Source organism: Phragmites australis, chromosome 5 (genome assembly GCF_958298935.1).
Source record: "Phragmites australis chromosome 5, lpPhrAust1.1, whole genome shotgun sequence".
NCBI lineage: Eukaryota > Viridiplantae > Streptophyta > Magnoliopsida > Poales > Poaceae > Phragmites > Phragmites australis.
In genome coordinates, this window is record NC_084925.1 from 37272074 (window position 1) to 37341917 (window position 69844).

Here is a 69844-nt window from a genome sequence, read left to right on the forward strand (position 1 = left end):
TCCAAGCAGAGCACGCCGAAATAACTCATCCTCTGTGTATGGCCTCCAATAGACACAATTCACCGTCAGCTCATCAAATTGGTGAACAAAGTCCAGGTACGTGCGGTGTGTCTGCACGTTGGACCAACTTAGCTGTGCAACCAAAGCAAGTTAGAGAAACTAAAAAGGAAGTAGTGAACATATATGTACACAAATATTATAACACTCACCCTACGTCTGCACCACAACGACCCTATGGTGCGGTCATCAATGCCATCTGCAGGGAAATGGTACACGCTATGATCAACAATGGGTCTTTCGATGGCGATGCGCTCGCACGACCACATCTGAAGCAGCAGGGGTCACCTGGTGAGGATCGTGTTGTTGTCTATCTTTGTGCAAGAGTCACACATGCAACAGAACATCGTAGCCAGCATAGCTGAAGCCCAACTATATTACAGAACCTCCTCTGGGTCAGCGTCTGCAACCTGTCTAGCGTAGGGGATCATGCTCCTCGAGACCGTGTTGCTATAGGTCTCGGTGAACATGACCCACCCGAACAACCACAGGAGATACGCCTCCAGGTGGTGGGTGACGTCTTTGTCGCTTGCCAGTGGGTGGATGTTGTCCGTTTATCAAAAAAGAAACAAGTACAATTATATTCATCCATTAATAACTTAAACAAGATGATAAAATAGTACAAGACATACGTGCCACAAACTGAACGAGAAAGGCCTTCGTCGGGCTATGCTTCTTGGTCCCTAGAAAAGCCCTGAATGGAGCTACGCCCTCCCTCCGTTCAACAATGGAGAAGCGGTCTAGCATCTCGTCATGCCAACCCACACTCACGTCCCTAGCCCCAACAGCGGCACTCGCGCAAGTCAAACCCATTAGGAGGGAGACGTCCTCGAGCATGGGCGTCATCTCGCTGCACAGGCGGTGGAACGTGTGCATCTCGGGACGTCACCTATCGACCAGGGCTGCAAAAAGGGACCTATCGTAGCTAAACCGCATCACCACATCCGAGGCCCCCACCAACGCGTCCACCTCCACCATCCAACACAGTGGAAGTAGGCCAACAACATGCAACCTGCAAACATAGTACATTTAGCGATGAATACCAAGAAAAATCCTAATGAAACATCAAATTCAAATTGGACAAACCTCAGGATCTAGCGCTCGTCAATCCTTATGAGCTCATCTGGCACAAGAGGTCGTAGTACCAAGAGCTCCTCAGCTTGCACCGCGATGCGGTACGAACAGTGCCTAATATCGAGCTGAGGGTCAAGCAGATCCATCTGCTTCATACCTGCATGTTCACAAGTTATTTATATTCTTATATGCAAAATAAACACAAAGTAAGAAGTGTCGTCCAATCTAGATCTGGTCTAAACTAGTCTAGACTGGTCCTTATTTGTGGGAAATGAACAAGTAAGCTTCCAACATATAACATGACATAATAGATTGTTCAAATCATTCATAAATATGTGAACAAGTCACAACCTAACACGTTACAACTTCACACATAATGACAGTCTAGGTACTAAAACAGTAAAGTACAATGTTGTGCACATGAATATCAATCACATGATGAATTACACCATTAATCGATCTCAATAAGCTATCAAAGCCGATGATCGATGACAATGAGGACATTTGCCATCTGCACCAAACCCAGAAGGACCTGCTTCTGCGGGGTTCACATTTGGGACACTAATGGTGCATTTCTTCAAAGTGTTCTATTCCATTGCACTTGCTGCATCATTTCACATGACGCCCAGCTTCTAATTCATCTATATCATTATGGAGCCTCGTAGTCCTACGTCATCCCTTATTATGCTTCATCTTGTCAGGATTAGGGATGAACAAACAATCAGGCCTAGGTTCCTTCGTGAAAGAACCATAAATCTCGAAACCATAGACCTTATAGTTCCAGGTGTCGAACAAAGCTTCCTTCTTGAAGTAGTCGGAGACGTACCTCTGGGTCCTCATCCCCGTCACAGCACACACGGTAATCACATGAGAGCATAGCTTCTACAGTAGAACCAGCTTGTAGCAGGTGCAAATGCACCTGCCGATGAAGATGGTGCACTCTTCGATAACTCTCTCATGTTTCCTCCCCCCCCCCCCCATTCATTTGTCCCTGCATAGAATTTTGCATATGTGCTGTGCAGTTTTCATGATATTCACCTGGTGCATCTTTGCCTTCACCTTCTTCTCTTTCATATACTTGGTCATCTTCATCATATAAATCAGACGAGCATCATTTATCACCGTGTGCGCCATTACATAGCGGTGCCTGAAATACTTTTAGGTCCCTTGAAGTAAGATAACCTCTACAATCCTCACCAGCGACCATCCCCTCACACCTTTTATCATGCAGTTGTACACATGTGCTAAATTTGTGGTCATAATGTCATACCTAGCCCCATTTTTGTCGTAGAGAAGAGCTCACTTCTCCTTCGGCTCATTCTCAATCCACTCACTAAATGACTTGGTAGATGACATGTTCCTCCCTGTGATGCCAGCTTCATTGTCCTTCGGCAGAGACTCAAGAGGTACTGGTTCATCCTCCGGTCCCTTCATGGGCCTCCCTGCACACTCATGTGTTTGCTTCTTTATAAGCTCATCTAGTGTCTTCCAAAGAGCATCAAACTTCCGCTACTGGTTCTGACCACATAACATCTTAAACATGTTTATGAGGTTCTTATTCTTGAATTGGTGGGAAAAGTTTGCACCCAAATGCCTCATGCACCACCTACTCTGCAGATCTAGCTACACAGGTCCAATCAAGCCATCGCTCATTCCATTTTGTAGATCCAGAATTGCCACGAGCATCCCAGCATGTTGGCCATGTATAAGGCACATGTTTGGTCAAGCACCAATAATTATCATCCTCACACGATACAGGAACCAATACCAGCTAGTGGTGTTCTCACTCTCAACAAATACAAAGGCTAACGGTAGAACTTGGTTGTTCCCATCAACCCCAATAGCAGTCAGGATCTATCATGTGTACTTGCCGGTAAGGAAAATGTTGTCAATGCATAGGATAGGCCGACGATGCTTGAAAGCTTTGATACATGCTCCTAATGTGAAGAAGCATCGCTTCAGGACATAGTTGCCATGTTTGGATAACAATGTCTACTTGCCAAAATCATAATACGTCCCTGGCTCCTTCAAGCGATAGTCTGCAGCAAGGTTCATATGACGCTTCGTAGGTCCCGAACTGTCACATCTCAAATCCATAAGCATGTCTTTAAGCATAATCATGCATCATGAGCATCATAAGCATTATGTTTATTGATGGGTGCTTGTTGATTATAATGGTGGTTTAAAAATTTCTTTGAGTTATGAAAATACCTGACGTTAGAGTTCTCATATAGTTTAAACCTCACCTAGGCTTTTGGGCGAACCTAGTTTAAATTGGGTTCATCTCGTTTTGTAATCGCGGCACAAAATTTCTAAGATTTTGAAGCACTAGAGCGCCTCAAGCGTGAGACCCACTAACCGTCCCCACACCTCACATTTTCCCTCTCCCTCCCCCTCCCCCCAGCAGCAGCTCCCCCTCCCACCTCACTCACTCACTCTCTCTTGCTCACTCCAACCTGTCAAAGAGCAAGAAAGGGCAGCAACTCCCTCTCCTCTCTTCCTCAAGCACTCTTCTCCATTCTCCACCCAAAATCTACCCTCCAGAACAAGATTCGAGGTATTTATGTTATACTACTGCATTCCCCATCTCTCTAGGCTCCCATCCATCCAATTCTTTCCTGCATGCATGAAGATTTGGATGTTTTGTCACGCATTCTTGTCACCCCTCTCTTCTCTGAAATTGCAGCACCTTGGTCTCTCTTCCACAAGCATTATCCCGCCGACTTCACCTTCGCCAACAGTCACAACCTTAGCAAAGAACTTTGGGTAAATCTCTAGGTTTCCATGGTAGCAATGCACGTTTTAGCTCAGTTTTGGATGGGTTTGTGAGTTGCAAATTGAAGAATAGTGAAGCATCATCGTGTTCTTGAGGCAATGGAGCTAGAAGGAATGTTTGGTTGAGTAGAGCTAGCGTTCGTGCTTTTGGAGTAGGTGAGTTAAGTTTAGAACCAATGCTTTAGTGCCTATATATGCTTATATGGGTTGGGTCGAGACATGGAAATTGAACCGACCTTGGTTCCTTCACGAAGTTAGGCAATCTGGAAGGATCGGAAGTTCTAATTTTGTATCGGAACTTCCGGTTAAACTCGAGTTAACCCAACCGAGAGCCTCATTTTTGTACAAGTCCAAAGTATCTGACCAACACCGGAAGTTCCGACCCTAATACCGGAACTTCCAATTTAAGTAGAATTTGCCAACCTAAGAACTCGTGTCCATAACAAAACCCAGAGAAGCTGACCAGATCTGAAGTTCTGATCTTTTATATACCAGAACTTTAGATTAAATAAACATTGCTAACCGAGAGCCCATATTTTCAAAGGTTCGGAAGGTCCGATCGATCAGAAGTTCTAACTTCTAGGCCAGAAGTTCCAATTTAAGTCCGAAGTTTTGACCTTTAGTCGGAAATTTCGATGTTACCCAGATCGTAAACTTCTTTGTTCTTTTGTGTGTTATTTACTCTTAGCTTATTGTATTGCATCCTCATTCTTTACGCATCATGTGGCATATCTCATTGCACCTCATTATTGCTCATTGCATTGCATGCGCTTTTCTTTAGAGAACGAAGGACCGGAGTGTGACGCGGGAGTGATCGAGGGCAATCCAGATTTTGTGACTGTTAATTGTGAAGCTAAGTAGCAAGGCAAGTATCTAAGCATACTCTACCTAGTACTTTGGGTCATGTGAAGTCTAATGTGATAAACTACGCTTTATGTATGTTTGCATGTAGTGAATCAATGTTGGGTTTTCTGGGTAGATCCTATTTGTTGCACTACCTTACCTTAGCGTTGTTTATCTCTTGATCCATTGTAACCTGGGTTGTTCTTTGTGTGATAGTCAACCGAAAAATGAACACGATGTGCTTAGTCATGCATAGGTCCTCGGTAGAAGTCGAGCGGTGGTTCAATCATCATTCACGAGCTTAGAGATTACTTATTATTCACTAAGATAATGATGATGGAGGAATGTGTAAGTTAGTGAGGATGAGGCAAAGTTCGAGTGGGCAATAGGGATGGCTCAAGAAGGGAGTCTCGGATGCTATAGGACCACTTGAATCGATTAAGCATCAACTGTTGGTACAGTTTGCTTTAGCATTTTCTTTACTTACCACATGTCGATATAATGGTAAGACAAACGGAATACCTTATATAGCTGTGATCTTTTGGTGTGCGAGTCTCAGGTGGTTTCTGCATAATAGGCTTGTAAGGGGTATCTAGTTTACTCGGGGAGTAGTTCTAGATGACCTTCGCAAGTCGAGGTGCATGTTTAAATGGTTGGACTTATTTGGAAAAGGTTGTCACGAGTACCCCTTGTGTGGACTTTAGCGGGTTGCACAAGCCGAATAGTCCTCATATCATGTGGGAAAAAGGGAGTACATCCTGCAGGTTGTAACATCAATTCAAATTATCATGCTCTCGGTTATGAGCATATTTTTGTCTATTTGCATCAATCGTAGAGTTTTGATATTGGGAAGTGGTGATGGTATGTTGGGAAATAGATGATGATATAGATGTTAAGTTGAGATGGTTCTAATGGCAGATATGATATGTTGATAATCTCATGATAGAAGGGTTTTGACTAGATCATAGAAGCCCATACTTGAGTCGAAATCACTTTTGCATTATAAATTTATTTGATCTTTATGGTTGATTCCTTGCAATGCATTCTCCTTGGAATTAGGTTATTATTATCAAGTACCCAATATGTATTAAGTCTTACAAGTATATTCGTACTCATGTTGCTTGTTTGATTTTCAGGTGATGAAGAAATAGTTTTTGGTTACTTCACGCCTGCTGATGTTGGCAGCGGGCAAGAGTAGCGTCATCTACTCGGGAGATGTCTTTTTGGGTGGTGCTTATGGGCACATAGCACTACCCATATTTTGTCATTCTTATGTTGTTTTTCCGCTATGTAGTGACTCTAACCCACTAGGAGATGAAACTAACTCCTATCCTCCTAGTGTTCGTTATGTAAATTATTGTGAAAATTGTAATCACTTAAAGACTTGTAATTTAAATTTATTACTCACTCTTTATTATGTCTTGTTATGGTGAAGCATGTTGTAAAGATATGTGTTCAGATCTTGGGCATAATACATATACCGGGACTACTAGGATGGTATTCTAGTTAATCGTTGTAGTCATGATTATGTAAATGATTGATTTAATGATTAAGTATAATACTATTTGGATAGTGACCCACACGAACCTCATCTGAATTGCCTTCATCTTCTTCCTCCAAGTCTTGTTGTAGCTCATAGTATACTTGTACTCCTTCTCAATTTGTCTGATTATGAACTCTAGTTCGTAGTTTAGATTGTTCACAATCGGGAAGTACATCACTTTCGTGACAAAGGCTGGGGTGATGTTCATGTGGTTGGGCTCAAGTTCTTCCATCGTACATGTGTGGACGATCACAATCAACACATCTCAATACTCAACCCACTTCCCTTTGAAGTCGTGCACCCGCCACGGGCAACCCTCCTTTACACACTTGGCATCATATTCCTTCTTGCTTGACTTGACAACATAAAACTGTCATCGATGTGATGTCACCCATTGAGTTACAGCATCCTTCATGGCTTCACTGGTAGGATACCTAGCACCCTGGGTCACCTCATTCTACGTATACTCTTAGGCCACCTAATTCCTCTCATTGACCACAAGATTGTTAAAGTTAGTATTGTTTCAGTTTGCAGGAACAGGAGCAGCGTCCTCATCATCTAATATGTCATACTCAGTAGATTCATCAACCTCAAGATCATCCCACTCCATCTGTTTAATTAGAGAAGGGATTCGTTCCCCCTAGTCTACCTCACTAGTTAGTTCAGTCAGATAATTCGATAAATGTGCACCATCTGAATCAACATCCTCATCATACTTTTCCTCACCACCCTCCTCCTCTGTGTACTCCCTACCCTGCATCTTCCCAATTGTCTTCTTATTTTTCTATTGCACAAGAAACATAGGAGATCAACCTCTGTGCACAACATCCTGTAGGTACCTCTTTCACACTTTATCTTTCCTGAGCGGGTACACCTCCCAGTACACACTATCTCTCACTTTGTTACCCACAATACTAATGGTCACCTCTTGAACCTCGAGATCTCTTTCGAAACCCTGCATCAACCAGGCGTACAAGTGTTCGACACTTTTGTGCATAGGTCTGGAGATACCCTTGTCCATTAACTGAAATACGGGTAATACTACCCCTTCTAGACCATAACTATTTCACTATCCCTATAAAAAAAATCATAAACTGTCATATATCCGACATACCTGCCAACCATCCAAAAAAAAAACCTAATATTATTATGATAGAACAAAATTAATTATATAAACTACATCTACAATAGAAAATTCATTACAAACATAGCCCAACATATAATCTATACTGCAACAAAATATTTCCTAGTCGCTACATTAGTCACCTCTAGATCCGGCATCTACCACATTAATTATGACTACACTATGTCTAGATCCTACATCTAATACCTAATATATGTCTAAATACTAAAAATATAGGTACAAACAGGATCTAGCTGCTAAACTAATTTAATCCTGATTCTAAAACTAGATCTACATTCTAACTACGTCTAATGACTATCCTACTAGGTTTGTAAAAGAATCCTATATCTAACATCTAAACTATGTCAAAATCTAGCACTAGTGACTATCCTACCAGATTTGTTACAAAATCAGAGAAAAAATGTATCTCTTTTCTCCTGCAGAGCTTCATCGTAAAATTTTCCCTCCCCCTCCTCTCTTCCCTCTCCTCTCCTCCCTCCCTCTCAGCTCAGCTAGAATCAAATGATGGCTGACATCGACAGGGCCAACACGGCCAAAATATATACCCAAGGATCTCACCTATTGAACAAGCAAGACATTTTGGGTGGACCCACCCGGCGTCGTGTCCACAAAGTTCTCGCACATTCAGCAAGCGAGATGAAGTTCTCACCCACTGAACGAACAAGACGTAGCTTTCTTCGGTTATTTAATGTGCTGACTGTTGGAGCCCACAAGGCTTCGCCTATTCGACGAGTGAGATCTTGTTCTCACCCATTAAACAGGCAACGATAACCTATGCCTGTTATTTTCTTAAAAAGGACATGTATTCTTAAAAATAATATATATATACACACACATAAATTCTCGGGAGTGCACAGCAGCAGCGAAGGAGAGTCCATCTTTTTGTGGGCTTCGGTCTCCTTCCGCTCGACCATGTTCTGCTTATTTGACGGCCCATTACTGTGGCATCGGGAGGAAATATTTTATTTTTACATTTTTTAAATCTAAAGATACAAGTATATGTGCTCCTTCCACGTCTGACGGCATATTTAAAAATAAAAAATATTACATTCTAATGATCTCAAAATTTAAAAACTATTAAAATATTTATAAAAAATTTTAAAAAAATCTATAACGTAGATGATACTAACATCCGGCTCTCGAAATATAAATAATAAAAAAGTTTTGCAGCTGGCACACAAGCTGCTGAGCCACTAGACGGGATCAACAGCCCATCGAAACAGAACATGGGCTTCGGTGGTGACAGATCAGCCCAGCCCAGTCCAGCACGTGCAAGGGCAGGAGCAGCACATCACTCAGCAGCCCATCTCGATGTTGCCTCTTAAACCCAATCCCTCTTCCCTCAGCCCATCGAAACAGAGCAGTGGCACGGTGGATGTGGAGGATCTCTTCTTGAATGCTTGGTTCCCCGGTGAACCCCTGGACTGCTTGCTGACCCCGCGTAGCTCGATGGAACGAAAAAATTTAAGACTCTTTACTGAAAAACCTTTACGATATTTTGTTTATGTCATCTTTAATCTAACGGTTGGTACGTGTAACTGAGAGAAAAGAATAGCACATATAACATATATAAGAGAGTATCTTTCTAGAAGACCGAATCTTGTAGAATTTCCTTACTATAGCAGCTTGAGTATCCAATAATGGCTGGCATCCCCTTGAGATCTGCCGGGATACGCTTCGCCAAAAAAGGGGTGGCTGCTTCTGCCTGATACAGGTGCCGTGCTACTGCTATGCTGGAAGATCTCCTTTTCAATGCTTGGTCCCCTAGGTAGTGAACCTCTGCACTGACTGATGTGGTTGCGGGAGGCAGCAGCGGGGGCAACGGAGAGTCAGAAACGTACATAATCACATAACTCCTGTTAGCAAGCTGCGAGTAAGTGCACCCTGGCTTGGCTTCAGTAATGACCGAATTCCCCTTGAGATCTGCTAGGATACGCATCGCCGAGCGTACGTACGTGCTAGCTGCGTCCGCCTGATCGCCCAGGCGGCAGCCCTCGCTCGGCTCGCAGCCATACCATACCCATATGCTAGAATCAGTCCGTGCAGATGCGGGGCAGGCATTAACCCAGGTTGCAGACGATGGCATGAGGCTACGTACACGAGAGCTGCCTGCAGCGACGCGATTCTTCCATGCATGCGATTCGCGACATGATGACATCGTGCGAGTGTTACGGCGGGTGGAGACATCGATCGAGTGGCCAAAGAGAGATGGAGTATCACAAGGGTCAAGGGCAACGTACGTACTGGGATATGCTAGCTACAGGCACGGAGACGAGCCACTTTTACGCAACGACTAGCTGGTCTATTACTTTACAGGCAGGGCCCAGGTGAATGAATATACACATATACTGTACATCCTGGTACACCCCGGGCCAACTTGTGTGCCCTCGCCTAACACAACCGGCCCAACACAGCTTAAGTGTGCCCACGCCAAAGGCTGCCACGTGCCCCACGCCTCGCCCGCCACATGTCATCATAGCGCTGTTCAGCAGTTGTTATTTACTAATTCTTTAGTAATTTTCTAATTTAAAAGTTTCAATAGTTATCAGTAGTTTTATTCAGTAATTATGTCAATAGTTGTTTAATAGTTTTAAATTATAGTAAATTTGTTCAGTTCTTTACGTTAATAGTGTTAGTAATTTGCTCAGTAGTATTAGTAGTTTTGTTCAGTAGCCTCGGTTGATACTACTAACAAAAATTACTATAACTTGAAACTATTGAACATTAATGAGTGAAAATTAATGACACTATTGAATAACTACTGAGCACTACTGAATAACTACTGGGCAACTACTGAGCAACACCTACTGGACAACTATCGATACCTACTAGGCGGGGCAGGCACGGCTGCAAGCAGGTGCAGGAGTGGGTGCGCCATCTGGTTGGTGCGGGCGGGCTGCTGTTGGCGCGGGTGGGTTGGGCTGGACGAGGTGCTAAATAGCTATTTGAGGATCTGTTTTGGTGAGTTATCTTAATATATACTCTCATCAGTTGTAAATACTTGTCGTTTGGAGTAGAATTTGGTCAAATTCTTAAAACTTTGATTGTAAATAGCTTCCAAAATATTTAATTTAGAAACATAAAAATCATATATATAGATCTATCTTGAAAAATACTTTCATAATATTATATTTTTATTAGATATTATAACTATATCTTAATAAAAAATAATTGTCAACGTTGCATATTAAAAACCTAAAAAATCAAAAGAGACAAGTATTTATGACCGAATGGAGCATATATATACATAAACACACACATACACATACAACATAATAAGGATTTGTTTGATAGCAGTTCTAAGAATTTTTGGAGCAAGATATCCGTAGCTCTAGAAATGTCATAAAGTGTACGATGAGGATGTTTTGGTAAGTCATCTTATTAACATTCTGGATTAAAAATATATACTTAAATCATTAGATATTTATTTATAAACACCAGATTAGATAAATCTAGGAGACAAAACTCTGACAAACAATGTCTAAACCTAGAAGAAGAGATCTCCCTCCAACCTCTTTTCTCATCCGAGCTTACTCTCGCAGCCTACGGTGCGTCAGCGTGTGCTTCTATGCAACTTTGCTTCTGCCGCTAGGGAAAGCGTATGCAGGAAGAGGGGAGGCAGGTCGGCAGGTAAAAAGAAGTGAGCACGGGTAGGATCGATGCTCGGTGCTCACTGCCCTTGCAGAGTTGCAGTTATCCGTTCGGGCTCCAAACTCTGTTCCTCACCGTCTTGTTCTTCTCCCTTCTCTGGAAATCATGCATGAATAGAAAGGGGGCGTTTGTTATCTTCTTTGTTATGTCCACTGTGTACATCGTCTGGTCAAAGGCTCAAAGGTGAAATTAATCACCAACAGAAAGAGAAAAGACCTCAAGGGCGAAGTTTTTAAATATGCAAAATACGCACATTGCACGTTCCAAAAAAAAAGGACTATTTCCGACTCGTCTAGTGTCATTTGCTATATTTATTTTACTTCGAGGATATGCACCCATCACTACAAGATCTATAAGATTATCCGAGTGTATTTTTATGAGTGACCCATGGTTATTATCTTTCTTTAAAGTTTTCCTCAAATCCTCAAATAGTTGTGGGTTTTCTAGTTAATTTGGACATTTTCCGATTGTCATCTACTAAATGGCCAACGGTGACCTTTTATTGAGAATTATTGATCGGTGAGTTTTTGTTGCAAAATAGTTTTCACCCTCGGAAAATATCCAAATTAGACTAAAAACTCTCTACCACTTAGAAAATTTCTACAGAAAGATAATAATCGTCTCACATTAGGGAAAAAAACACTTGAGAAATCTTGTAGTGCATGCATCACTTCGTTTCGGAAAGAGAGAGAGAGAGAGAACAAGGCGAAATTCTCTAGTGCCTACAGCCATGCATCCACTTCGATCTAATGTACTCCTTTTAGTATTGGACAAAGGCACAGATCGATCGGGCAGTCGGGCTTGTACACTTCTCCAAGGCTTGTGCAGCCAAAAACTGTGAAGGAAACGCCGCTTGCGACTTGTGAATTGTGATAGCTGTAACACTACTGCAACGAGAAAGCTAAGACAGAATCGAGTAAAAGACCCTGCATGCAGCATCCCGTTTATCCTTAACGGGACAGGACAAGATCCGTGTTCATCCTGTTTGCATTGCATGCACACAGCTGCCGTACCATTTATGACATTGCAAGTTTGCAACACGACTGGAATTTTGGTTTTGGTCCTTTTTATTTTCTTCTCCAGGTGGTAATATAAAAGCGGAGCCTTTAGTGCTGTCCGTGCGTTTCTTTTTTTTTTTTAGTTGCTACTGAACAATAATGGTCTTGTTTTTTCTTCAAGTGCTAGATTATGCTTAACCTGAAGCATATATATATAATCACCATGCATGTGTCAACTGCAATGTATATGTATAATCACGGCTGGTTCTGAGATTTCAGTTGTCCGGGGCGAAACTAAAAGTGAGGCCCATTGAATATAAATATTAAAATATTTATATATTAATTACAAAGATAATATTCTGGTAGAGTTCACAAGCATTTACGATAAGCTTAAACAACTTGGAATGCATCTGTTACGGTAAGCTGGAACAAAATTATAGTAAATGTTGAACAAAATTGTGAGGGATCAGAGTACATGCACGTATGCTTGCGTTAATACATACTAGCTAGGTAGAGATACTCATATGCATATGTACAATTTGCTGCGTGCAGCTCTAGTTACTCATCGGTACATACAGCAGTTAGCTTGCAACTATAGTAGCTTTGGAGCTATCTGCTCGCAGATACCAGCACCGCAGTACAAATGCTGGACCCATTGATCATCGGAGCAAGCGGGGACATTTCTATATTTCAACGTGCGATCTCAACAAGGGTCGGATCCATTTGAGGTGAAGTAGAAACTATAGAGCAGAAAAACCAGCGACGAAAACTCTTATGGCAATGGCTGATGCATGTCCTCGATCGAAGCTGCGGGCATGCGGGACGCCTTGGAGTCGTAGTCTCACGGAACGCAAGAAACTAGACTGTATGTACGGAAGAAAACATGAAACAAGCAAACAACCAAATAGACTAGACAGACAGGTCAGTTGAATTTTTATGGACCGGAGGAACCAGACTACTTACGTCATACCGTACGAACTACTAAGCCTAGCTACTACTTTAGACCTAGTTCTTTCTATTGTCGTACGGACTGTTAGGTATATATATTATACACAGATACATGAAGAGGGGCCGCTCGGTTTTTGGGCCCACGGCGGCCACCCCGCTCGACCCCCTCAGAGCCGGCCCTGAGTATAATGTATCTAGGGTGGATCTAGCTTAAAAAATTGAGCAGGAAAATAGGATATAACAGTGATTAGGCATTTATAACTTAAAAAAAATCTAAATTCACTAAAGTTCACTAAAAACAAGAATTTGAGCTAGCCTGTGCCGTATGCGCGTTTTCTGGGTTCTGCGGTACTCTGACCTAACTGAATCCTGCTAATGATGGCCATCTCTCGTGACGCGTGGGATCACTAGGCGGCTGCTGCGCTAACCCTGTAGTCTATAGTCTACTAGTCTAGACACGCCCAACGATATATAGACAACCCGACAGTCAGGCGGTCAGGCCCTGAAACAGACCACGAGGGGGAGGAGCGAAGCAGTGGAGATAGCTAGCAACGCAGTGAGGCGCGCGCGCGACCACGCCACGCCACGCCACCACGGGAGAGAGAGTTAGCTAGGGAAGAAGAGATTGAAGGCTTGCCGGTTGAGGGAGAGCGAGATGGCCGGTGGCGCCGCCGGCGGTGGGAGGAGCGGGGCGGCGACGAGGAGGTACAGCAGGTCCAAGGTGCCCAGGCTGAGGTGGACCAGCGAGCTCCACCACAGCTTCGTCCGAGCCGTCGACTGCCTCGGTGGGCAAGACAGTACGTTCCCTTCTCCCAGAGCTTCTTGGTCGCGCGCGTGTTCTTGACGTTCTTGTGGATGTGTTCACATCTTTGTTTCCTCGCTCTCATGCATGCGTGCTCGTGGTGATCGATGCTGGATGCAGAAGCTACTCCTAAGCTCATTCTCCAGCTCATGGACGTTAGAGGGCTCACCATTGCTCATGTCAAGAGCCACCTTCAGGTCAGTTTCTTCAGACCTTAACACGTATATATCATAGGGATATGCTTCATCAGCTGTCGTTATTATACATCTTCTCTTGAAGCTAAGAATTAATGTGCATGTACGTAACTCAAGCTATTTTTGCTCTTGGTAAACAGATGTACAGAAGTTCATGGCATGATACTGGAAAGAAAGGTGGGTGTGTCTGTGTGGGTGTGTGTGTGTGTGTGAGAGAGAGAGAGAGAGGGAGATTCCTTGTCCTTATCCATTCCTCTTACTCCCGATTCAATTTCTTATCAGGGCAATCTTCTTAGTTCTCCCCGACGCTGTAGCTTCTTTCTTGGGATTTGGATTAGATCAAGTTACAATATAATTCAATAATATTTACTCTATTGTCTGAAGGTCAGCGAGAGATATTCTGAAGCATGATCATGCCTAGCACAGAAAACACTGAACATTCCTAATACTAACAGCAATGGTCATTTGCAAGATTACACTGTCATGCATGCATGTGGTCTGCAGCAGTCGCTCACTTTATTAGGTTGGCACATGTCTGATGCTAACTAAAAGCCAAACCACCTTTTTACTGCCCTAATCCTGCACATGTATGCTGCTAATGGAAAGCCAAGCCACCTTTACTTTCTCTTATCTTTTTCATGTTACCATCAGAGATGATGCAGCCACAGCTAGTACATCTGAAGCACTCATTCACCGTTGATGAGGGAGGCCCCAAAGAGTTCATGTGCCCACCCATGAAAAGGTTTTTTCTTCCTCTGCTGCTTTTATTCCTACTATTCCAACACTGCTCGAATAAAAAAGATTTCCCTAATCTTTGGCATGCATTTTTGCCTCTTTGGATGAACAGGGCAAAGGTAGGGACAGAAGTCACAGAAGCTGCAGCCACACTCGAAAGCATGCAGGGGAACAGTGACATGGGGGCTCTTGGCACCGCGCACTGCGGCGATGATTACATGCAAGCAATGGCCATGGGTAGGAGGAGGATAAGCGAGGGCCTCGGATGGCAGAGGGATGCTGTTGCTTCTACCCTGCAAGAACTGGGATTCTGGGTGCGAGGATCTGAGCCTTTCAAGGTACACCAGGTAAAAAGAAAAGTTACTGAAAAGAAGTATTGTGAGAAAAAGAAAAGGCTTATCAAAAGAAGATCTCTCTCTCTCTCTCTCTCTCTCTCTCTCTCTCTCTTGTCTTAACTGCTTTCCCACCCTGATCTTTCTCTTCACATGTCTCGCTAGTCTCGTCTGCCTTCCTTTACTACTGCAACGTGGACATGATAAGCCATTGTGTTCACGACTTCACGTAGTTGAAAGGCTATGGTGTTGGGTGCAGTCCGGCAACAGGAGTCTTCTCGAACTCCTAGCCTTGTATTGCTTTCCTTCCATATTGTTCCCTCGTACTACTAGTTGTCAGGCTTTGCTTCTCCTTAGGTCGCGCTTATGTATTCGTATAATATCTTGAAGATGTAACCTGCTGCTCCAACTCGCTTTGGTGCGGTGGTGTGGTCGTCTGTAACTTCTTCTTCCTTTTAATGAAACAACATGCTCAGTGAGTTCTCGAAAAAAACGTAGTTGAAAGGCTTACACCCCTAGTTTTCATTAGTCTCTGCTGTGATTCTTGAGAAAATGATTTCTTTGCAGAATTCTCCTATATGCTAGCATCCTAGCATTATCTGGGGCTGCAGCAGGAAGCATTGCCGAGTATTCTCAACTCTTTGACTGACCTAACTATAGGATGTTCAAATCAGCTCTTCTCTTTGACTGGCATTCTGATCCGAGCCAGAAATGGCGGAAACCGGTGGCTGTTATAGTAGTAGTGGTACTGTTGCTAGTACCAGCAGAGTGCCAGAAATGACTCTTGAGAGCCATGAGGCAATCCTTCGGCTCATCGACAATGATATGTCAAAAGAAGTGGCTTTTGCAGTACTCGATCGGTTCCAACCCTGCAGCTGCACGCAGTAGTGCCATGATGGCGGCGATGGTGCAGTGCAGATGTTGAAAGAACAAGCCCATTAAAGCTTCTCTGGTTGCCTTGCTCTGGCTGAAGAGAAGGGGAGCAAAGACGACCAGTGTACCGTTTGCTTCTGAAGCACCTGAGTGCTGTAGGTTCTTGTCGTACCGCTGTTGATCCATGCAGTTCCACTGCAAAGAAATGATCTCAAGCAGGATCGATTCTTATAGAAACTAGTTGCACCTTATTGCAGTCAAAAATTGCCATCGTGTTGTATTTTCTAATAAATTTACCAACTTAACTTAGACGAAATAAATCTACCAACTTGATCCTTCTAACTGCTACATACATGGTTTCAACAGATTAGCAGGCCCATACCAGATCATCTCAGCCCTGTGATGAGGCAGCTATATTCCAAGGACATCAACTTTGAAAACAGACGCTTCCTGTTCAGCAGCGCAACTAGAGGTGAAGCAGCCAGTGTCTCCTCCTGGCCCAGTGAAGGCAGCTGCGTCCTCTCGTCGCCGTCGTCGATGAGCTTCAGTGGATGCTCGGGACCGTCAGGCGGCTGCTTTGCCGGACAGAGACTTAACCTGGACCTTTCCCTTTCAATATGTGGATCATGACTTAATCATTGTGCTGAGTATTGTAGATGAGTCTCATCCATGTTGCCTGTCGCTTGTATTTCATCCCCCCCCCCCCCCTAGAGATGTAGTTTCTTCTGGATACCACTAGCTAGTAACATGCCCCAAATTGAGCAGTAATTAGTTGTCTCGAACTAAGCGCCTTAACTAAGATCCTAGGAATGACAGTTTACAAGTTCCATTGTACCGAAGTGGTAAAGGCAACTTTCCGCTGTTTTGCAGAGCTTGAAAATTGACGAAGTCATCACATGTGTTTACCATTGGAAAAAAATATATCTTAGTAAGATAGTAAATCTAAGATTTAATCTTTAATGGGTAGGAGGTATATCCAGTTCACCACCCCCAAGCCAAGGTTGAGTCGTAAAAGAACAGCTGATATGCTTAATTTCAGGCCTGTATATACTAGCAATGTAATCAGGAGTCATGGCTATGCATTATGTTCCCCTCTTTCTCTCTCTGCTGGAAGAAAACACAGAATGATTAAAACATCAGTCAGCTCATGTGCGCGCGTGACTGCGTGTGTCGTCTCGTCCGTTTGAGTTGGCGTTTGTTAAAAGCCTAAAAGGCAAGCTTGTCAATACAGACCACCGATCTGCCGGCTGAAGGATCGACAAATCCCATCCTGCATCTGGTCCAAAAAATATACTCGTCAGTTTATGTGTTTGCCTTTGATGCTGCGAAAGGCATGGCATCAATCTCTTTGTCAAAATCAGACCATTTACCACTTCCCAAAAAGCTTGCAGCTGACAGCATCTCATCTCAAGTAAAAATTATTACCATGATGAGCACCACAGTACATTGCAGGGGAAAAGTACGGTGGCTGGAACAAAAGCCATTGCAGAGGCTGCTTCTTCAGCAACATGCATCATGATTTGTGGTTGAAGTGGACACAATTGACAAAGTTCAGAAAACAGTAGAACAGCATCATGTGCAGCGAACTCAGTTTTGACATTTCGGCACGCTAATAAAAACGACAAGAAGCATGCCTCCAAGAACTGGATGAACTCTGCTGCTACAAATTGACCTCCCCAAAGGCAGACAAACAAGTGTTGGTGGGGGCTAAGGATGATACAACGCGTAAGACATCATACAAGTGTCTTCTATGCTTGTTAAACTCGTCTTGACATTGGTCTAAAAAAAAGAAACTCATCTTGATCAAAGAAGGCGTAGGCTGAAGCTACTCTGATACAAATGGCCAGGTGAACAAATTGGACCGTATGCGTCACAGTTACTCTGGTTGGTATCAACAACGCAGGGGGTTCACTTCTTTGCTGCTTTTGCATCCGACACCAAAGACCTGACGCAAAGGCGAGGCTTAGTCGAGATGAGTTCGGCTGGGAGAACGGACACCCCAGCCACCGAAGATCCAAGGGGTACCCCAGAAAGGGGCAGCATCTCTACTAGTACTGCCACCTGGACATTGGGAACATGTCATTCACTTACAAAACCATATTAGTCATAACACACGAATTATTGAGAAATAGTGCAAACTAATGTTCAACTTGACACAGTCTACAAATTATCTCAAACCCCTAGATTTTCCCTATATCTAAAATAACATAAATTTAAAAGTCTAGTTTGGACCTACTTTTTCCTTCCATCTAAAAGAACACAAGAATTTAGTTGGAATTCAAGTGCAAAACAGAAAGATTGCATGAATGACTGTTTTTACTTTTGATGGAACACATGAAAAACACAGGCAGGTGAAAATTTTCATGTTGTTGGACCTCATGTTACATTTCCTCCAAAATTTCTATGGATCTAGGAATGCCATAAAATTTAAAGAGGCGCATTCCTTTGTTCTAAAGGGCCATATAGAAAAAGTTTCGATTGCATAGAACAGATAAATGAAATGTTAAAAGTCTAGTTTTCTGCTACATTTTAAAGCAAAAATAACGGACAAGGTATATGCAGAGAAATAAAAAAAAATTACAATAGATCATAAATTTTGTGGAGTTTCTTCAGGATGCTAACTTTGATGACCAACATTAGCTTAGTAGTGACTAGTGAAATCTGAAATGGTCTTCCGACACACCCTGCATCCAACAAGGAACATGCTGAAATTGCAGTATGTCAGATGTCAATACGTGACCAAACTTTCTCAGCTGTCATCATGATGGAATGGAAAATAGGACCTTAGTTACACTAGTCAGCATTTAAAGCTTCGTTGTTTTCCAATTTGGAGTCTTTGGATTATGGTGCTTTGAAGTTTGAATCCTCCAGTCAGCTGACAAGTAGCTTCGAAAAAGCAAAAGTGCTGTAAATTACTGGGAACGTTTGTGCAAGGTTTACCTCAGGAGATCTAAGATCCACCACTGAGTTCTCAGCGACTGATTTGACAGCAGCAGCAACGACCTTGAAACATTGTTCCCTGTCCATCAAAGCTTGTTGATTCAAACCTTCATTACTTTTCTTCGGCAGCTTCATCTCTGTCTCATCAATTCCTCTTCTATTATACGCAACTGCGAACTTTACCATATGTTAAATTTAATTCATTGAATAATACATTATGATGATGCGATCACTATATTTCCATGAGATACTGCTCAGAATGCTAAACATACTGACATTCCTCGAGATAAGTGCAGTTTTCAACGAAAAGATAATGCAGTAATGTGATGTTAAATAATTAATGATGGTGGAAATGTATAATATTCTAATAGGATAATTTTACTTGCTCGCTACATTAGAAAATTAAGCTGGATACAATTCTAGAAAATCACATGAATCGGTGTATGAGACCTGAAACATAAGGATATCTGCACTAGGGCTTGATAATAAAATTGTAACAGAAAGCTGAATGAATTTAAATCCATTGACTCAATAAAATTAATAGGAAAAAGAAAAGGATAAGTGGTGCAATGTCTACCTTGATAGGCTCATCGTGGTCCTTCTTGCTTCTTAAGAAGTCAAGGAATAACCTCGACACAGTGGCATGTAGTTCTGTTTCTGATAGAACACAAGTTTCCTGAATGGGAAATATGCGGTGACACCATCTGTCCATTCATAGTTTAATAAATTAGGCGACGTAATAATCTTACATTCTCAGCACAAACCTTGGCAGAACCTTAGCTTGATTCTGAAACAAACACTGAACTTCTATATTTCCACTAGAGCTTAAGAATTGGCTTTCGTTACTCCAAAATCTGAACCTCGATTTGCATTTCCAATACTCTGGTCTACACTATATACCATTCAACCTATTACCAGAAATAAGAAAGCAAAGAGCAACATGTTGTACAGAATGATTAAGAAGGAAAAATCAAGAATGTAAATTCAAAATTAAATCAAGGTTGACGATAATTTTTCAAGAAAATACTGTAGAAGAACTGTAATGGGCTAGCATCTTTTTACAGTTCAAGACAATATAGAAAATTCGGAGAACACGTGGTTGTTTCCAACACTTCCAAATGACATCCCCAGCTAATACCAGCAGCAGTTCAAAAGATGAGTTAGTCCAATGAAGTTGGAACCTTACTGTGGAGATTTAAGCTTCCCAGATCTGAGTGAATGAAGCACTTCTTTTAGCATCTGAACAACATGAAAGCCACCACTAGGGAATTTAAAGAAAAGCAAACCGCTTCTTGATAGCTTAACCAGTGAGAGCTTTGAAGTCTTGTCAACATTTTCATTTGTCTTGGACTGAGGTGAATTGGAATCCCCTATGCTGCCTATTATGGTGCCAGAAAATGCACAAGATCAGAAAATAACAGACAGGTAACTGAAACATCATCCAAGCACAACAGCATTGCTACATTTATTGTGCCTATAAAGAAATAAGATATAATTTATACTAACCAGTTGATTCTGGAGCATCATTCTTCCCATTTGTTGCTGATTCTTCTAAATCTTCCGATGTTTCAGAGCACAATTTTCTTCTCTTTGCTGCAATTTTCACATCACATGGTTCCGAGTTTTCTGACAAATGTGCACAACCAATGTACTGAAGGAAAAGACAATAAGAAAACTTTCATGTCAGCATATTTCAACATATAGTGCAAGGAAGTTGCAAAATTGTAAAAGGTCGCAACATATACTACAAGAAAGTAAATGTCACTTAAAAGTTGCACTAATGCATTTAAGTTAATCTGACAAGACTCTATAACTAGGCCAAGTTTCAAAAAGAAACAACCGGATGAAGATGCAAACACAACTCAAAAGTAGCATGAAAGCTTGAACTCTCAAACGAATATCAAGTGAAAAACATATGCACCGAAAGGATAGAACCATTAAGTACTATTAGGTGGGAAAGCATAAGGTCTAACTTCCTTCTTGTGTAGGTTTGAGGGCATGCATCAAATGATGAATGAAATGCCATATAATTTTTAATTTTTAATGCAGCGTTATGAAGATAAATGAAACTGAAAAGGCAAAGTTCTACAGGACAGAATTTCATGCACTAGAATCATCTACCGCCGAATAATAGTTAATATGGAGCAAGACTGATGAGTAATGACCTCTTCAAGAATGGAAATGGCTTCCTTGGTTGCACTTTTCTCACGTTCTGTAAGAAGATGACAATAGCATAAAGTGTGTAAGTATAAGTATATCTACCTACCATCAATATGGATTCTATCTAATTTTTGGCAGTTCAAATTTTCAAAATGGTTCTGCAAATGAATCAGCATTTTTTTTTTTTAAAAAAAATCATCTATCTTCATTGCATCCTTTTCTGTCACTACACGGCAACAACCAGCGGCATAGCACAATGCTCAACACACAAGTACGTAACAACTAATGGTGATCCACCAAGCATAAAAGAATTGAAAATATGTTAAATCCAATCCATTAGTAGTAACAAGGCAACTATATATTCATTCCTGAAATCATGAGAATACTAACTGGCCAATGTATGCTCACTACGCATGCTTAGCAATACGGGTGATACTAGTGCAATCTGGAAATTTCAATTCAAGATATGTCTAATTCGTTTAATTTCATAATAGGACCATTTCGTATGTTGTAATAATGCAGTTTTGCCTTAGAATCACTGCTCATTAGAACTCGAACACAAATGCTAGCATAATGGTAGCTACGTTTTCCCCCTAAAACAAGCTACTTTGGCGCCTCCAATATCCACAACTAACTCTAGTGCTTGGTAGTTGCGACCGCCGCGAGAATCCACGAACGAATCCATGACCGGAAAGTTTCTAATTCGAGCAGTTTACTCCTATATATCTTCAAAACAATCAAACTTGCTAAAATGGAGAAATAAACTCCAAAAGGGGACATGGCACGCACTGATGGGGCAGGTGATGAGGAAGCCTGAGCAGGAGCGGAGGAGGAGGGACCCGGACGCGCGGTAGTCGTAGCGCGGGAGGTTGATCACGGCGGCGTGCTGCTCCCATGGCTGCAGCGCATGGCCGCCGACAGCGGCAGGGGTATCGGCTTCTAGATCCAGAGGCGGCTCGCGGGATGGCGATGGGGCTACGGCTTCGGGATTGGGCTCCTGCTCCGGCGCCGCCATGGGTAAGCGGAGGGCACTGGGACTCTGGGAGAGTTCTGACTAGGAGGACGGGGAGAGTTCTTACTAGGAGGCGCACCCCAAGAAGAACGTAAATGGAACTTCAAAGGCGTACTTTTGTTATTCCGTCAAACAATATTGGAACGTAACCCAGGTCGAAGGCTTACTGTGGAGGTGTGCGGTTAAATTATACACGAGCATCATATCACACCTAGACGATCCAGGCCGTCCAATCTTCCTCCCAACACATCTGACGGTTCCTCCCGCTTACCCTGCCAGGGCCTGCCTCCGTCTCGCCGCGACCTGTGAAGGAATCGCCGTCGCCGCCGCCTCCTTCCGGTTGACGATTCACCAACCACCATTGCTTCACCTCTCCCAGACCGGTCTGGTCGTCTGCGCCATGGTCGCCACCCACAGCTCCTGGGCTTCCTGCGGAAGACGGCGCTGCCGTTGGCGCCTGCCCGGCCGGCCTCCCTCGCCGCTAGTCCCGGTGAGGTCTCCGTACTTCTGCCGCTGCAGCCGAGCTCCGTTGGCTCCGGCAACTTGATCCTAGCGTTCTTCACCAGAGTTTCATGTTGCTTTAAGGTACGATTGAACTTTTCATCCGTAGCTTCAGATTGCTCTTGTGCTCTTGCCTTCAGAACTAAAAAGTGATTATTTTCTTTTCATACAACTACACAAGCAGCTGCAAACTATAGATGGGGTAAAACTTAGAAGAGACGAGTAGCACACTTGCACATCTGTTTGAAGTTTGTCAGAAAAGTTATGTTACCTTAGACCACGTTGATGCTTACAATTTTAGACCTGCCATCAGGCCGTCTCCCCTGCACTTCAGCATGCTTGGTTAATCGCAGGAGACTGCAGGTCGCTGTGGTGGCTGCTGGCTACGTAAAGGAATGCCTCAGTTTGCCGCAAGCCCAAGAGGTTGGTTACAAAATCCTAGCTTCTTGTATCTAAATCCTTGGGTTCATGTTCTGTTATTTGTTTGGAAAACCCCAGCTTTCTTATATCTAAAAAATGGAACCAAATATAGGCTTTGTGACTCGGTTTCATTTAACAAATGGAGCCAGGCATCTTGTGATGTCATGTTAGTCTAAAAAAATCTATCTACATTCGAACTATAATATAGTCACCACTCACCAGTGCTGATTCAGGGCGCTTGCTTGTGTTAATGGTAGAGCTAGGACCTGGGCTGTGGCATTCCTGGGCCGCCCACAGCACGATGTTTTGGCATGGCCCAAAGCACGGCACGGCATGAACACGAGGGCCGTGCTATGCCTAGGATTTTGGTATGGTGGGCGTGCCGGCACGACACGATGGCTTGGGTCGTGCCCGTGCCAGCACGACACGAAAAGGGCACCACACAATCTGCATGATCATGTTCCTATGTTTATCCTCTAATCTCTTCAATACAAAGTGTGAGACACTAAGACCCTGTTTGTTTGGTGAGATATGGTAAGAGATAAATATGTAAGCATGAGAGACACAAGTGTGAGATGATAATAAATAGATATTTATAAGTATTGTCAGGCGATATGGAGTATGAGAGACACAAGTGTGAGATGGTAAGAGATAAATATGTAAATATTGTCAGGCAATATGGAGCAGGGTCGTACCTTGGCCGGCACGGCACGACGACGGCACGTCGTGCCAAGGGCCGTGCTTGGGCCTTTCTGGAGTTGACTCGTGCCTACATGGCACGGCATGATGGGCCAATTGTGCCTAGTGAGCATGGCTCGACGTGGCACGAGGCATGACAGGGCCAGGTGGCACAGCATGGCTCAAGTCCCATCTTTATTTAATGGCGTGCTATTGCTAAGTGAGCAAGTCTGCTTGGTTCGGCCATGGTGAGCGCCAAGAAGCTGCAGGAGAGGGTACCCCTCCGCCTCATGGCGTGGAAGTTGGCGTCCTCTCCCTTCTTCTCGCCCTCCTTGCCCACTGCTCCGCCTCGCTGCTGCGTGGCGCCCCGGTGCTGGCTCACATCGCTCGTCTACGAGACGTGGTTCGCGCTCTTGTGGCTACTCAACATGAACTACAAGTGGAACTCTGTCCAGTTCGAGACACACCCTCGCCTCCTCTTCAAAAGGTAGCAACGCAACGTGACGTGTGCCTATGTGTTGATGTGTCCGAAAACAATTTCCGCTTTTTTCTTCACGTGCTGATTGCTAGGCCCAACGAGCTCCCAGCAGTGGACATGTTCGTGACCACGGCGGAACCAGAGCTGGAGCCGCCAGTGGTGATGGTGAACACCGTGCTCTCGCTTCTCGTCATGGACTACCTGGCCGGCAAGCTGGCATGCTACATCTCCGACGATGGCTGCTCGCCGTTAACCTGCTATGCATTGCTTGAGGTCGCCACGTTCGCGAGGTTGTGGGTGTTGTTCTGCAGGAGGCATGGCGTCGGAGTCAAGGCCCCCTTCATCTACTTCTCCTCCGACCCAGAGCCCGGCATGGCTGATCAAGAGTTCTTGCGCGACTGGACCTTCATAAAGGTTAACTGCCAAGTTCTGGAGTCGTGCGCATAGCCACGTACACGACAGTGGCACTTATGCAGTGTCTGATCTTTGCTCATGCCCATTTTCTTGGTGTTGTTGTAGAGCGAGTATGAGAAGTTGATAAGCCAGATTGAGAACGCCGAGGAGGGCTCCCTTGTGCTTCACAACGGCGAGTTCACTGACCTCTTGGGTGTAGAGCGCAAGAATCATCCAACCATAATTAAGGTTGAGACGAAGCTGATTAACTGTACGAGTAACTAGCTGTCAAATATTATGTGAAATATATCTCATGGTGTGCAAAACTTTTGCTGATTTGGTGTTCTTTTTTTCTGAGTTCAGATCCTGTGGGACAACAGCAAGAGCACGACAGGAGAAGGGTTCCCAAGTCTCATATACATCTCAAGAGAAAAGAGCCACAAGTATCACCACCATTCAAGGCCGGGGCCATCAATGTCCTGGTCAGTGTTTCTCATTCTCCTCAGCAGAATAAGTTGAGCACTGATTAGTAACACAGAAAGTTCTGAGAAGTGCCCGCTGCATTAAGATAAGCTGAGTTCAGATTAGTGATTGCTGACCAATTTGTTGTGCAGACAAGGGTGTCCGCCATGCTGACAAATGCGCCAATCATGCTGAACGTGGATTGCAACATGTTTGCAAACAACCTGCATGTTGTCCCCTGTGCAATGTAGATCTACAGCTGATTCGTTCAGGCGCCACAGATATTCTACGGTGCCCTCAAGGATGACCCTTTTGGGAATCAGACGTAGGTTATGTACAAGGTATAGATGAACATATCATACTAGTTTTTCACAAATTTTAGCCAGATTCCAAAATGTCCAATGAAATACCCCCAATCCAAAGAGCCCCTACCCTAATAGTCATCTGCATCTTACTAACCTTTTGTGTGCAGTACTGAATACTAGTGTTGTTGCTGACAATTTTTCTGTGCTGGTGGGTTTAGAAACTTTGACATGGATTTGCTGGACTACAAGGCATTTATTATAATGGGACAGTTGTTTTCACAAAGGAAAGTCGTTTACGGCATGCCATCAGACTGCACCACATATGTCGAAACAAGAAGGACAAATGGTGAATTCCGACCATAAACTTATATGTATTTGTCAGGGCTCAGAAGTGTTTGTACCCCTAATGAATTTCAGTTCATTGCATTACATGATCAACTGGTTGTATTTTTTCAGGTTCACCATCTTTCAAGGAGCTCCAAATGAAGCTTGGCAGTCAAAAAGAAAGCTAATAGTGTCATATCTGAATATATGCTCGAAGCACCGATCGATGATTTATCGAGTAGTATTGAAGTGGTAAAAGAAGTGTCTGACTGCAGCTATGAGACTGGCACATGTTGGGGGCAGGAGGTATTTAGCATTGTCCTTCACACATTGCTACAGTACAAGGGGTGTCGTTGCAGTTTTGCTACAGTGCATCGCAATGTACTTGCAGATTGGTTGGGTTTATGATTCAACGACTAAGGACATTCTGACCAGGCAGCGGATCCATGCTGCTGACTGGAAATCAGCACTTATGAACAACCCACCGGCATTCCTCAGCAGTGCACCAACCGGGGGACCAGCCAGCCTAATCCAGTATAAGAGATGGACAACAGGCCTTCTGGAGATACTCATGATCCAGAATTACCCAATCCTTCTCACCATCTTCAAGCGCCTGCAGTTCCGGCAATGCCTTGCCTACCTAGTCATCGGCGTGTGGCCGATGAGGGTGCCTTTTGAGCTATGCTATTCGCTCCTGGGACCTTACTGCCTCCTTGCAAACCAGTCCTTTTTTAACCTTCTGCCATCCATATATTGTTTCTAACTACAATTTTCATTATTTTCACTGCAGATTCGTATTTAAAAACTTTATCCTTGCCTAACCACCAACTCCTTTATCCTTGAACTACTCACCACATCAAATGCAATTAAACGATTTTTTTTCATTGGCTAACTGGCTATTGCTTGTTTGAACTTTATATACTTCCGCAGGCATCAGAACCTGGTTTCAGCATCCCATTAGCCCTATTCTTGACCTAGTGACCTACAACATATACAACTTCATGGAGTACATGGATTGCCGGGTCTCAGCTTGCACCTGGTGGAACAACCAAAGAATGCAGCGGATCATCTCATCATCTGCCTGGCTCCTCGCATTCATCACTGTGCTACTCAAGAATGTAGGCCTCTCCGAGACAGTGCTTGTCCCATGGTGATGACGGCACCAATAAGTCTGACCAAGGGCGGTTCACCTTTGATTCATCACCAGTGTTCATCCCTGTGACAGCACTTGCAATATTGAACATTATCGTGATAGCTGTTGGAGCGTGGCGGGTGGTTGCCAGTGCAGCAGAAGGCGTGCCCGGTGGCCCAGATATTGGAGAATTCGTGTGCTGCAGCTGGCTGGTGTTATGCTTCTGGCTATTTGTGACAGGACTTGTGGGGAAGGGAAGCTATGGCATCCCCCGGAGTGTCAAGCTGAAGGCTGGTTTGCTTGTTGCTGCGTTCGTGCACTTCTGTTCTGCAGAGGAAATTAACTTTCACGGCATCGAAACATTGAAAGCTTAGTTTCATCTCTTCTCAGAATTATGGTAGAACATGTAAAAAAAAGAAGCAATGATTACTGATACAATTTGAGCAGCATGTCTGTAACTCCATTCATCAACATGCTACAACTTATTTCACCTCAAATAGTACTTGCTATTTCTAGATCTTTTCTCCTCTCAGAGTCATCTTCCAAGGCATTTGAGGCATATTTTCACCGAATGTTTTATTGCATTCAGAAAGGTGTTATCTTTCTTGGTTGATGCTTTCACCGAATGCTTTACTTTCAAAAAGTTGTTACCTTTCTTGGTTGATGCTGTGATTACTGGGTAGGGCCTGATGCCTTAAGTACTAGATTAGTTTGTATGACCAGCCTGCATCACAAAATGCATCTACGGAGAAAGGAACAAAATTACAAACGGGATAAAAAAAAAAGAAAGAAGGAATGCTGATCATGCGATCGAAGTTGCTAAAACAGTAATGCCTGAAGACACGAGCGATCCTCAGCAGCAGGACATACAATTCGATTACACGTTGACAATCCAAAACAACATCCGGACGCAGGTGACAATAATCACAATACTTTCAATACAGAGCCCCCCCCCCCCCCGCCTTCAAGCATTACGCAGATTGAAATTTGTAACGTCGGTTGGAGCTAAAGTCAATTATAGAGATAATTGTTTTATGTCTATATTTATGTACTTTTAAATAATATGTTATTTTAAAAATAACTATCATTTAAATTGATTGGTAAGTATGTGACTTGTTCGTGAAATTTTTTGTTTGCCTCACGATGTTATTCTAAATTGATCATTGGTCATATATCATTATGATGTTTCATAAGACTAGCGCATGTATTAATTAATGATCACGTTTCACAAATCATAGGTATGAATATATCAGGCTAATAATATGGACATTTATGTTAGAAAACATGATGTTGGATATATACACCTTAAGTTACTGTTATGATTGTTATTTATGATGTGCTATCAGTTGTTATCTCAGATAGTGTATCTGTAGGATCCTTAGACTTGAGTTTGTTATTGATTCACAAAATATGTAGTGACATACTTTGGGGCTACCAAACGTTATTCCATAACTGGCAGTCATAAAGATAGTTTTTAGGTTTGTCATAAATATGTCGTGGGGTGTGAGCGATCAAGATGAAAAATGTCCATCCTTAATAATGAGATAGATATCTTTAGGTCCCTCGAGGAAGTTAGATCGAGAAAGTGCATGGCTATACTAATATGATTAAAGAGTTAATCATGATGAATTTGTTATTTGATCGAGTGAATGATCGAGCTATTATAAGCGTGACACGTATCTCGCTTAAACTTGACTGGTATCGTGAGGCGAAGGAAAAATGATGCATGTGTATATCAAGGTTCAGCCGATATGATCTTTGTGTATACTCGGGAGTCAACATATCCTACTAGGAACTACTATTGATTTCAGTTTAGAAAGGGTTTCCGAGTCGTAACCGTTTGTACATGAATCCAACGCGTCACACGTTTAATAGGTTGAACAAAACATACAAATTAGATTCGTATATGGGTTTGATTGGATTGTGATCCATGAGGTGTTAGAGTCCTAAAGAGCTTTCAACGTGAGAGCCATTAGCGAGCTCTATATAAGTATAGGTGTGGGTGGCGTGGAGATGTGAGCTACTTTGAAACCTTAGCCGCAACTCTCCACATAATCTCCCAAAACCCTAGCTGCGCGTGGTGCTAGCACATCGACGTTCGATGATCCTGTCCAGTACATGTAGATACCATAGATGCGCTATTGCTATTGTGACGTTAATCTCCTAGCTGTGAAAATCGCGTCACTTCTATCCAGCTAGTAGATGACCTACTCGGCTGGTCGACATATATGCTCGCTTGTTTGTGGAGCACGACACAATCACTCAGAGTTAGTCGAGGACGCGGCAAATTTGCTCGAGGAACTGATCAAGGAATTGGTTAAGAAGCACGATCACCTGCTCAGAGTTGGTCGCGGAGCGTGACCACCTACGCGGGACTGGTCGTGGATTTGATCGAGAAGTTGCTCAAGGAATTTGATGCGTGCAACGTTGGATCGATCTACTCTAACCATTCTTTCGCTGCATTACGCGTCAAGTGTTAACGATCTATGATCGTACAGTTTCCTAAGCAAACACGGTAGAAATTTTTTATTTATAAACTAACATAGTCAATCCATTTCCCAACAAAAGCATATAACACAGGTTGAAATCTCCAACTAAGACATCAGCCTTTGTTCATTTGCAGTACACAAAAGAAAGGCACATCAGTTACTGTGTTACTGCACTGTGCTTATTTTTTGACCGCATGTACAAAGCGGCTGCAAAATCGAGCACGAGTTTGTAGTTTTCGAATCGTTCTTCCGTTGCGGATTCACGTCTCACGGGGGTCGACGAGGCGGGCGCGTGACATGGCTGGCCGGTCGAGTGAAGAGACGAGACGAGATCACGAGACACGGCGCGAGCGTGTCGATCGGGTGCGCGGGCGTGTCGATCGGGTTGTGACCTCGATCGTGGGGGTTCAAGGGTTTATGAGTGAGAAGTTGACTTGCCAAATTAGACATATTTGTTTCAGACAGTCTTTGGTTTATGTTTTTGTTAGAAGCTTAGAAACTAAAAATTTAAATAAATAGATTTGCTGAAAAGTGGTTTCTAAGAAGTTAAAAGACTGCTTCTGATGAAATAAACTACAAACTAAGAAGCTAGCTGGGAATGGCTTTTCTGAGAAGTAGTGTGCTAAAAAACTAAAAAATTATTGTAAAATCCAAAAGCAGTTTTTCAGAAAAACCAGAAGCAGAAACCCAAACAAACATACCCTTAGAATCGAAGGCGAAGGTGAGTACTTCCGCCAACGTGCTGGCCAAGAAAAGGAGAGCGCCTAATGGGATGGGCGTAATAGAATTACAGATGGTGCATCGTTTGATCAGCTAGTAGGTTTTAATGGGCTTTCTATATGGCGTGATTTCAATTTTAATTTTTTATTTTTTAAATAAAAAATTATAATATATATATATATATGCCAATTTTGAATAATTGTAAATATAGACTTCCATCGGCTCAGATTTGCAATTTTTTAAATAAATATATATTCATAATTTTTATTTAAAAATGTAAAAACAAAACCAAAAACCGTGTGTTTCCATTAAGTTGGAGCGCGGGTGGACCTAGTAGGCCTGTCCATGAGTGAGCTGGGTTTTGGGTTGGGCTGAGGTTAGGTTCGACTGCCTTTTTTTTTTTTTTGCCGAAACCTCACTCTTGCATCATTCCATTGCATGAATACTAGGAGTAGGTTTCAGAGCAAGGATTTGGGTTCATCATGATGTGCTATGGCACATGGATAGTTTTATCTATATTTGAATCATGTTTGCGAACAGTAGACTTTTGGCATAGTACGGGCTAGTAGCTGCCCATCTGGCGAGCACATATCAATCTCCAAATGCAAAGAAAGATTCTTGCTTTACTTAACTGCATGTACGAGCCAAATGCAAAATTATGTCTTTCCTGGCTGGCGAGAGTACAAAGGAAATGCAAATGCCTGGAAAAAAGCCTCTATTGTGTGTTTAGATAGTACAATTATATACGTGCATGCATGCGTTGCCACCTGGCCAATTGCAAACGCTGTAGGCATGCATGTGACTCCAGACTATGACTAATGACTCTATATATTTGATTCATTTGAGTAGCTTCACAAAAGATGCGCGAATCTTGCGACGTTTTCCTTTCGCTAATCATGTGGTCGATCTGATTGCTAACCATGAACTGGCCATCTTGGCAACACCGTAACCTGCTGCAACCAATAAAAACTAAAAATCATCACGGTACTGAAACATACGTAGTTTCTCTTTCCAAGAAAAATATATAGTTTCTCCCTAGATTCTTGCTGAATTCACTTGTACGTTCTAACGTGGCACGTTCTAGAAGCTACCAGACTTTCAATTGTGTATGTACTCATACACAACAAGCTGGAAGTCAATTTGAGCTTTTGTGCGCACCATACAAATCATGAAAGGACGAAGATTCTTGACAAGAACAATGCTCCAAACGAACACAAGTTTACCTACTTGTGCGGGGAAGCCTGGCATCAGGACTAGACTATACTCGAAAGTATACTGTATTCTCACAGTGGATCAAACAATTTAGATAGCAAGAGGAAGTTGCAGATCAGTAGGGATCCCAGCGATGCAATGAGCATTGTTTCTCTTGATCCTTGGGCTGTTGGACATACCCAGGAGCTAGCTGCAATTTTTTTATGGCATAGTAGAATGGCAAGGGGTGCTGCTTCGTAGGCTGTCCATGGAACCTTTGTCCCTATTAATTAAAGGGCATGCAAATGCTTGGTTGCCCATCGTTTGCAGATAAAAGAGCTAAGCACCAAGGGCAGGCAGCCAGCTGCTGCTCTGAGAGCTATGCATCTGATCATTGGATGGGAATTGTTGAGGAAAGATCTTGAGAGAATAAGACGACATGGTGTGATGTTGTTTCGGCTCATGTCCTTGTTGAGTGGATCACCAAGCGAGACGTGAGCCGAACCAATATCACTCATGTATTCTTCATTCATAACTGAACTCCATCATTGCTGCTGGCACCCCTGTCACCGGTAAGTGGATCCGCTATTTTTTTTTTCTGTGTTATGCTAGAGAATTGATGCTGAATGACTGATCGGCTTGAAGGAAGTAGAGTTGTGTTTTCTCTCTCTTTGAGCACAAGGACTGCATATTTGGAAGGAGCGAAACCGCCGTCTCTTTGAGCACAAGGAAGCCACCTGGTGTGCAGTTCTGATCTTCATCTAGGACGAGTTCAATCTGTGGTTTTCAATAGGTGCGAGGGTCACTGGGTAGCTAGTACTAGCAGCAGTAGAGTAGAGTGTGATCTTGCATCTGGTTGACACTAGTCGATCAACTCAACGCCCAGAATCTCTCTCTAAAAAAAAAGGGTAGCCTTGCCCTTTCCCACGCCGTCAAGCCGCAACAGTAGCTCCAAAACCCTCGTCGATCTCGTCGCCACCGACCATGGAGGCGCAGACCGACGCCGCCCCCGGCGGCGGTGACGACCTGGCGACCATGCGCGATCAGTGTCGGATCTTGGAAGAGTCCATCTCCGCCCGCCGGGAGGTGCAACTCGACCTCATCGCCTCCCTCCAGCACCTCGTCCCGGACCTGGTCCCCTCCCTCGACCGCTCCCTCCGCCTCATCGCTGCCTTCAACGGCCGCCCCTTCGTCCCCACCCCGAACCCCAACGCCGCCGCGCACGCGCAGAACCCCAACCTCAAGCACCCCCACCGCCGCACCCTCCCAGACCCGGCCCGCTCCACCCGCCGCAAGACCTCGCCCGGATCCTCCCCGACCTCCGCCGCGGCGGGAGGCGCCGGCGCCGTCGGAGGCATCGATGCCGTGCGCACCATGGTCGCCGTGTGCCTCCTCGAGCTAGTCCCCTTCGCCGAGATCGACGCCGCCGCGCTCGCGCGCCGCCTGCAGGCGGAAACGTCGTCCGCCAGCGAGGCAGAGCGGGCGGCTCTCGCCGACCTCGCGGCGGAGCTGGGAGGCTCCGTGCCCGCCGCGGTGGCCCTGGCGCTCCGTCGCATTGCGGAAGACGGCGGTGGCTTGCAGATCGAGGAGGCCTTCATTGGGGGCAAGCAGATGACGATGGTCTGGGCCATCGACCGGAGCAAACTCCTCAAAGAGCTACCGGAGTCCGCCTCTGTGCCCCAAGTCCAACCTCCGCGAACTCCACAGGCGGCCCCGCCCGAGACTGATGCTAGCAGCGCCATGATACCGAGGGCCCCCCCGCCGCAGCCGCAGCCGGATATGTGGGGACACCCAATGCCACCGATGTTCCCACGGTCTAGGGGCATGGCGATGCCGAGGATTCCGCCAGGATTGATGCCGCTGCAGCGGCCATTCATGGCGCCAGGGGCGGTTATCCCAATGGGTGGTGGTCCGGGACCCAGCCCCACCCAGCTGAAGCAGAGGACAGAGGAGGACGACCTGAAGGATTTAGCGCTGCTGCTGAACAAGAAGACATATAGAGAGAAGCAGAATACGAAGACTGGAGAGGAGCTGCTGGATCTCATTCACCGGCCTACGGCAAAAGAGACTGCTGTCGCAGCAAAGGTTTGTTCTTTATTTACCTCTTGATCGATATGCTTTGGAGTTGAACTGTTTGGTGTTAATGTAGAGGTCTTATACAGTTACGTTAATCTTTTGGTCTGCTTACAAATTCTCAGGGTTGAGACTATCGTATGATGCTAAGTGTGAGTGGTCAGAATGGCCACCTCTAAACTAAATGATTCATCATAAACTGATGTAGTTAATGGACTGGGTTAATGTGAAAGACAAAAAAACATTGTTTATGTTTCAGTCCTTCCATAATCATCATCTGTGTGTTGTTAAGTCTGCCAAAATTATAACTACTGAGCCCGACTCATTTAAGTTATCCTATGATTTACCCTAATATTCAGGTTGTTGGTATACCTTTCACTGTTTGATTATCACCTCTTTTTCTAACCTTTGTTTTTGTTTTGCCAGTTCAAAACAAAGGGTGGCTCCCAGCTAAAGGAATATTGTACCAATTTAACTAAAGAAGATTGCCGACGCCAAACAGGTTCCTTTGTGGCCTGTGATAAGGTCAGTGTTAATGTTTTTCTTGTTCGCCCTACCCATCATATGATTTTCTACATCTTTATTCGTTTTGGAAAAAGCATCAGTGGCATTTGATGCCATCACTTCTACGAAAAATTCACCTTGTCTATTGACAGTAAGCGTTTAGCCACAGATTTTCTTTCTGTAAAGCTTAAATTTTCTACTTAGTTAACATATTATGTGAAATTGTCCTTTAGAGCTTCTTTCTTATTTGTTAAAATGAGACCAAACTGGAGAGGATAAAATAATAGTTCCATATATTTCCCAAAGTCCATGCAAGAGAAACACTTTCTGCATTTTTGGGCAAATAATTTGGAAAGGCAACTAATGATATTTATGGTGCTCCCAAGTTAAATTATTTTTTACTCAACATATGGCTGTAACCTGAAAAATAAGATAGTTACTCAGTTGAGAAATGCATCGGTTAATTTTTATTGAATACTTGATGAGTTCATAGATGATAATATCACACCATAGGATTTCTTCAATTTGTAATGTTCAAATGATTTCTTTGAACTCTTGGATCTCTGCTACATGGTTTTAGGTATTCGTGGTAATCATTATGTAAATTTTTTCTTTCACTGTAAGCAGGTCCACTTTCGGCGTATTATCGCTCCTCATACTGATACAAACCTAGGAGACTGTTCTTTCCTGGACACTTGCCGTCACACAAAGGTGACCATAGATGCATACCTGTTTCTTCTAATCTACTGTCATGTGCCTGTTTGGCTGTTTGCATCTTACATATATCATACAATCTGTAGACTTGCAAGTATGTCCACTACGAGCTTGATCAAACACCAGATGTACCTCCAATGATGGCTGGTGCCCTTGCACCACCTAGGCAAATAAAGCCCCAGAGAGCTGAATATTGTTCAGAAATAGAGCTTGGAGAATCTCAATGGATAAACTGTGATATTCGGAACTTCAGAATGGACATCTTAGGACAGTTTGGGGTGATTATGGCTGACCCCCCTTGGGATATTCATATGGAGCTCCCATATGGCACAATGGCTGACGATGAAATGAGGACACTTAATGTTCCAGCTTTGCAAACTGATGGTTTAATTTTCTTATGGGTCACTGGTCGTGCAATGGAACTTGGGCGTGAATGGTAAGATTTCAAGCCTTAAATTTTGTTCAGTGATGTTGGCAGGGGAACAAGCAATTATTTAGCTCTATTGTAACAATATGTTTTACTCCAATGAAATATATTGGCTATTGAATGTGCTTTATAAAATCACACTTGTAACTTAATAGATGATATGCCAAACGTTCCTTTACTCTTTAGTGTCCACTGTACAGGCACAATGTTTTTTTCTCCTCTGAATGCTTTTTTGAGGAGCAATTTCCTCAAATGTTGACTTTCTGCTTTTGAATGTGACATTCTTTCACTAATTCACTGTATGTTTTTTTTGTATTCCTCAGTCTGGAGCTCTGGGGTTACAAGCGTGTTGAGGAAATTATCTGGGTGAAGACTAATCAACTTCAACGAATCATTCGAACTGGCCGCACTGGCCATTGGTTGAATCACAGTAAAGAACATTGTCTTGTTGGAATAAAAGGAAACCCTTTAGTGAACAGGAATATAGACACTGACGTTATTGTTGCCGAAGTGCGTGAAACAAGCAGAAAACCTGATGAGGTAATGCACCCACTTCTATAGTTCATACAAGTTGGTTAGGAACGAATAATGCACAAGCGCAAAATTGAAAACCTCTAGATTTCATTGTCTTCTGAAATATATCATTTCAAGAATAGGATGGATGCTTCAAATCTGTTTTGTTATGCAGATGTACGCCATGCTAGAACGGATAAGCCCAAGGACAAGGAAGCTGGAACTGTTTGCAAGAATGCATAATACACAAGCTGGGTGCGCACTAGTCATTGCCTCTTGTCTTCCCATAAGTTTTCTGTTAAGTTCTAACGTGAGTAACCAGGTTCAAGAATTACCTTCTTCTTTTGCTCAGATGGCTTTCTCTGGGTAACCAGTTAAACGGAGTAAGGCTTGTCGATGAAGGGTTGCGAGCAAGGTACAAGGCTGCTTATCCCGATGGTGGGGTGCAGCCGTCATCACCTCCCAGAACAAGCGCACCTATGGATGTTGACCAAAGCAATTCACAGAAACCTAGTGCTGCGCCAGATGGTGGCGAGAGACCTGCCTGATGCTGGCAACCTTACCTCGAAGGACCTGGCTGTGCTTGACTCGTCATGCAATGATCACTGTTGATCGCATAGTTTTTATCACTGTTAGTGTTACGTCTGTTGTAAAATTAGGCAGCTCGGCCGGTTGTATTTGGTTACTGAAAAAAGAGAAGGCCAGGAGATTGTTGTATATCTCAGACAGATATCGGATGAAAGGAGATACAGCCCCTTCTGATATTGCCACCAGTGTAATCAGGGGCTGATTATCAGTACGCATCATGTTTTTCAAATGCATGAGTATGGCCAAAATGGAAGGGAAAATCTGCTTCCTTTTTCTGAGGGTGGTAATTTTATTTTCCTATTGTTTTGTTCTTGGAAAATGGTCAATATGTTAGCGCCCGTAATTGTATCATCCTTCGCCTTTACTGGGGTTGGATCATTGGATGCTCGCGTCCATGGCCGAGGTGACGCCGCGGTCGTGAATCTCGTGATCGGGGGCGGTGGACGTGGACCGGTTGTACGAACTGATCTTGGGCCAGTGCAGCCGAATTTATTCAGCCAGCCCATCTGAGTCCACTGGCATCCGGCCCATCTCCCAACCTAAGGGCAAGGCTCGGGCGAATTTTGTGTTGGTCTCAGGGCACGCGGACATCCGGAGCGCGGCGGCGGGGAGGGTTGGCGGCAGACGGCGATGGAGTTCTGCCCGGCGTGCGGGATGCTGCTGCAGATCGACCCGGCCAGCGGCAGACACCGCCTGCGCCTCTTCTGCCCCACCTGCCCCTACGTCTGCCCCATCCAGAACAAGGTATCTCGCCCCCATCCCTCTTCCTCGCCGCCACCTTTCTCTCCCCGGCTCCTTTGCCGTCGTTCCGATGCTTCGATCTAGTTGGGGTGACGTGGCAGGCGTCTTTTGCCTGCGTGGTGCCGCAGATCGTGAAGAGGGCGAGGCTGGTGAAGAAGGAGGTGGAGCCCATCTTCAGCGGCGCCGACGCCATGAAATTCGCCCCCAAGACCGCCAGTGAGATCCTCGCCTCTCTCTTTGCTTTGTGGAGCTAATTATACATTTATACTCCGTGCGGTGTTACGAGTTATGAGTAGCTGTAGCTCTTCCTTTCTTGATTCAATTATCGTCGTAGGAGATAGGGTTTAAGCAGGCTTTTAATTCCCACTGCCGCTGTGTGAAAATTTTCATCAAATACCATTACTATTCTAATTTGGACTTGTGGAAGTTTGATCATGACAACGAACTTGTTATATCGGATCTACCTATTTTCTAGTAGATGTTTTTTTTTCCTTTTTGGGTTCTCATATTGTTGGGGTTCTGCTGTTATTGAGTAAATCATCTAGTGTTGTGCATAGTCGAGTGTTGTTGAAATGTCTTCTTGTTTTCTGTAGTTTTGGTAGATAAAGCAAATGAAATTAATTGTTCAGGAGCATACTGCAGAAGCGATTTTCAGGAACAGATCCATAGCACACCTTTGACACAATGGTGCAATATAGATAGGTTCACTGATGACTATTGCCACGTGGATGAACCTTTTTCTTCTTCTTGAAACGGCCGACTAACCAACTTTTTATCTGGAATTGACTAAAATCTGACCTGAAGCTGAATACATTATGTGCCAAACTATGTCCGCTAAGTACACTCATTGAACTTGCAGCTTCATGCCCAAGATGCCACCATGGAGAAGCATACTTCAAGCAGATGCAGATTCGATCAGCTGATGAGCCAATGACAACATTCTACAAGTGTTGCAAAGAAGAGTGCCAGCTTGAATGGAGGGATGACTGATCTTACACAGTTACACTTCTGCTTGCATTTTTCCCCCATGCTTCTTCAGTTTTGAGTGTTGATATGCCCTGATAGACATGTAATTCTTCTTGTAATCACCATTTAATGTGGTACAAACTTCTGGAAGCGACTGTATTATGGTATAGCCTTTTGGCTGCTAGAGGCATTGCATGTTCCTCTTATTATATCCTGGTGCCATTGAGGTCTAGTTTTTGGAATGTGCGCTTCTATTTTGGTTTGGTCATTGGAGACTAGAAGGTGGTGCCTCCAGTTGGTTAGCCCGAATGACCTTTTGAATGAAATAAACTGGTCCTAAGCAGGGTTTGAAAATTCATCGAAAACCACTCGAATATCATGAATATCGGCCAATTTGGTCCACACCGTATTTAGAAATCGATTGGTTTTCAAATTTTAATTCAAAAATTCAAAAGCAATATAAAAAAATCATAATTTTTAAAAAATATTAGAGACAATTCTAAGACCTATGATTTTTTTTTTCAAAAATAATATCATTTGCATCATATTTCATGAAGAAAAAGTTTTTTAAAAAAAAGAAAAATATTGAAATAGGTCGTAAAAACAAGATGACTTGGTCTATCACGTTAAGGGAAAGCTTAACATGTGAACATATATATTTTATTAGTGCATATTTTAAGATCTTTAAAATTGGTTTCACTTCATTTAGAGTTTTATTAATTTCTCCATGATTTTTACAAAATTCATAAGCATAAAATGAACATATTAAGAAACAACAATTTAATTAACTTTTTTATGTCTACCATTTTTTTTACTACATAAAGCATAATATAAGTAAACTAATAAAAGTGGCTTCACTAATTTTGAAGGTATAATAGATTAGTTATGAATTAATATAGTTCCAATATATATACACAATCATGCATGTTACAATAACTATTTCATAAGTTCATGTATTTTAAAAGGACATAGGATTATGTAATAAGACTAACAAAATTGATTTCATGATTTTTAGATTAGCAAAGAATTAACTATGTATTTATCTAGGTTTAGCAAATACATTTTCTCACAGAAAACATTTAACTTTTTATGAGTATAAATATTTTTATCACGTAGATCATGTCACAAGGAAATCAACAAAATTTGTTTCACTTGATTTAAAGCTCAGATTAATTAGTCGTTGATTTTACAAGGTTGAGTCATTTTTTGGGTTTTTGTTGAACTTCACAGCAATTCGGGAAATTCGCTCCGTAAATCGGTAAAATAGAGCAGTTTTGATAAATTCGTTTGACATGCATTCAATGCGAAAAATGTGGTCGGTTTTCGGTTCAAATCGAGTGATTAACAAATGTCGATTCAGTCGATTTTTTTCTCCGATTTACAAATTTGATCAAGTAAACTTTGAGTGAATTCTCACCGAAAATGCGGACGGTTTTTGAATATCAAACGAATCGGTGAACCTTGTCCTAAGTTGATTTACCAAGAATTTTCACAAAATCACTAAGTATCAGCCCTGGTCTGCATTGATGTGTAATGTAGAATCATACAGAACTACCAGATTTTATGCAACTACCCTGGAGAAACTGGTCTCCTGGCAAATCTCATGGTTAATTGTTTTGCTGTGGCTGAGGATCCAAAGGAAAACCATAACTTTTGAGAGATGCTGTGCCAATTGGCAACGCTTATGTCGTGCGGCAGCCGGTGCCACTCCCAAGCAGAAATTTGACTCTCTCCAAGCCGGAGGTCGAGGGCCAGGTCCTTCGACGGGCACTACGGATGCCGCTGTAGTTTCCAGCAATAGCAGTTTTCAGCAGCCGGTGAGAGCCGCTGTTAGAGCTAGGGATTTAAATTTTGAGAATTTCGGAGAGGATTAAATCTAATTCTAGAATTTCCAATGGCATGTGGATGAAAAATGGCCAAAATTGTGATAAAAATTTGCAAATTTCGGCCTATTTGCTGGTGAACGAAAAAATTGTAAAACAAAATTGAAATCCCTGTTGGAGCCGGACGGCGGTGCCGCCCTGCGAAAGAACTTCCTGGACAGTGGCGTCTGGGGCTAGGCAGTGTGAGAAGAGGGCCAGAGAAGCTGTAAACAAGCGGCCTATCAACGTGCAGTTGTCATATCAGGAGATGGCATCCCCATTACCCAGGACAGATGTTAGCGATCGGTAGATGTCAAGCACCCAGCTGAATAAGCTTGCCAATTCACACACACACGCACCCAGCTGAATAAGCTTGCCAATTCACACACACACACACACAGAGAGAGAGAGTGAGAGAGAGAGAGAGAGAGAGAGAGAGAGAGAGAGAGAGATTGCCAATTCCCATACCTACTTCGCTGCCCAAACGAAAAGTCACAACCAACGTCATAGAGAAACATACTGATTATCAGCAAGCTTTGCAACATTGAAAACTACAGCAACGTTACAACTAGAGATTATAAACGTTTCTCACATTTGTATGGGGAAAAAAATTGTAGAACACGAAATCTGAACATCCATGCTTACGATGTTCAGATGAAACACCGAATTTGAATTAAACATCATTTATCTGGTAACCACTTTTTCCGAGCTCCTTCCATAGCCTCTTCTCGCATCCTTGTCAACTCATCAACCAAATGTTTGTACTGAGCTTCAATCAAATCAAGTTCCCCATTCAGCACATCCTGATTATGAGCAGTGAAAATTGATGAACCACTGCTGGCCAACTCCACGCCAGGTGACGCTTGATCTATATGGAAAATCGGACTTGATCGACTTGATCCATCACCTAAAACATGGTTACACTCCAGCTTATCAATTCCAGCTTTGTACCCACCACAGTCCATAGTACCATAATCATCGGTCGCATAGTCGCTCAAACTTTGAGAACTCCCAGCAAGCTGCACAGAAATGAACGAACCTTCAGAGCCCTGTGCTCCTCCTAGGTTAGTTGCACTTGAGACAGAATCAAGATAATCATTTGATGATGCATTCCCATCTTTTGGATGCATTGTACCATCAACTAACACATAGTTAGGCATCAATTCTGATAGGTTCTGGTGGGAAGTAATTGCAAGCTCACTTTCACCCATTTTAGACTGCATAAATGAATTCTCTGCTGCATCATTTAGTGGTCTCCAACCAGGAACAAGATTCACTATCAAAAGGTCGATAAAATCGGCAATGAAAGTAACATCACAGTCCGCAAACTCCAATTGTTCAACCATTTCAGCAGCTACAGACATAGCTGTATCAGAATCCAAGTAGAAGAGGAAATGAATATTCCTTGCATGACCTGCAAACAGAAAGGCAATGATGTGTCAGCGATGTACATAACTTTAGGTTATAAAGAATTCGAAGCCAGGCATACCAGACAAATCAGCAATTCGCAAAACCAGCGAGACTGAATTGTTATCAAGTTTTTCGCCCTTTAGCTTTAACTCCTTATTCTTGTTAATTCTCGTGAACTCCAGGACTGGTGTATGTGCAGGAACAAAACCATTTTCATTGCCTCTAGCAGGGCTGGATTCACAAGTGTCGACGTCCATGTGCAAAGACTCCAGAGAGATATCTACTGCTTTGGGTGTTGGCAATGGAAATTTAGTGCCAGCAGGACCATTTGAATTATCAGGACAAAGAAATGGGTCTTGCAGGAGCACTTTGGCAGACAACCTCTCAGAAGCAGGAACTAAGCATTTCTCAATGAACTGCTTTACTTCAGGATCAACAATTTTAGCAAATGCAGCAGGTTTGACACCCTACAAATATGGGGCAGCAGTGTTGACAAAATTGTGTGATAATGCATAACTCTACAAAGATAAGTCAAGAAGCACTTACTGTAGACACTTTCTTAAAAATCTGAGCCGGATTTGTGCATTCACTGTATGGATATTCAAGAGTAAAGATCTCCAACAAGCACATTCCAAATGAGTATATATCAACAAGTTCATTGTAACTCTCATCATATAGCTCAGGTGCCATGAATTCTGGAGTACCTGCAGAAAGTAAGAAGATGCCCCAACATCATAGGACATCAGAGTAGGAGATTAAAGTTACATAAGCAACTAACACAAACAACTGAAAGAACCAGATTATAACATGGTATCAAACAATAACAGCTACTGCCAAGAAAATATAACAAGAGTAGCACAACCACACGACTCTTGTTCACTGGTATATACAAAGGTTTAAAGTCATTTACCCCTCTATATGTCCACACTAGCCTAGTCTAAGACTGCAGTCAGGTATCACAGAGAAAGCAAAGCCAGGCCACAGGTATGAAGCAAGCTGATTTCAAAGAACCGTAGGTCATGAAACCTTGAAACAGTAGTAGGTCATGAACAATACTTATGCATGTAGCAGATATGGTTTAAATGTCAACAAGTCAGGACACTAAATGGCTCATTGGTTCTGCATGTGAATAACATCAAAAGCTGCCGAACTGGCAAAATTCGGTGCCATCATAGTATCTGCTATGGTTACATCAGCTCCAATCAAGAATCCCATACACTCTTTCAAACCCACAATTCTCCTCGAGTTTCGGCAAATAGTAAATCAATTGGACACATCGCACACCAATAGATTACTTCAAGTGCTCTGGTGGCACCATCAAACTGGTCACCTATGTTGTCTCTCCACACCGAATGACATCAACAGGTTTGTTCAGAATAACACTGCGAATTCAAAGCCACTAAAGTAATAAGATTATTACCAATAACACTCCTCGCTTTAGGTGTTTGCATCACCGTAGCTAGTCCAAGATCTCCAATCTTAACTTCTCCATGGTTCCCATTAACAAAAATATTATCACACTTCAGGTCTCTGTGGATAATTGGAGGTTGGTGGCTGTGTAGGTAGTCCAATCCATGAAGAATCTGTCTTGCCCAATTCTTAATTCCCTTCAAATTAACACGCGGATGTTTCTGACAATAACTAGAAATTCACAAAGTTGTAGAGTGTCATTCCTCAAGCATGACGAAAGCAGCAACAGAGGATGGTTATTAGTACTCCTTACTTACTGCCTGAGACTTCCAGACGTGAACAGCTCTGTAATAACATTAATTGTCTTATTCTGGTGATCAATCCAAGAATAATAAAATTTCATTACATTTCCATGCTTGAGAGACTTCAGAAGATGAACTTCCGTGTAGAGCCTATCAAGGTTATCTGGACACTGCATAACCTCATCAATGTTCATTTGATTCCATGCAACCTCAATGCCTTCGACCTCGTCAAATGCCTTGTAACTAAATAGAAATTTAAAATGGTATACAAATGTTAGACAGTCCCATGTATATGTTATAAGGACAATATAGGAAACCATAAGAAACCATGTATCAGTCAACTCCCCACCCCACCCCACCCGCCACCCCCCTCTAAAAAAAAGAACCTTCCCTCTTCTGCGATCCCCTACTGCCTCGCATATCCCAACCATTGAATGATCTGTGCTTTAATTTATAGAGGTTTCCAGGAAAGTTGCATGTTTGCAATGGAAAAATCGAAAATGCAATGGTACACAACCCTAATGATACATAAACAGTTTTCCCAAATCAAAAGGGAAAAAGGAATCACAAGTGTAGAATGAAGAAAATAAACAAATTACAGTACGAAAAATAACCATTAACCAGAACCCTAATTCTGTAGATGGCTAACGTTTGCAGTCATCTTCACACAATTTGTTTCACTAAGTAACTACATTGTCAGAGTTATCATTTATGACTATTTACATGAATGGGTGCTGAAATGCCATAAATACAGCTGTCAACACATGAGATGATACTAGTTTGACCTTTCTGGCTGTCTTGATCAGAGTCAAAGAGTAACAAAGAGCGCAAGACACACAGACTATCACTAAGCATGTATGCATTAGTAATCCTCGGATTACCATAACTAAGAAGAAGCATTCCAACACAAGTAGGTTCTTATCGGGTATATTATATTACTCTCTTCAGAGACAAGTACAAATAGGACAATGTATTCAAATGCCAGTATCATTATCAGGTATATCATTGTACTATTACTAGCATTTACACATAAAATGAAGCGACAATGTAAATAATATAACTATAGCCAAGACTGATATTATATTTTTTAGTTTAATCAGCAACTTGTCAAGTGCAACAACCAACAAAACTGTCTACTTTTGAAGTTGTTGATTGCGCTGCTGGTGTTAACCAAAAGATGGTTGGATCTATGATCAATTGCAAGTTTGCGACCATTTTCTGAAGATTTTGGAAGTTAGACAACTCATTGCAGACAAAGAAATCTCTTTAACAAGGATTATAAAACGGAAAAGGAGGATGCTGAGGAGCCGAGGGCATACACAGTCTTGAAAGCTCCTCTCCCCAGAACCACATTGTACTGCACCAAGGGGAAAAGATAAGATCAATACAACTGGCAGAGACACGTGTCTTCATGGACCATTTTACGAACTTCCATGCACTGTTTTCCTAATTGAGAAAGAAAATTTGCAAGCTTGCAATTTCTACCCACAGAAATCATACCAGCAATATTTTTAGAATTCATTCTAAACTGAGCAAGAGAATTAAAATCCAACATTTTTATGAGGAAGCAACATTTTCTACTCAGAATCATATCCACCAGATGGCCTACATACGAACAAACAGAGATGATTTTTTAACACCAGCAACATTTTTAGGACACGTACCAATAAATTTCAAATCCGCAAAAGCGTAATGCGAGTATGTTTTCATCGGAAGTTTAACAAACTAGCATGGAAATGTCAAATCACATTCACATTAAACAAACTTAAGTTTAATGACAATGACAACATAAAGCCAAAAGGAGGATTCCGGATTGAAAAGAAAAAAAAGCTTACGCGCATGTATCGCCCAGTTGGATCTACCTCCGCGTACTCAGCATCGACCACCTCATCCCCAGCACCAAAGACCTCCATTTCGGATCAGGCCCAACAAGCAGACGAATCTATGAGCAAACACCACGAGCGAGAGAGAGAGAGAGAGGGAGCGGAGAGAAATGGACCAGCGAGATCGCCGGAGAAGACAGGGGGTCGGCGCGCGAGCGCTACGCTCCTGGCGCAACAGGCGACGCGGGGGAGGACGGTGCGGCGGATGCCGGGCGTTCAGTGAACGGCTCAGAGAAGGGGGCGTACGACGGCCGCATGCGGAGGCAGCGGCGGCTGCGCAGCGACGACGTCGGGTTCGCCCGTCCCGCAACGCCCATGGCCCGGCACCCGGCGGACGACGATCGGCAGACGCAGCACCTCATTCCCCCTCGATCGGTCTATTCCCGTCGGTGGCGGCGGCGGCGTACGCGGAACCCATGGGAGGAGGCTTCCTCGCTAGGCGGAGGATGCGGTCATGGAGGGGAGGGTCGTGGCTAGTGTAGGGTTACGACGGATTTGGCAGTGAGGTGGTGTGCACGGGGAGGGGGAGGAGGAGGGAGGTGGGTGGTGGTGGGAGGAAAAAGTGGAGGAGAAATAAATAGAGCGTAGGGATTTTCGTTCAGTTCGGGCCTAGTGCTTCCTGTTTGGTCTTTTGTCGCCGAAAAACCAAACAGAGATGGGGTGTTTCGTTTGAACTTCAAAAGTTTGCTGAATTCTGTCTGTTTGTTTACAAAATAATTTTAGAAATAAGCTCACCTTAGTGAAGATTGTTTTAATTCCTAAGCGCAAAGACATGTAAACCGCAGCATGTATGCTAGGCATATGAATTAACATGATAAATACCACAAATACACATATCTCATATATACTTAGAAAGATGGTGTGGCGTTGCCGCGCCTGATAGCCCCGTCGCTTATAATTGTTAATTATTGAACAAAGCACCGTTAAATATTAATTGAACGATAAATTACATAGTGTAGGTAGTATTAGATTTTAAAGTGTATGATTAATATATTGCATGCTTAGATAGAAAGAAGATAGGAAATATAGTGATATAGTTGATAGTATTTGTTGGAACCTACAGAGTGCTTGTTGGTTATCAAAAGTGATAGTTATCATCCCTACGATCAAAAGTTAGCGTCAAAATACTCTAAAAAGGAGAACTGCTTGTTGATTCCCAAAAATCAGAGTTATCTTTAGTACCACCAAAAGTTAGCTGGTAGAAGAAGTCTCGGAATATGCAGTTAATTCTTTTTAAAAGATATGAAAAACTATTTTTTTTTGAAAGATGATAAAATGATACTCTTCGTCAATGTATTTAATTGCCTCTTTTTGGTGATACGTTGTCTCATCTCTTCCTCGGTGACTCTTCAAATATCTAAACCTTAGACTTGCAAATAACAAAATATTAGAATTTTTTATCGAGAGAAATTTGTGTCATCAAAAAAGTGAAACACTATATAAATTCATCCCTACTCCGAACATCATAATTCTTTAGACGGTGAAGTCTAAACCGATCATAATGAGACTAAGACTCAAATGCCTCTTGAATTAGCTAAACCTTATGAAAGATGAGAGGCTCTAAAACCAATTATAGAGCTGGTGAGAATCCTAAGAGGGAGTGAATTAGGACATTTAAAAACCTAACCGGCTCTAAAAAACTTCACAAGATAAACATATATCAAATTTTATCTAAATGTGCTCTAGTTTTATCTAGTGTGTTTATTCTACCGTTCAAAAGGTTTGCAACCTATAGTTAATCCTAGCAAACTACTTAGGAAAGTAAATACACAAAGATAGATTACAAGAATGTAACGGAAGCGTAAAGACGATAGAGAAAGTAAACTCAGCACAAAGGATTTTTATCCTATGGTATCGATGATATGAATGTCACCTCTAATCCACATTGGAGCTTCACCAAGGATATGCTTTCGATTGACACCTAGTCACAGCTCTTGAGCCACCAAGTCACGAAGGCAAGGCCTCAAGACGGATGAGCCATCAAGCCACCAAGGTAAGGCCTCACCACTAGCCTCTCTTTCGATTACTTACCGTCGTGATCACTTTAGAGCTTAAGCTACCAAAGCAAGGGTCTCCGCGTTCCCATATAAGCGTCTTGCTGCCGCTCCACACTAAGTCAGAGGGTCAACAAGCTTGAGCAACTTTGGCTCAAGTTGCCAGCGAGTCACCAAGACTCCAAGACACTGACGTACCACTTGGTACAAACTAGGATCACTCATTGATCCTCTCTAGGCATCAATCACCTAACAACACTCTCTCTAGACCTATAAGCATTAATCACTCACTAATCTTGTGCTTAATTGCCTTGGATGATCACTTTAAGCACTTTTGTGGCTTGAATGTCTTCTCAAGTGTCTATGTATTTCTCTGGACTACAACCCATTCAAATGACCGAGTGGAGGGGTATTTATAGCATCAAACCCGCTAACTAGTCGTTTTTTCAACGGCTCAGAAAAGCTGTTAATATCAGATAATTCAGTGACAACAGTAGTACTAACACCATATCATCCAGTGAGTACAATCTCAGAAACTAACCGTTAGAACCCTACTCAAAGTCTCTGTGAACACCAGACACTCTGGTGTATACTTCATTTCCATCACCGGACTATTCGGTGAGTACATTTGAGCTATCTGATCCTCTGCAGTCTTTCTGTGTAAATTGCTTTGGTGTATACAACACCTATCAACGGACCATCCGGTGAGATATTCTTCGATCTTTAACTCTTGGAAACGCTTCTGCAGGAAATACTCCGGTGTGAAGTATCCGATGTGTACAACATAGCCGTCGGACCTTCCGATGCGTTGATCTTTATTCTTCTATGATTGGATTCTTCTCTGTAAGAAATGGTCCATCGTGCATCCTCACTGATCACCGCACCGTCCAGTGCCTTGAATTTCCTCTGCCCAGAAGCAAAATACTCAGGTATTAACTGGCCATTGAACACCGGATCGTTGGGTGAAGGCATTCCTCATCTTCTGTCAGAATTACTCCAGCTTGTACATTCCTGAGCATCGGACCATCCGATGAGGCTAACAACCTCTGGACACAATGCTCTGGTGAGTGCCAACTCCTTTGCACCAGACCATCCGGTGATAACAAATCTCCTAAGACTTCTCCAATTCAACCAAACTTTATCCGGCTATGGTGACTTCTTCATATATTGCATCCATGAGATCTATTAACGCATATACTTGATAAACATGTCATTCTCAATGATTATGTTGTCATTAATCACCAAAATTACAATTATGGTCTAATAGGGATATTTTCGCTACAATATCTCTTTTTTTGGTGATTGATGACAACACAACCAAAATAAGTGATAAATAATAAATGATATCAATTGTAAAGAGTACAAGTTTACCATATTACTTTGATGCATGTTGTTACCATTTAGTCCCCCTTTTGTTATCGCTCTTTCTTTCTCCGTTATCACTATCTCCCTTGATCGACCCATGTAAGAGTTTCTTCATTGCATGCTTTTGATACTAAATATAGATGAGTCCTATTTTATCAATATTGACATCTTGCTTGTTCTCCACTAGGTATGTCTCTTTCTTTAGTCGTCAAATTTCTCCCCCTTTTGTCAATAATCTCAAAAAGGGCTATAAACACATGTTGAGCTTAACGAAGAGCGTTATAGCACATAGGAGAGAGCTTTATAAATCATGATCTAATGAAATGATATCATTTGAAAAGATATACTAATTGTAAAGGTAGAAGACATTGATATCAATTGAAAAAGACAAACAATGATCATAATTCATGAAACTTACATAATATAATCTAAACCCCCCTATATGTGTGCGTACATATAATGAGACCCACTTGTGAATACCACTTGTTGGAATGTAGCAATATATGCACATCTAGACAATAAGTAGATGTAGTAAGTTTAAGTCATATCATGTATGGAGGTAGCTTAAATGAACAAATAAATTGACAATAATATCAATTGAAACCTTTAAGTATTACATTCCTCCGGGGACATGTTGATTGATCCATAAGACTACAAAAGATTTCTTTAGCAACATATGTTACTCTCAAAATCATAACTTATAAGATATACTTCCCATAAATATGTGTATACAAATATTGAATACTTATGAGAGATATGCATTTATTTCTTATAACAATGAGGATTTATCTTATACATTAGATCATGACATATGAAAGGTACCAATTGTAAAACTAGTATCATGAAAGAAACCTACATCTAATAAACTATGTAAGCTGCTCATAAGAAAGAGAGAAACATAAGAAACCTACCATATGAAAAGAAACTATACTAAGCATTGTAATAAATTTAATTGAGAGCATACAATCCTAAACAAGATAAGTGAATTCATCAATTTAGAGGATTTATCATCTAGTACTATTGCCTTGTTTACCTTTGATAGGAATTTGGGTATATGATGATTATAATTTTCATTAATGTATCCAAACTTGTACACTTGGCTTCTTTGCTTGAATCTTTACTTCATCTTATAAGCTAAGTCTCCAAATCCATATAGCCGTCTCGAGCTTCAAGCCTTCTTTGGAATCCAAATCAATTGGACCCATTCATGTTGGTGATAACTTTCTTGGACATCCAAATGAGTTGGTTCCACCTCCAGTCCTTTCTCCCAACCATATGTGCAACTATTTTGCCATTGTTTTTCTTTTTGAGCTTGCAGTTGTTACTTTTGATCTTAGTCTTATAGTTAGACTTGGTATAGATGTTAGAGGTCTTGTTAGAGAGGGTTCATCATCTTATTCTTCTCTTTGGTCTTTTTCTTAACTTGTTTGCATTGGAATGACTATGGCATTTTTTATACCACTTGAAGCATGTCACGGTATACCCTTCCGTAATCTTCTTCACCATGATATCATGATTATGTTGAGGAGGTTGGACATGGTTCTTGCATTTTAATACTGCTAAGTTCTTCTTGAACTTCTCAACTTCTTGCTTGAGCTCATCGTTCTCTTGTACAATAAGTTTATTAGATGATTCTACAACAACATTCTCAATAAATATCTCATTGCAAAAGGGTGGACTAGATAAATAAATTAAATCATCACAAGAAGTGGGAACATCTACTTTAGGATTAAAATTAAAGATAGAGATAGATTGATTCAAAGGGACCTTAGTTTGAGATTCAGTACTCAAATTTAGCCTTAAGCTCTTCATGCTCTTTGTTTGGTAAATTAAATTTAGTCAATAATTGTTCATAATTAGAAGCAAAGGTAGCATGAATGTCATAAGTGCAATTAATTTCTTAATCTCTTTTGATTGTTTCTTAAGGACCATTTGTTACTCATTGATCAAATGAAGTAGTTCTTCATGAGATGGAGAATCCTCATCGAGTTCATCATCACTTACATCGCTACCATACATTTGGCCATAAGGTATTTATAAGATGGCTAGCGAGATGACTTGTGTGATGATGCCCTTGAGAAAGAGCTTTTCTTTGAGGGGAGGATTGTGAGGCTTTCATCACTTGAGCTTGACTCTTCATCGTCGCTCACCCATCTTTATATGCTTGCGAATAATTTGGCTCTCCTCCTTGTCTTTCTCTTATTCTTGGTCTTCTCCTTCCTGATATGATTAATTGTGTTGACAAAGTCTTCAATGGAGATTGGATGATCAATCTTGGCATTGATCATCTTAATATTCTTCTCTAATTTTAAGACAAGTTTGACAATCTTACGATCAATTTTTTTTATCACTTGATATGCTTTGATCATCCTCTTCATTACTCTCTTCATATTGATCATCATCATCTTTGGTTGAGCTTGACTCTTGCTCTTGTCTCTTTATGCTTGCCTTCATGTGTTGACAGTGAGCTTGTTTGCTTATGAGAGTAAGGTTCTTGATATCGAATAAGGAAGAAGCTTCCACCATCATGTTCATGATCATCTCATGGACGATGATTTTACTGAGCACTTGACTTGAATTCAACTTCTTGATATCATTGTTGTTATAGACGATGCAGACTATCAACTTCTACTTTGTAAGAAGAACTTGAATTATTCTTCTCACCACTTGATCATCGTCAATTGGCGTCAAACCTAGTCCATTCTTATTGATAAAAATATTCAAATGTGAGTATATGTCATTAGTATTTTTATGGGGTAGTTGTTTAATGTCATTGAGCTTAGTAACTAACACATAATATTTCTCATTGCGCATATCCTTTGTACCTTCATGTATTTTTAATAAAACTAGTCCAAATTAGACTTCATTGCACATACTATTGTCAATTATGCTGCTATGGATAGCTTTGTTCCGTCAGCCATAGTTTTCTTCTATGGACCATGGAAAGAAACAATCTCTCATGTTATTTTAATAGCTCCTTTAAAGAAATGTTTGTTCCTTGTCTTAATATTCTACATGGTATATTAATATTCTGCATTGGACTGCTTGTTATACAGTAGAAGTAATTATTGCCTATAAAATTCCGTTTGTGATACTTCAATACCATATAATGTTGATTGTGCTGGAATAGTATATGTTGTGTTAGAGGTGTCAGATGCACAAACATCATAATTTTTTATGGCTTGCTTCATCTGACAAATAAAGTATATGTTGTGATTGTTAGCCTTCCTTGATATCTCTGCCTCTTTGAATGCTAATGTGTCTTAACCTTAACTGAGACTTTGCTTCAAACTAAAGATATTTTAGACAAGGTTTCACTGTCTTGAACCCTCACTGTTGTATTGGTAGCTCAATGGCGCCAATAAATCTTAGTCAAAAGAAAATGTATGCTGACTTCTTTCAAAGCCCGGTGGTACCTAGGTGAGTTCACATTCACCTATCAACATAAAAGCTAAAAGAAGTTCTTCGCTATAGATTCAAGAATTTCGTCGAGCTTGAATTTTAGGACATAGGCATATCATGGAGTGTTGGTGTTAAGGTGGATGCTAAGTTCCCAGTACAAGCTCATGATGATATGCAACAGTTTATTCTCATAAATATAATTGTGAGTTCCACGCATAATAGAAAGAGGCTAATAATAGTATTAAAACAAATTCCATAAAAACTATCATTTCTTGCACTATAAATTTTAAGGGGTTCAAAATTGAAGTAATTGTAAGGAACATAAACATCAACAGATGCAACATATTACTCACAAAAGGATACAATTATAACATATATTAAGTATTCCAACCTAATTATGAGGAGTTAGATTTTTGGAATATTGGAAATTTCTATGAGTGTTTCTTCTACTAGTAGTAACCTAGCAACATCAGCTGGTCATGTCGGCCGCCTAGACACTCAAGATCCATCGGTCATGATTTGTTAAGCAGTCAAATCAAGGGTCATATATTTTGTTTTTTGAGAATTTTTAAGATTTCTCTTTTTTCTTAACATGTTTCATCTAAGGATAACTATAAAGCTGATGGAGGAGCCTCGAAATTTGACTCCAACTTTAATTCATTTACATTAAAATTGTATAATTCAATTGAGCATATTTTGTTTTATACTTGCTAGACTACTAACAAAATATGCAAATACTATTTTTTTTATGTAGAACAGCACTGTTACCATGCCTTATATAGTTTCTTTGCAACTGCAAATCAAGACCAAAACAGTGTTTTGGTGCATGACTTTTGCTAACAGTGACGACCATGACGAATAGAGATTTTTGGGGTGAAACTTTATAGCTTCATTTTCCTCCAAAGAAAAGAGAGAAAAAACTATTATAGCTTTAGATGTGGAAATCTGAAGTATTCAGCTGAAGAGAAGCAATAAGCCCTTCAACATGAAGGAACAACAATGCAATTTCCATTGGATGTTGTAAATCATGCTAAATCCCTAACTATTATCTGTAACATCGAGTTGTTTCTTAGTGTCAGTGCAAATGTGGCAAAATATCAATAGTCACTATGAGTCAAGCTGATGTAGTTGCGACGGCCTATACAACGTTGGCGCGCTATTTTCTAGTATCCTCCTATTCTATTCCATCGGCATCTTCCTCTGCATCGTCGTCTGCGTGCTCATCTGCTCCGTGTGGTCCGGCGAGGAGCTGCACCTCCTCACGGCACGCAACATGGAGAAGCTCACGGCCGCCGTGGAGGGATGCGTCGAGGACTGCTTCGCCGAGCCCGCGAAGCGCCCGCAGGCTAAGTCGGAGGGGGTACAAGCATGCGCTCCACTCCAAGGCGTCCGAGGACGCGCACGCCAACCTGCCATGGTGGGACTGTGGGAGCCCCCGCATGGCCGGTTCAGCTTCCGGTACCCCTACGACCAGTACGCCCAGCTCGGCGCGGCAATGCGCAGCTGCGCGTACTGCCTCGAGCCGCTCAGCAGTTGCGTAGTCGGCGACGAGGTCCAGGCGCCGGAGCACGCCGCGCGCGTCCTCGTCGAGGCGTGCACGCGGCTGGGCACGCAGTGCGCGCGCGTGCTCAAGGAGGCGTCCAGCTGCGTCGCCACGATGACGATACCCCGGGGCCTCGAGTTGGCCCTGGCAGAGATGTAAGCGACTGTGCACGAGCTGCAGGCCGATCTGAGGGCGCTCCCGTCCAAGCTTGCCGAGGAACACACAGATACGTCATTGATAGAAGCCACGCCGCTCTTCACCGTCGCGTCGCTGCTGATAGAGGTGTCCGCGAGAATCAAGGGGGTCGTCGACGCCGTGGACGTGCTAGCGACCCTCGCGAGGTTCAAACCGTCCGACGACGATGGCGGCGAGAAGGCATAGTCCGGGATTAAAGTGCACCCGTTGAACAATGCATCGCAGCAAGATCTGACAACCACGGATCCCGAAGAGGGCTCTAAGACCATGCCCAAGGGAATCCTTTTACGGGCAGATTCCCGTAGTGAAGGGATTCCTGTTCCCTTAGCGCTTCCAACGGTTTCCCTTCACGGTTCCCTTCACGACGGGATTCCCGGGGTCATTCCCTTCAGGACGGGATTCTCTCTCCGTTCCCTTCGTGATTCCCCTCGAAAGGAAGCTGTTGGAGATAAGAGGAAATAAAGAGAATGAGAACGGGGAAGGGAATCGGAAAGGGAACGAAATGAAGGGAATATGATTGGGGATAGTCTAAGCAGAGTTCGGAGTCCTGCTGGTGGCAAACAAGCCCAAAAGTTGGGTGAAATTGGACAAGTTTAACCAAATTTTGCCACAACCACACCACTGCAATTGCACGGGGATGCTACTTTGCAAACAAGTGCTAGGTAAATAGCGCGCGGGTGAAACCCCTTTCCGTTTTTAGTCAACTCGTTTGCACACCTTCCATTTTATTCTCCTCCCTCCTCTTTGATTCTCTGTCAAAAATTTTAAATGAAAAAGTTTCAACACAGAAATTTCAAGTCAAGAAAATTATCAACGTTCAAAAAGTTTCAAGTTCCAAAAGTTTGAACTTCAAAAAGTTACCTAGGCGACAGCTTCCAGTTTGGAATGGCCGCCGATGTCATATTCTTTCTTGTGTTGACGCCTAAGCCCGTTCCTAGTGAAAACTTGCTCTAAATCTATCCGGAGACGAAGGTAGACCAGAACACTAATACTGATACAGATCCAAAGGTGAAGCAATCGTGGCGATTTGGCACTTGCCTTCGCGACAGAAGCGGCCCAGCACGAGAAGGGACATCGGTACTGCCGAAGTGGCTAAGTAGGCCGCCTGATCGGACAATTTTGCTTTGCAGATTGCAACCCAGACTCAGTTGGTGTGACATTATTCTTGGTTCAGAAGAGCAGAATCTCTACTGCTGCACCTTGCATTTTGGCTCTGGCTGCGGATGCCTCGATGATTACGCTATCTACATCTGGAAACGTCGTTTGCAGCTCCAATAACTGAAACTAGTAAAATTACAGTCTCGAACGTTGAAGTTCATTTGCAGCTGTGACTTATGGGATATCTGTGTTATATGCCTGTCAGCTTTTAAGAGAGCAGGGGACATGGAAAACTTATGAAAAGTTGCCGATTGATTCAGCTTGGGAATGAAAACTGTTTTGTATTGTTGCAATCAGTTTAAAGATAAGCCTGATCTGTTGGGACTACGGGAGCTGTCACCAAAAAAAAGTACTCCGACGATGAAGGAACAATAGTTTCCTGGGAATATGACTTTGAAACTTTTGCCCGAGTGCTAGCTAGTTTATGACTGCATATCTTCAGGCTTTAGCATGTTGCTCAGAGCACATGAGAACAAGTACTGAAATTTAAAGATTGCAGCATCTCCTGGGTTATCGTTTAGTCATTTCTAAAAACGCAGATCACTTTGCGTATGCATTACCCGTTCCATTAAATATTTTGCAAAGCATTATCCCTTAGTTATTAGTCGGATCCTGAGATGAAACTGATCGAGAGGTCGTGCCTGGTGGCCCGTCACCTTTACTTTGCTCGCTCCTGCCGTTTCAGATGTGCATGCATGGATCATCATCGTCTACCTGTTTCTTCAGTGCAGAAGTTTTGTACTCCACTAGCAGGAAACGAGACGAATCCCATCCAGCTCCCTCTGAATCCTGTCAAGTTGAACAGACTGCTTTCCGTGATCCTGGACTGAATAATGGGATGCAGCACGCCGCCATCGGACAGACAGGGGCGCCTTTTCCGTCCCATACGGGTCGTCCCCTATAATCTGCCAGCGATGGCAATCGTGAGGCAATGCGCTCGCACGAGTCCCCTAGTGCTTTCGCTGCTGTAATGCAACAATGTGCAGCAGAAAAAAAGAAGATACGGCTGGAGAGAGTACGCCCGGAGAAAGAGGGAGGGCTAAGTTTATGGCCTGCACTGTAAAGTTGGTAGCTTGATCCTTTTCCGTATGATATACAAGTGTACGACCGGTACGAAGTGCCGTCGTTTTGTTCGCCACGCTTCCTAAGTTCTAGGCGCTGAAAACTGACTGAGCTCAGCGATGGGTGTGAAGGTCCATTTTCTTCATCGGCGGGTTTTCTCCATCTCCGGACTTTCAGGGAGATCGGCAGGCTGTAGGGCGGCCCGGCGATGGAGGTGGGTGCGGAGCCGGGTTAGCGCGGTAGGAATGATGAGCGTGAATCAAATGGTGGGGACGCGGCCGGAGGCGGGTGGGGCAGGGGCGAGAGCACAAAGAAATCAGTACTGACCTAGGAAGAAGATAAACAGTGATGCTTCAATCAGGTGCGGAAGAAATAACGAGAGACGTAAGATGATAATCTAACGGATGAGATGTGTTGACTGAAAACTTCCTTAATTTCAGACACCTATAATTTAGCAACACCCTTTGTTTGCCGCTAAGCACCATCCATGCCATGTTTTAACATATGTACAGCTACACCATGATGGCAGCCACGCTTGTATGATAATCCTGCCGGCCGATCTTATTCCGTTGTAAAGCCGTGGATGTGAAGCTATGTGCTCCTCCTCGGAAAATAATAATCTAAGCCTTAAATAATGTAGGTGATAATGCAATGGTGCAATGGTGTAACCAGGGTAAATCTTATCAAGTTCAATTCGTCCTGTCTGATCCGTCCTGGTTTGGAGGTCGAGGTTTCATGTTTAAACCCTCGTCATCTGGTTTTCCGGCGACGCACCGTCGGTGTCCGGTTCGTCCAATGGGTGAACTTTCATCATCTCGGTTTCTCCCTTTTTATCGTCATCATCGTCGACCTGCTTGAAGTTTGCAAGGGTCGCCAGGCTGTCGACGGCGTCCACGACGCCCTCGATCCTCACGGATATCTCTACCAGCAGCGACGCCACGGTGAGTAGGGGCATCGTGTCCATCAGGGACGTCTCTGCGAGCTTCACAGCTAGCATGGACGGGAGGGACCTCATGTCGCCCTGCAGCTCGTGTACCGCCGTGTTCATGTCCGCCACGGCGAAGTCCAGCGTCCGGGAGGACGTCATCGTGGCGACGGAGCTCGACGCCTCCCTGAGCACCCGCGCGCACTGCGCACCGACCTTCGTGCACACATCGCGGAGGAGCCGCTTCACGTGCTCGGGCGCCTGCATCTCGGCGCCGGCGCAGCTGCTAAGGGCCTCCAGGCAGTACGCGCACCCGCGCATGGAGGCGCCGACCTTGGCGTACTGGCTGTACGGGTGGCGGAAGCCGAACCGTCCGTGCGCGGGCTCCCACCGCGCCAGGTTGGCCTGCGCGTCCTCGGATGCCTTGGAGTTTAGCACGCACTTGTACCCGTCCGACTTTGCCTGCGCGGGCCTTGCGGCCTCCTCCGCGAAGTAGTCCTCGACGCAGCCCTCCACGGCTGCTGCGAGCTTGGTCATGTTGCGCGTGGTGAGGTGGTGCAGCTCCTGGCCAGCCCACACGGGGTAGATGAGCACGCAAACAGCGAGGCACAGGAAGATGCCGATGGCGACGGTGGAGAGCCGCTGCAGCGCCAGCGCCGCCAGCTCATCGACGCGGTAACCCGACACGGCCACCAGGCTGTACGTCAGGATGAAGATGGTCACCCCGTAATCGAACCGCGCCTTCACTGTCGGTATGAACCGCGAGAAGGTGGCTGCCGCAGCTGCATGCACGCGCGTGCATATTCACTTTTGTGTTAGTGTTGTACAGAGCGCGAGTTGTCGGTTATGAGTAGGACTAACAAAGTGGATTGCTACAAAGATCGTGCGATACGTACCCAGAAGAAAGAGGGAGCCACTGAGGATGACCGGCTCGAGCTCCCCGGATTTGCTCGCCACCCAGTGCACGCCGAGCGCGAGAACGCCGGCGCTCGCCGTAGCGACGGCTCTGTTGAAACACTTGTACACGCTGCCACCTGCCCATCCAAGCACAGTCAGCAAATTAATCGAGTAAATACATCCATGCTTGCATGCACGCAGGAGTTGCCATTGCAACTCTGCTGGCCGTAGCTCTGAAACCGCAACTTACCAACAGTGTACTCGAAGACGACGACGACCGTCATGACGGCCCACATGGCAGCCCCACCGACGCCGTCGTACAGGGGCCTGGTGTAGTAGAACACGGAGACCAGGGCGAGCGCGAGGCCAACCTTGAGGCCGTGCACCGCCTTCCGGGGATCGTCCGCGGCGATCCTCCACACCTTCCAGGCAAACCCAACCACCCTGCTCCACACCATGGCCATGCAAGCGAGGAGCCACCTCCACGCCCTCGCGACCACGCCGACCTCGTGCTCCACCGTCACCGACGCGCCCTCCTGCACGGTCACCCGCCATTCCAGACCACCCTGCGCGTCCCTGGCGGCGGCGTCCATGCTGATCGGTAGACGAGCGCGGCTACCAAGATCAGTTGGGTCCCTATTGTAAGCGTGAAGAACGCAGCAACGGAATGTGGCCCGAGCCCTGCGGTAGTACTACGATCGAGGTTGACCTCTCTGTTCGTTGCTTTTGCTTCTGTGCCACTTGCTGCTTCCAAAAGAGCAATGAGAGAAAGGCTAAGGTTTCTGGGCAAACGATCACCTCGTCTTGGAATGCTGTGAGTAGCGGGAGGGGAGACTGGGTATATATAGCTAGGAATATGAGAATTTTGGGGGTATTGGACTTTGACGTGGGGCTATGCTGTTGCCAATGGAATTTTTAGATTTTACGCATTGACCTATAAAGAAACAATGTCTAAAAATAGATCTTTTTTACGACATCATGACTATTGAACCATTATTAAATATCACAACATCATGATAATTGATGTTTATGGTAGCTGTCATGTACCATCTTTCAATCCAACTTAAGAAGATCATAATCATAATATCAATTTGTTACCCGCGTCACGCTATTCAACTACAGCGTAAAATGTCATGGCGCCTGCAAAAGAATCCACTTTCAAAAATTGTTTTCTGCAGGAATATATTTGTAGATAATATTTTTTAAAAAAAATCAAAATGTAAAATTCCACCTGTTGTCAGGGGCAGAGATCGGAGAAGACCAACCTCGCGCACAAAAGCTAGCAGGGCTACGACTAAGTGCAACAGTCATACATGCATCTTGGAAAAGGGGATTGACGATAGAAAATGCGAGCGAGTGGATCGCCAATAGGACGGTAGTGTGGTACGTTCAGATAGGGTGCGATTTCTTTTCAGCGATCCTAGCTAATTTGTTTTGTTCGCCACAAAGTTGTGTTTTTTTCTAGTTTCTGGTCGAGAGCGATTTTGATCGAGCAAAGTTGCTACAACAAGGCCTTCTAAAGCTTGCTAATTGCGAGGATGCCACTCCACATTGCGAAATTAGACAAATGGCACTTACAAAACTGGTTTGAGTCTGAACGTCTGATCGAATGTGGCCGAAAGATCATGGACATTTTGAGTACTTGACATCTGCAGAAGTGGAAATGCATCGGAAATGGAAAAACAGGAAATGAAAGAAGGAGCAAAACGATGTTGGGCCGGCCATTACCGTTCTTGATAGGCCTTAAGGTTCATTTCAAGAGATCATGGTCACTATCTATTTAGTCCTGCTTTCGTCAGTTAAATAAATGACAAAACGGATAGTTAGCGTCTTACTGGTTTTCTGCGATTGCTCTTGCTTACTAAAAAGAGGCATATGAAAAGTCAAATCTGATGGTAGTTAGTGCCTTACAACAGTGACTAATCTATAGGTGACCATGGATTATATAATTCACTAATGGGATTATGAACCGTCAATCTAACGAATTTGTTGATGAGGTAAACGATGTTTTGAGTAGGTGAATTATAAGAGGACACACAATGCTTTTTTAATACAGGTTCGAATTTTCTTGGAGATAATAACCCTACGTTATGTTTGTCTTGTATTGATCTGTGCTTGTTACCAGGGTTATGTGACTAGGCTAGATAGATATAATCTAGTCAACGAATTTTTTGCTTGGCTTCGGGTGTCTTCTGACTTGTCGAAAGGTTTGAGCGACTTTTTTTTGACTTCTAATGACTCTTGTCCTCTGTAGAGGTCTCAAGCTTCGTATATATATAGGGATGTCGTATATCTCCTGGAGTCTTCCTTTCTATTCTTAGAGATAAACTTCTCTGTTTATAAGATACTTTGGGTACCTATGGGTAATTTTCTTTAATCCAGAGACCCCTTCTCGTGGATAGAAACATGTCTCGAGAATTATAGGAAACCTTAAGGTTCCCGAATATGATAGTTATCCAGCATTCATCGTCAAGCCCCCCATCAATACGTGAAATGAGGCTTCAACGAATCAAGTATATGGCCAACAAAGATAAGTTTTTTGTCCAACTGTGTCATTGAGTAAGACTCGAATTATTAATTAGGATGAAGCATCTAATCGGATTTTCTAGGTTCTTAGATTACCTACTTGGGATTCCGAACACCTCCGAGTTCTCAAGCGATTATGTGAGAAGGTGTTCCATCCCTGTAGGTTTTCTGATTGGTCCGAAAATATCATCCCATCCTTACAGTGTACAAGAGAGATAAGACTTATTTCTAGCTAGTCTCAAAAGTTGAACTGTCACAGCGAAAATTTTACATAGTGGTGAAAGATTCTCTGTCACGAGCACGGAAGAATTGCTATATCATCTTTTCGACTGTATCATGTGCACTAAAAAATCTCGAATAAACGGTTGCGCTGGTGACTGCCACTTTATCTGTGTGAGCCAACTGAAAAGACGTAGCATCAATGACTGTGTGTCACTTGGGTGTCCATGGCTCATAATGTGACCTCACCTAGAATTAATGTTTGGGAGATAAAACGGTGCATCTCTTGACCCGTTGACCTATATAAACCTCTGGGTGTTGGAGCCCATCTACATCAAACTTGAATCCGATCATGGAACCTTCTCCTTCACTTGAATACACACATTCTTCTCCTGATTATTCCCCATCTTTCCCGAGTACTCACCCCTTACCTCATCGTCGTCTCCCACCAAATCTGGTTCGGTGGTGGAGGTTATCGACGTCTTCTCTGACAAGGAGGTTGAAGAGAAGGTGGTGACTCGCAACATCCCTATTAAAGACGGCAAGCCTCCAACATCTTCAGTCGAAGATGAGGTGGATTGAGACCTCTTAGATGTGGAAATAGAGGAAGAAGAGGTGGCGGCTGAGGCAGAGAAAAGGGAGGTGTCTGGCAGCGTCTCTGTTAAAGACGACAAGACATCGGCCGCTTCATCCTCTTTGTCCTCATGTTATTCCGACGATGACGTCCGGAGGGAGTAGCCAGAGTAGAGACACCGGCAATGACAGCATGGAGCCAATGCCTCTCCCAAATCCATCATCATTGGAGATGTCGATGATCGGGCAATGACACAGGAGAGTTCAACAGGGGGATGGGGCGTTGATGACCCCATCCTCTCTATTGGCATTGATGGTTGAAGAGAGTCAAGGAAGTCGCTCCTTTTTTTGTCGAGTAAATCTTTTAGGACTTCTTGTAATCCTGTTTCCCTTAGTTTTTTTTAAAAGAGCTAAAATATTGTTAGATTAAAGGTTCCTATTTTTATTGCAATGCCTGTGTATAACTGTAAATCTACAAGGGGATTTCAAACAAGTTTTTGGCCTTTGTTTCTTCCGAGTAACTTAGGGGGTTTTGGGGTTTCTTATCAGACTGGTCATCGTGATCACCTTAGGTCAGACTCTGATTGAAAAATGTCTTAGCTCTCAGGCACTCAGGGACATGATAAGATTTTCTATGGTTCCTAAAGATATTTCTTCCCTTCTCGTCAGAAATATGGCGCGCACGACAATTTTTATAGTCCTAATGTACGTTAAGCCCCCAACTATTTTTCAAGGAAGGATTCTCAGATGAGCAGTCTTAGAATCCCGAGTGCGTATATTGGTGTAAATTCTCGAACAATGGCTTATCTCGGTTTTACTTTAGGCATTGGCTCGAAATAGATAAAAGACATATATGGATAATATGATAATTAGTATTTATAAAATATATCCTAAATACTTACACGATCTATTCTAAGAATTTTTTAAGGACTTTACCATCCTCCATAGCTAACCTATACGGCCTTGGTTGGTTATATTCGACCACCCGATAGGGACCTTCCTACCTCGGAGATAGCTTGTTGCTATTTTTTTGACTCTGTATGAGTCGCAGGACCAAATCTCCATGTACGGAAGATCTTTTATGGATGTTTTGGTCATGGTAACATCAGAGAGCTTGCTAGTACCACGCTGATCTTATCAACACTTTTTTTTTTGCTTTGAGAACATTGAGGTCATCTTGTCTTCTCGGGATTTCATCCTTGTCGGTGTACAGTTCGACTCAGAGAGATTTGATCTTTAGTTCATAGGGCAATATTGCTTTGGCCCCAAAAACTAGAAAGAAAGGCGTTTCACTCGCCGCCCTGCTGGATGTCGTTTGAAGTGCCCAGAGTTTGTTAGGCAACTCAGAAGCACAGACTTTAGCATAGGCGGATAAGGGGTTGAAGACACGGGTCTTGATTCCTGAAAGTATTAAACTGTTTATCCTCTCAACCTGTCCATTACTTTGTGGATGTGCCACGGACGCAAAGCAGATTGTAGTGCCTAGTTTTCCACAGTAATCAATGAACGCCACCCCAGAGAACTAACTGCCGTTGTCGATGATGATCCTACTTAGAACACCGAACCTTATCATGATGCTTTTCATGATGAATTTCTTGACGACTGTCAAAGTGATTTTTCCGACTAGCTTAGCTTCAATCCACTTGGTGAAGGTATCAATTGTGATGAATAGAACTTAAAACCCCCGGGTGCTACTGAGAAGGACAATATAATATCCAGCCCCCCAAGGTGCAGATGGCCACAATAAGAAGATCGTCTGTAGGGCTTGAGCGGATAGATGTACTCGTCTGCTATGAAATTGACAGCTCATAAACTTTTTTACTATCTCACTTGCATCATGGAGAGCCGTAGGCCTATAGAAACTTATCTAAATGCCTTTCCGATTAGGATTCGTAAGGAAGTGTGAGTTCCACACACCCCTTCATGAATTTTCTCGAGTAGTTCTCCACCTTGCTTCTGAGAGATGCATTTCATGATTACCCTGTGAGTGCCTCTTCGATAGAGAATGCCGTCCACCAAGGTATATCTTGGATTGTCAAAAATTTTCTCAGCTACTGCATCCTCCTCAGGCACAACTAGATCTTCAAGGTACTTGCAGATTTGATCTATCCACGAAACTTCACTTTCAAGCTGAGCCACCCCGGCATCGGTCCCTGGTGAGCTCTCGAGCTGGTTATAAGTCTCGTAGACCACCACTCCTTCAGTTGTGTCCTCCGATGATTTCATAGATGGTTTCGAGAGTTTCTCTATGAAAATCCTGAATTGTCTTGGAGATCATAAGGATGCTAGGCAAGCAAGACTATTGGCGAGGCAATTGTTCTTCCTTAGGATATACTTGACCTCGAGCCTAACGAATTTCTTTTTCAGCTTCCTTACCTCTGCGAGGTAGCCTACCATGGTCTTATCCAAGGTTTGATTCTCCTTGCTAATTTGCTTTACCACCAACTGTGAATCCCCTTTCATAAGTAGTCGGCGGATGCCAAGAGCCTAAGCTATCAGGAGTCTAGCGAGCAGACCCTCATATTCAGCTACATTATTCGTCACTGGAAAATCGATCTGCAAAGCGTATCAGGCTTTCTCTCATTGGAGAGATTAGTATAATCCCATCCCTCGAGCCTTGAAGCGTGAGTGATCTGTCGAAGAATAGAGTCCGTACATCCGATTAGTTGTCACGGTCATCCTAGGGTTTATCGGAATCTGTCTATTCGGCCACGAAGTTGGTGAGTACTTGCAACTTGATTGCTGTTCGAGGCACAAAGTGGGTGTCAAATTCTCCAAGTTCAATGGACCACTTGGCGATTTGGCCGATTTCATCTCTATTGTGCAGGATCTCGATGAGTGAGAATATTGATGGTACAATAATCTTGTGAGCCTGAAAGTAATGTCATAATTTACAAGGGGCCATTAGTACATCTTATAGTAGCTTCTGCACATGTAGATAGCATTATTTAGGATTGTGGAGCACTTCATTAATGTAGTACACTGATCACTAGCTTTTCTCTCGTTTGTCTTGTGTATCTCTTTCCACCACCAATACCCTACTTACAGCACGTGGTTCGTCCGTGATGTATAAGATCAGATCTACATTAAGGTTGGGAGCGATTAGCACAGTGGTGGGGGGGGGGGGAGGGAGAAAGATACCTCTTCAAATTTTTGAATGCCTCATCTGCCTCTCTTGACCATTCAAACTTGTCATGTTGTCTTAGTAGCTTGAAGAAGAGAAGTCCTCGATCTCTGAGCTAGAAAATAAAATGGCTAAGGGCTGCCATGCATCTGGTTAGTCTTTGAACTTCTCGCACTAACCTGGGAGATTGCATCTTTTCCATAGCTTTGATGTTCTCGGGATTGACTTCGATTCCTTGGTAGGACACTAGGTAAGTTAGCAGTTTCCCCGCATAGACTCCAAACGCGCACTTCTCCGGGTTCAACATGACTCGATTCTTACGCATGTTGCTGAATGTTTCTTGTAGGTTAGAGATGTGATCTTTCTTCCTTTTAGTTTTGACAGAGAGATCATCGACGTAGGCCTCGACATTCTGGCCGATCTGATCATGGAGTTTTATCTGCATTCCCCGTTGTATGTGACACCGGTATTCTTCAATCCGAATGGCATCTTAACATAGCAATAGACTCCAAACGGAATGATAAAGGAGGTCTTCTCCTCATCCTCTAAATGCATGCTAATCTGGTGATAACCAGAGTAGGCATTGGGAAGGCTTAGATAGTCACAGCCAAAGATGGAGTCAACTATATTATCTATTTGTGGTAGTTGAAAAGCGTCATTTGGGTAAGCTTTGTTGAGATTGGTGAAATCAACACATATTTGCCATTTGCCATTTGCCATTTGATTTTTTTACCATGATGGGGTTTGCGAGCCACTCAAGATGATCCACCTCCCGAATAAAACCAGCGAAGTTTCTACTTGATTGGCTTTGCGTTGGATCGGATAGCTAGTTTGTGCTCAACCACCTCCCTGGGGATCCTGAGCATGTCTGACAGTTGCTAGGCGAACATGTCGATGTTTGCCTGGAGGAAGATGATGAGCATGAGTTCCTATTTGGGATTCAGGTTAGAGCCATTCTAAACCGTCTTGGGTAGCTTTGTTGGGTCCAAAGGTATTGCTTTGACTTCATCGTGGGACTTCAAGATGGCCTTAGGCTTCAATTTTTTGTCTCCTTATCGGGTTGATGCTGCATGGCTATGTATAGATTCCATTTGTCATAGTGTATGCCTACTTCCAGGCAGCCTCAGACGGTCATGACTCCCTCGGTAACAAGATCTTCATGCACTGATAAGTGTAATGTGTGGCTATCATGAATTTGGCGAGTATGTCTTCCTAAGGTGGCATTGCATGTTGTCTCAAAGTTGACTACGTCGAACAAAATCTTTTCTGTCTGGAAGTTGCCATGCTTCCCGAAAGAAACAGGGAGCGATATCTGACTGATGGGGGTGGCTGAAGATCCAGGTATTATACCATGGAAGGTTTGAGTAACCGATTTGATAGCAGACCGGGACATATGTATCCTTTCGAGTGTGTTAGTGAAGTGGATATTCGGGGCAATCTTCTTGCCGACGGAGATATCAATGTTTGACAACTTAATGGGCTAATGGTCCTTAGGGATGGAAGCTAAGACTTCTTGGGCCACCATCTTATACTGTCTTTTGGACTTGTAGGATGCTGAATCACTGAACATGTGATCGATCGTGCTCTCATTTGGCTGAAAAGATATTGGATCCGTGTCATCCTCACAGCCGCTAGAGATGGAATCCCTACTCTGGGCCGTGACCGGGTCTTTTTTCCTTTGGCTGCTTTCTTGACCTTCGCTTTGACCATCTTCTTTCAGAGGTGGCACTCATGGAGCTTGTGGTTGTCAGTTTGGTGGAGATCACACCAAGGCTTACCGTCGTGTTCGCTGAAGAATGGTGTAGAGCTCTTGCCCCCCCCCCAGAAGAACCGAGATGCTTATCGGGACGGGTGTCGAGAATATCTGTAAAAACTTCATTAGAATTTTTTTTCTTGCCTTTACCTCCCTTGACGTTCGTCTTGTGCTTGGCCTCGACCCTGCTACCCTCGAGGTTGAGGGCGTTTGATGCCCTGAGTCTTCTGCTTGATGAAGAGAAGCGTGTCTTCAGTCTTGGCGGACTCATCAGTGATTTTCATGAGCTCCTTGTCTATCTCAGGCTTCTGGATGGCGATGTCTTCAATGCATCTCTGGCCCTTGACCCCCCAAGTGAACACTTGTATGATGTCATAGTCATTGACCTTGGGGATGTTGTTTCCTATATTGCTGAAGTGGCGTACAAACTCGTGTAAGGTTTTGTTCCCGTTTGCTCGCAATGGTATTGTTTTTCATGCTGAGGTGAATGTATGTACCCTAAAAGTTAACTCGAAATACATTGCAAAGCTGCTTTCACAAGTAGATTGTTTCTGGCGTTAGGGTGGTAAACCATGTCCTGGCTGCCCCTTCAAGGATGGTAGGGAGGTAATTCGCCATTACATTCTTAGCCCCACCAACTGCTTAGATGTCTGTGGTGTAGATCAGGAGAAACTCAATGGGGTTTGTGCTTTTGTTGTACTTTTCGATTATCCCGGGATGGAATCTTGCTAGCCCGTTTATGTTCCATAAATCTAAAAGAAAGCCAGGCATCCGTTGATAGTGCCTGCTTGGTTCTATCAGCCTCATGAGTTTTTCCCACTAGGATTGGAGATCTGTCCCGATTTGATCGATGTTGGGACATCTCCTGATTAGATTACTAAAGGGTAGATGAAGCCTCTTTAGAAGCCCTCTGCCGCCTTCGCCATCATCGATGACCTCACGCAAGTCACTAACTGGATGACCTTTGATTGGCAAGGCTCGGTGGTGGTTATTCGCCCGATTGTCATTCCAGGAAATTTTGTTTCGGAGGTTACGCCTCTTCGAGTATGATACATCTCACGATGTGGGATTACATGGTCTGTCCCGGTTAGCATTGTTTCCTACTAGGGTTAGATGATGATTCTCAGCCTAGATGATGACCTCTTTCGTTAAGTTAATCGTCGAGTTCATCAAATCCTTACCGGCTAGGGTCGCCAGATCTGTGATCGTAGGACGCATGAGGGCCTCTTGTAGAAGAAGGATCCTCTTAGCGGTTACAGATATGAAGCGTTCAACCCCTGCTGATGGTTAGGAGATGGTACAACTGGTTCTTCATTAAGGATCTAGGGAGGTGTGCTCATCTGGTGCTGACTGTCACCCGCACCCGGAGCCAGAGGGCCCTGTCCGTTTGTAGGGTCACCATCATGATTACCCAGGCCATCACCCCTATCTTCGATAGCGAAAACTTCTCATGGATAATCTCCGCTGGAGGAAGTGTCCAGATTCATCATAGATTTTTCAGCATATTGCTCCGAGTTGGTGTCTTGACAATTCATGCTGTCAGAAGCTGTGGGGATTGATCCTGACTTGCTGTGAATCAGACATTCATAGTTGTCTTAGTAGCCAGGTGGTTCGAACTTGTTGCCGCAATCTTTAGCGCATTGATCCATAAATTGACTTATCTCGTCGCTTAAATCATTGCTAGAAAGCTCATCGTTTGAAATTCACCCTATCGATCACCGGTTCTCCAGGAAGAGGGGTAAAGTTGTCATAGAACATTTCGTCTGAAAAACCAGTTCTCGGCGAAAGTTTGGGTGACACCGACGACATGTTCTGTGTACACTCTTCAACACCTATTGTCATGATCACATGGACGGTGCTAGTTGTCAAAGATTTGTGAACCGCCGATCTAACGAACATATTGAGGAGGTAGCGGATGCTTTGAGTAGATGAATCATAGGAGAACACATGAGAATTTTTATATAGATTCGGGCCTCCTTAAGAATAATATTCCTACATCTCGTTTGTCTTGTATTGATATGAGCCTGTTACAAGGGGTATGTGGCTAGCCTAGATAGATCTAATCCTAGTCAACGACTTTCTTACTTGGCTACAGGTGTCTTCTAGCTTGTTGAAAGGTTTGAGTGACTTCTTTGACTTCTAATGCCTCTTGTCCTCCACAGGGCCCCCAGGCTCTGTATATATATGGGGTGTCGTACGTCCTTTAGAATTTTTCTTTCCATTTTTAGAGATAAACTTCCCTATTTACAAGATACCCTAGATACCTACGGGTTATTTTTTTTCATCCAGGGATACCCTTCTTGGGGAAAGAGATATGCCTCAAAAATTTCAGGAAACTATAAAGTACCCAGATATGATAATTATCTATGAAATTTTGAAATGTGTCTGGAAAACTCTCAAATTGATTATATTTATTTCACTTTCAAATTGAACTGACTTTGTGAATTCAACGGCTGGCCACCCAATAGCGGTAGTGTTGTTCTTCCTTTTCCTATCTTCTTTGCTGCTTGAGGTGATCACCATCCACTATTCTATACTATTATAAAATGTACGAGTTGTAGTAGATCCGATCGATCTCTACCATCCACCCGAGTTATTTCTCCTTTAAAAAATATATTTAATCTCCCATTATTTATCTTCTGTACCTAGACGATCAATATTTGCATTCCATATATTCTAAAAATATATTCAATCTTCTATTATTTGCCTTTAATACTTAGACATCCAATATTTGTATTTCATATATTCACCGTCAGGTTTTTATAGAGGGTACGCTGCTTCTCACACTTCGCCCACAATACCAGCTTTCTAGAGAGGGTGTGCCACCACCTTCACCCTCCACCGTCGTCTACCATGGATGTCACCTTCGCTACACTATGTTTACACCTCGGTACTATATGAGAATTGTTCTTTATATCCTCACAAATCAGTCACTATCTTGATCTTCCTCACAACATTGCTACTAACAACTAACTCTAGAAGATATGGTCCCCTCCACCATCCTATGCAGATACTCACCATTGTTTCACATTCTAAAATTACATAATCATATTGTGAATTTTGTGTATGTAAATATCTTTTTTATTATGCTATTTTTTAGTCTTCAAATTATCATATTCTGTATTGATTTCATATGTGTGAAATATATGTGCAATAGCTAGTTTTGGTCTGGTGATTGAGAGGCGGATAAACACAGTGGCACAAGCTACAATGTACGGAACAGAATTTGACAAAGCAAAGGAGAAACACAAATTTGCGACTGCATGAGGCAAAGATAGGAGATGAGAAGTTCTAGCGCGCAGCTGCGCAAGCCAATCAACATTTGAATCCCTTTTGGAGCTATGAACTAGAACTTGAGGAAAAGAGCCCACTAACAGCATGTCAAAAGAAGAGATCACTAATTTCTGTAGGCTCATCATTTCATAGGCTCATCGCATAATTATTTTTGACCCGTTGAAATACAAGAATGAGAGTTTCATAGAGATATATTAATTCCTCCAAATCTTCGAAAAACGAATCCATCATTTCAAAACATGTCTTCGTCTGCACAAAGAGTCCATGCAACTAAAAACAATACAAACGTGCTAAAAAATATAATGCTCCAATGAAAATTATAAACGAACATGCATCGACAATAAAAAAAAAAGGTTCGGTTCTGTTTCAAGAAAATGTACTTGGATGAAAGAAAGTCCAAATACAGGCAATGTTTCTCCAATCACATCCAAATTGGATTTTGACAGCATATTCGTAAGTCGTAACACAAAGTGCAACGAAAAAGCAGAGAAACCGCTGGATCGTGGATCCCGTGGTACTATTTGTACTTCCGCTACACGCACTAGCAGAATAGCTAATAGGCCAATTGTACCTAGTCAGTCATTAGTCGATGCATGCTCGGCTGTTTCCTACTTCCGTTTCCTTTTCTTTTGTTTTCTTTTCCAAAAAAGAACAATCTTACTTAAAATATTTTCACCCAGGCTCTCTTGAAGGTCGTGTTTGTTTGAATTAGAAATAATAGATTATGATTTATAATCTATAAGTTGATATAAATATATTTTTATTATAATTCAATTTATAACAATCTAATCTTCAGATTATAACAATAAATTAATTTAGATTCTACTAACTTTTAGAAATTTATAATACATCTTCTTCCAATTTAACTTCTTACTATTAAAAACTAGGAGCTACTTTTTATAATCCTCAGCTGAAACAGATAAACCATAAACATTAAGTGAAGCGTACAAAGAAAAACTTTCGAAAGCATGCAGCACACAAAACCGTTTAGTAAAGATTTCACACGAATTTTTTTCAGATACAAAGCAGTATCCCCCCAGTTCCAAAAGCGGCTCTCGTTTGCATTTCAAACAGAAGGCCGGAAACAAAAGGGATCGAGGGGTGGTATTTATCTCACTGGTGCTCCTTGGCAGATCAACCACGAAATGGAAGCAAAGCGAGAGCTGCACTTACCTAGCTTAACTAGTGGCAGCAGGTCGCAGCTGTAACCAACAGAACGGCAAAAATATCTTTGGCAGTCAGCTCGG

General features: G+C 43.0%; 6 protein-coding genes and 2 pseudogenes across 10 annotated transcripts; 5 read left to right on the forward strand and 3 right to left on the reverse strand.

Annotated features, from left to right (window-relative positions):
* The first annotated feature begins 13548 nt into the window (after positions 1-13548).
* On the forward strand, positions 13549-16663 carry LOC133917652 (myb family transcription factor MOF1-like). The gene is made up of 6 exons (XM_062361531.1): positions 13549-13830; positions 13956-14032; positions 14170-14206; positions 14681-14771; positions 14877-15111; positions 16336-16663. The coding sequence occupies exons 1-6, from the start codon at positions 13689-13691 to the stop codon at positions 16597-16599; spliced, it is 846 nt and encodes a 281-aa protein (XP_062217515.1). The 5' UTR covers positions 13549-13688; the 3' UTR covers positions 16600-16663.
* Positions 16664-17438: 775 nt separating this feature from the next.
* Positions 17439-22167, reverse strand: LOC133919491 (uncharacterized). Of its 3 annotated transcripts, none has more exons than XM_062363894.1 (8): positions 21859-22167; positions 21075-21121; positions 20416-20560; positions 20096-20288; positions 19487-19613; positions 18910-19086; positions 18592-18674; positions 17892-18030 (listed from the first exon to the last, which is right to left on the reverse strand). In XM_062363894.1, the coding sequence occupies exons 1-7, from the start codon at positions 22082-22084 to the stop codon at positions 18621-18623; spliced, it is 969 nt and encodes a 322-aa protein (XP_062219878.1). In that variant the 5' UTR covers positions 22085-22167; the 3' UTR covers positions 17892-18030; positions 18592-18620. The 3 variants fall into 3 exon arrangements, with proteins under 3 accessions (XP_062219877.1, XP_062219878.1, XP_062219879.1); XM_062363895.1 differs by having other exon boundaries at positions 18592-18653; positions 21859-22166; XM_062363893.1 differs by lacking the exon at positions 18592-18674 and having other exon boundaries at positions 17439-18030; positions 21859-22164.
* A 1449-nt stretch (positions 22168-23616) lies between these two features.
* On the forward strand, positions 23617-27289 carry LOC133918034 (cellulose synthase-like protein H1; annotated as a pseudogene).
* A 4476-nt stretch (positions 27290-31765) lies between these two features.
* Positions 31766-36222, forward strand: LOC133919492 (probable N6-adenosine-methyltransferase MT-A70-like). Its single transcript, XM_062363896.1, has 7 exons — positions 31766-33259; positions 33674-33772; positions 34379-34462; positions 34552-34901; positions 35216-35432; positions 35581-35660; positions 35758-36222. Exons 1-7 carry the CDS (start codon positions 32159-32161, stop codon positions 35951-35953), a joined length of 2127 nt encoding a protein of 708 aa, XP_062219880.1. The 5' UTR covers positions 31766-32158; the 3' UTR covers positions 35954-36222.
* Positions 36223-36534: 312 nt separating this feature from the next.
* On the forward strand, positions 36535-37909 carry LOC133919493 (uncharacterized). Its single transcript, XM_062363897.1, has 3 exons — positions 36535-36737; positions 36863-36950; positions 37594-37909. Exons 1-3 carry the CDS (start codon positions 36624-36626, stop codon positions 37722-37724), a joined length of 333 nt encoding a protein of 110 aa, XP_062219881.1. The 5' UTR covers positions 36535-36623; the 3' UTR covers positions 37725-37909.
* A 2156-nt stretch (positions 37910-40065) lies between these two features.
* Positions 40066-45123, reverse strand: LOC133919494 (probable serine/threonine-protein kinase WNK4). 3 transcript variants are annotated; one of them, XM_062363898.1, is made up of 7 exons: positions 44520-45122; positions 44004-44041; positions 42700-42927; positions 42393-42613; positions 41519-41676; positions 41052-41439; positions 40066-40976 (listed from the first exon to the last, which is right to left on the reverse strand). In XM_062363898.1, the coding sequence occupies exons 1-7, from the start codon at positions 44595-44597 to the stop codon at positions 40243-40245; spliced, it is 1845 nt and encodes a 614-aa protein (XP_062219882.1). In that variant the 5' UTR covers positions 44598-45122; the 3' UTR covers positions 40066-40242. The 3 variants fall into 3 exon arrangements, with proteins under 3 accessions (XP_062219882.1, XP_062219885.1, XP_062219883.1); XM_062363901.1 differs by lacking the exon at positions 44004-44041 and having other exon boundaries at positions 42696-42927; positions 44520-45123; XM_062363899.1 differs by lacking the exon at positions 44004-44041.
* Positions 45124-51278: 6155 nt separating this feature from the next.
* Positions 51279-54495, forward strand: LOC133918035 (aluminum-activated malate transporter 10-like; annotated as a pseudogene).
* A 1239-nt stretch (positions 54496-55734) lies between these two features.
* On the reverse strand, positions 55735-57909 carry LOC133917653 (aluminum-activated malate transporter 10-like). The gene is made up of 3 exons (XM_062361532.1): positions 57359-57909; positions 57108-57245; positions 55735-56993 (listed from the first exon to the last, which is right to left on the reverse strand). The coding sequence occupies exons 1-3, from the start codon at positions 57699-57701 to the stop codon at positions 56026-56028; spliced, it is 1449 nt and encodes a 482-aa protein (XP_062217516.1). The 5' UTR covers positions 57702-57909; the 3' UTR covers positions 55735-56025.
* Between the last annotated feature and the right edge of the window lie 11935 nt (positions 57910-69844).

Excerpts from the sequence above, each read along its gene's own strand:
- LOC133919494 (XM_062363898.1), bottom strand. The coding sequence starts at position 44,597 with ATGGAGGTCTTTGGTGCTGGGGATGAGGTGGTCGATGCTGAGTACGCG. Across the intron at positions 42,928-44,003 it reads AGAGGAGCTTTCAAGACTGT|TTACAAGGCATTTGACGAGG; the intron begins GTATGCCCTCGG and ends ATTTCTATTTAG. Across the intron at positions 41,440-41,518 it reads TTTTTAAGAAAGTGTCTACA|GGTGTCAAACCTGCTGCATT; the intron begins GTAAGTGCTTCT and ends CCATATTTGTAG.
- LOC133919492 (XM_062363896.1), top strand. The coding sequence starts at position 32,159 with ATGGAGGCGCAGACCGACGCCGCCCCCGGCGGCGGTGACGACCTGGCG. Across the intron at positions 33,773-34,378 it reads CCTTTGTGGCCTGTGATAAG|GTCCACTTTCGGCGTATTAT; the intron begins GTCAGTGTTAAT and ends CACTGTAAGCAG. Across the intron at positions 35,433-35,580 it reads CAAGCAGAAAACCTGATGAG|ATGTACGCCATGCTAGAACG; the intron begins GTAATGCACCCA and ends TTTGTTATGCAG.
- LOC133917653 (XM_062361532.1), bottom strand. The coding sequence starts at position 57,701 with ATGGACGCCGCCGCCAGGGACGCGCAGGGTGGTCTGGAATGGCGGGTG. Across the intron at positions 57,246-57,358 it reads CGTCTTCGAGTACACTGTTG|GTGGCAGCGTGTACAAGTGT; the intron begins GTAAGTTGCGGT and ends TTGGATGGGCAG. Across the intron at positions 56,994-57,107 it reads TGGCTCCCTCTTTCTTCTGG|CTGCGGCAGCCACCTTCTCG; the intron begins GTACGTATCGCA and ends GCGTGCATGCAG.
- LOC133917652 (XM_062361531.1), top strand. The coding sequence starts at position 13,689 with ATGGCCGGTGGCGCCGCCGGCGGTGGGAGGAGCGGGGCGGCGACGAGG. Across the intron at positions 13,831-13,955 it reads CTGCCTCGGTGGGCAAGACA|AAGCTACTCCTAAGCTCATT; the intron begins GTACGTTCCCTT and ends TGCTGGATGCAG. Across the intron at positions 14,772-14,876 it reads ATGTGCCCACCCATGAAAAG|GGCAAAGGTAGGGACAGAAG; the intron begins GTTTTTTCTTCC and ends TTGGATGAACAG.
- LOC133919491 (XM_062363893.1), bottom strand. The coding sequence starts at position 22,084 with ATGGCGGCGCCGGAGCAGGAGCCCAATCCCGAAGCCGTAGCCCCATCG. Across the intron at positions 21,122-21,858 it reads CCTCATCACCTGCCCCATCA|AACGTGAGAAAAGTGCAACC; the intron begins GTGCGTGCCATG and ends ATCTTCTTACAG. Across the intron at positions 19,614-20,095 it reads GGGAAGCTTAAATCTCCACA|ATGGTGTCACCGCATATTTC; the intron begins GTAAGGTTCCAA and ends ATGAATGGACAG.
- LOC133919493 (XM_062363897.1), top strand. The coding sequence starts at position 36,624 with ATGGAGTTCTGCCCGGCGTGCGGGATGCTGCTGCAGATCGACCCGGCC. Across the intron at positions 36,738-36,862 it reads TCTGCCCCATCCAGAACAAG|ATCGTGAAGAGGGCGAGGCT; the intron begins GTATCTCGCCCC and ends GTGGTGCCGCAG. Across the intron at positions 36,951-37,593 it reads ATTCGCCCCCAAGACCGCCA|CTTCATGCCCAAGATGCCAC; the intron begins GTGAGATCCTCG and ends TTGAACTTGCAG.